This window comes from Arachis ipaensis, chromosome B8, assembly GCF_059453495.1.
Source record: "Arachis ipaensis isolate K30076 ecotype BB chromosome B8, ASM5945349v1, whole genome shotgun sequence".
NCBI lineage: Eukaryota > Viridiplantae > Streptophyta > Magnoliopsida > Fabales > Fabaceae > Arachis > Arachis ipaensis.
The window spans coordinates 133,956,929-134,029,017 of record NC_142443.1 but is presented as its reverse complement, the minus strand read 5'-3'; the positions used below and the strand labels follow the sequence as shown (position 1 = coordinate 134,029,017).

General features: G+C 32.5%; 1 protein-coding gene, 1 long non-coding RNA gene and 1 pseudogene across 4 annotated transcripts in view; 2 read left to right on the top strand and 1 right to left on the bottom strand.

Moving 5' to 3' along the window:
• LOC107613094 (uncharacterized) overlaps window positions 1-565 on the bottom strand; it is a 4,899-nt gene extending 4,334 nt beyond the window's left edge. Inside the window, exon 1 of one of the 3 annotated variants that reach the window (XM_016314946.3) lies at window positions 238-565. The gene's annotated coding sequence lies outside the window, so the exon portion shown is untranslated. Of the gene's footprint in view, window positions 44-237 lie in introns of those variants that run through there. The other 2 variants (XM_088496740.1, XM_021109933.2) reach the window with 2 other exon arrangements.
• Window positions 566-34,170: 33,605 nt separating this feature from the next.
• Window positions 34,171-46,459, top strand: LOC107611618 (uncharacterized; annotated as a pseudogene).
• An 18,533-nt stretch (window positions 46,460-64,992) lies between these two features.
• Window positions 64,993-66,204, top strand: LOC148549926 (uncharacterized). The gene is made up of 2 exons (XR_015895772.1): window positions 64,993-65,378; window positions 65,853-66,204. It is a non-coding gene; the product is annotated as an uncharacterized LOC148549926 (long non-coding RNA).
• Window positions 66,205-72,089: the final 5,885 nt, after the last annotated feature.

Sequence of the window (72,089 nt, the reverse complement as noted above, 5' to 3'; positions counted from 1 at the left end):
AAATAGCAAAAAGAAACAAAAATAATTATAATAATCACATGTAATCCGCAAAACACAAACAAACCAGTACCAAACACACCCTAAATTTAATTAAATTCTTAATTATCATCCAAATTAAAAATTCAACACGGTAATAAGTTTCCGTAAAATTATTTAAATATATTTTATTATTAGTATGAGCCGAAGCTAAGGAAAACCGTATTCACAAGTTTTTGATCGAAAAAAAAAATTCCTTACTCTCAATTCGGCTCCGAATATAAAGCGTAGTTGATGAAAAACATGAAGTGAATTCGATTAACGTGAGAGAAGACGAGAATTTTGAAAGTTTGGTAGCTACCTTTAATGTATGTGTGCGTGTTTTTTTTTTTTTTTTTTAATTTTCTTCTTCTCGTTCTGCGGCGTCGTTTTGGTTTTCGTTTTGAAGCTTTGGTAATATTAAGAGAGAAAGAGAAAAAGGTTGAGAGAAGAGAAAGAGAAAGAGAAAGAGGGGCTGAGAAGGGAACGAAGCTTTTTGGAGAGTTGACAGATAGAGAGAAAGAAAAGAGAAGTAGAGAAGCAGAGAGATATATAACAATATTACAATAATATATTAACCTACTTTCTTCTTTTCTTTTCTTATTTGTTTTATATAATTTATATTAAATGTGTAAAAAAATAAGTAATCACTGGTAAAAATATATATTTCGTATTTTATATATTTATTTATTATACTACTGTAAATAAATTTAATTTTTTGTCTACTATAAATTTAACTATTTTTTATAATGAATGTAATTATATTATTAATTATTTATTTAATTATAACATACGTAAAATAATATATAATAACTGATTTAGTTTTTAATTTATTTTATTTTAAGATGTTATCATAATTCCAATTTTTAAAGTCTGGTCGTATATATTTAGATAAAAGTTAGAAGTAGCAATAAAATAGATAGGGGCGAATTTGTCCTACTTTATAATTATTCGCATAAATTAAATTTTGTTTTTATTTGTGAATAATAAAAAATTATACTCTAATTCGTTTTTGTAATTGTAGTATCCGCTCTTATAACTATTAAAATTTAATAAATAAAATTAAATTTTAAAATTTGTATAATTATTATTATATATATAATATAAATTAAAATAAAAATTTAAATATAATATAATATTATTAATTATTTTATTAATTATATATATTACATATTATATATATTGAGATGAATATAAACGGATATTATTTAAATTCGATTTTACTCTGCTAAAAATTCGCATCACACCATAACAAATAATTATCTAAATAGATAAAAATGAGATAAATATCTACGAATTTGAATAATGTTCTCATCCCTTTGAAAGTTAGAAAAAAATCAGCCATTATGGTCAATAACTCAATATATATATATAATGTAATCATAGACCAAAAATATCTGAATTTATTTTTTTTATTGATATTAATAAAATTTGAACTTATAAATTCGTATTCAATGTCTAACTTTTTATAATTTGGCTATTTCTAGTAACTTTATTATGTGTTATAAAATGTTTTATTTTATTTTTCAAAATTTATACTGTATATTTATGTGCTCCTATGCATAAATTAACTTTTATTTTTATAAGATTATTTTTTTAACATAATAATTAAATAAATATTTTTTGAAAAAAATTGAACTTTTACGATGGTAGAATATTTTTTTGTGTTCGATAAAAGAAAATTCGTGAAAGTATTTGTATTTTGTAGGGTAAATATTAAACGAATTAATAATAAGATCTTCTAAAAAACAACAAATTTCTTCGATATTGTATTAATAAGATTTATATTTGATTCGATAGTTTGTTTTTAAAAAAAAAAGAATTTTATTAATTTTGAATTGAATTTTTGTAAGACAAAAAAAAAACATTTTTAACCAATTTATTAAAGTTAAGAATTAATTTTAGAAAAATATTTCAGGAGTAGATATCTTAAACTTAAATAAAAAAAAAAAAGCAACTATTAAAGTATATAGCGAAAGCTTGATGATATGATATTTTTTTTTTTATATAGAATCGGATTAGGAAGCTTGTGGAAATTATTTTTTAATTTGAGGAAGCTTTTTGATATGATTATCAATAGTGGTGATAATAAAGTATAATTATCACCATATTCAATTACTACGTAATATATATATAATATATATTAAATAATTGATGACCTGTTAATTTTGCTTTTTTAATGATTAGCAAAAGTTTATATTATTAAGTAGGAAAGCCTAACAAAAAAGGCAAGAAGAAATAATAGAAAGGGTGGCGATAGTGGTGCCGTCCAAATAGAAAAGCGAGATGAAAGAGATTTATGGACCGTTGATTTTTGAGTATGTGGGGACGAGAAAAGATTAAGGGCTAGGATTGACTGTTATGTCACACTCTAGGAACCTTATAATAAGGTGAGGCTCATTTTGTGGGTACAAGAAAAGAATGCCATTATGGCAAATGACCCAAAAGCAGTTGCTTTTTGAGGTGGCTTAAGGCTAGACCAATTTTATTTGCAAAGTTAGGAATTTCAACTTTAGAGGAAAATCACGTCCAAAAAAAAAAAAAAAACTTTAGAGGAAAATAAATGCATTTTTTTTTATTTTTCATGGAATCCCATAATTTGACAGATCAATAATTAATTAGTTGATATTCGACTTCTATTTAATTGTTTGTTGTTATTTAATACATTACTGTATACACAACACAAAATTTAAATTATTGATAAGAGAAAAAATGAGTTAATTACTCGACTAAATTAAAATAGTTAAAAATAAGACAAATTTATTATTTTAGGTTTTTTTTTTTACTAAAAAGGAAGAAAGGCATTGCAATTTTATCAAATAATGAGCAATAGGTTATCTCCTCTATATATAAAAAGGATTTATATAGTTGGATTGAATCCTCACTTATGTTTCTATTTTTCTTAGTATTTTGCTTTTGATCTTTAAAAATAGAATATTATTAAGTATGAAATTAAAAAAAAATTATTTTTTGATTAATCTTTGTTATTTCACACATCAACAGTACCATAAATAAAAAATGGATTAAGAAGCTTGTTACTAAATAATAAAATAAATAAATAAAACAAAGAAAAGAATGGCAAACGGCAATCACTCATACCCTGGCCTGCCTCTGCTTGCTTTATTTTTTCAAAGGTAAACCAAAAAAGACAAACTAATCTTCCTTACTACAAAATTATCAACGATCTTAAAAAAAATGTTAATTATAGTGTTATCAAAATTTTAATTATATTTTTATATTAATTTTAATTTTATATTAAATATTTTTTATATTAAAAATATTAAAATTAATAAAATATTTTTTTAAATTATATATAGTTAAAAATTTAATTAAATTTTTAATTATAAATATTTTTAATTTATAAATAAATATTCAATTAACTCTAATATTTTTTACATTAAAAAAATTTAATGATAAAATTAAAAATTATGTAAAGATTTAATTAAAAATAAAAGATATAGAAATATAATTAAAAATTTTATAAAACTATAAAAACTAATAGAATAATTAAACTAAAAAAAAGTAACCACATTTGATTTTAAGTGATTTGAAATTTCTTAGTCAAAATGTTAAAATTCGGATTCTGTAAATAACAACTTAATGGACCACTATATTTTTATTTTTTTTATGTAGTGTATAGTGTTTGTTTTAGTAGAAATAATAATAAGTATATCCTCTTATTAAAAATAAAACTATACACTATTTTATTATTTTAGATCTTTGAAGATATGCTATGCTTTAAAGAGAATTTATTTTGGGATGAGAAATTTTTAACAACATCATTATTACTCAAGAAGTTCTTTACTTTATGAAAAAGACTAAATCAAAGAAAGGCACACTGGCCTTTAAGATTGATATGGAAAAAGCTTATGACAGAGTTGACTAGAGATTTTTAACTCATACCCTTAAGAGCTTTGATTTTTCCAACTCTACAATTAATTTGATTATGAATTGTGTCACTGCTTCTTCTTTATCTATTCTTTGGAATGAGAATCGTCTGAATATCTTTGCTCCTAGCCGGGGTCTTAGACAAGGAAACCATATGTCACCCTATCTTTTTGTGTTATGTATGGAGAGATTAGCATGCTTTATTAGTCATCAGGTTAATTTGGGTTTGTGAGAGCCGGTTGCTGTTTTTTAGAGGAGGACCAATAATATCTCGTTTAATGTTTGTGGATAACTTGCTTCTATTATGTAAAGCTACAAAGAGACAAGTGCAAAATGTGATGTTGGTTTTAGAAACTTTTTGCAAAACATTTGGGATGAAGATTAATGTGGAGAAGTCTAAAGTGCTTTACTCCAAGAATGTCTCTGCAATAAGAAAAGAGGTTTTCACTGGGGTATCCTTTATCAGATTTGTCTAGGACTTGGGCAAATTTCTTGAAGTTACCCTTAGCCATTCTAAGGTGACCCATTCAACTTTCAATGGTGTCCTGGATAAGATTCGGAGTAGACTAGCAAGCTAGAAAGGGAGTTTACTCAATCGGGTTGGTAGACTCTGCTTGGTTAATTCTGTTGCAACCGCTATTCCCACGTCCTAAATGCAGGTCTCTATTTTTCCCAAAGGAATCATTAGTAAATTGGAGTCTATGATGAGAAATTTTCTTTGGAAATGACAAGTTGATGGAAGAGGACTAAATCTTGTTAGTTGGAAGGTACTGGTTACTCCAAAAAATATGGAGGTTTGGGGTTTAGAGATCCTTATTGTGTGAATATTGCTCTTCTTAGGAAGCTAGTTTGGACTTTTTTCCAGCAGCCAAACAAGTTATGGGTCCAATTGTTGGATGCCAAGTACCGATCATCTCTATATGGCTGTTCTAGTTGTCCTAAGAACAAGGACTCTCCCATTTGGAGGAGTCTTTGCAAGACTTGGGAAGTGTTGAAGGATGGGTTTGTTTGGTGTATTGGGGATTTGAACCAGAATTTTTAGTTTTTTAGTTGGAGGAGAGAAGGACGGTTATCTAATGAGATGGATTATGTTCACATGTTTTATTCGAATCTCTGGATACAGGATATTTGGTCGGTTGGTATGTGGTATTTGGATACTCTTTATTCTTCTTTATCTCAAAATCTGAAAGGTAATATTCTCTCTTACAATCCAAAGGTGCAAGCAGGTTCGGAAGTGGGTTGGTATTAGTTTGACTCTGCTGCCAAAGTCTATGACCCACGCAATGGTTACTTGTGATTGTGTAAGCAGCTGTTTGGTTGGGAGGAGCAGGAGAATTGACTTTGGCTTTGGCGTCAGCTTGTTTCAGAAAAGCACAAGTTTTTTGCTTGGCTGTGTCTTAATTAAGGAGGCTCTTCCTACTGCAAGTTTTCGCTTCAGAAGAAGAATGTCGTCATCAGATAGGTGCCCAAGATGTCTTTCTAGCTAAGAATCAGTTTTACATTGTATTCGGGATTGTCCAAAAACTCAGCTTGTATGGCATAGGTTAGATATTTCTTGTCATCCTTTGGATTTGAAGAACTGGTTCATGTATCATAACAGAGACCATCCGTTCAAGTTCTTTTCGGGACTTTGGTGGATATGGTAAGTAAGGAATAATGACATCTTTAACTCTCATGAAACCTGGCCTCCGAAAAAAGTGATTTGTCTGGCATTAACTTCAGAAAAGGAGTTTAGGAATATTTTTTAATTACAACGTATGTCCCTTCCCTCTACTCTAAATGGTTTTTGGAATTCCTCATCCATTAGTAGTTTCAAGATTAATTGTGATGCTAGTTATCTTGATTCGGGTCATAATGTTGGTTTTTCTTGTGTTATTAGAGATTGTAATGGGAGTTGGCAAATTGGGTGTTTAGGAATGATTGAGAGTAATGATATTCTTCAACTTCAACGGGAATTGTTTGCTATTTGGAGAGGATATCTTTTAGACTGTGATGTGGGTCAACGAGATGTTATTTGTGAGACGGATTGTGTGGAAGCGTTTAGTCTTGTTACTAATCACCAATATGATTTTGGGTTTATTGATCCATTGGTGCTCAACATATGAGATATCATACATTGCAATTGACGTGTTGACTTTCGTTTGATTATGAGAGATACAAACACAATGGCAGACACTATGGCAAAGATGACGATGAAGTTCAACTTTCTCATGTGAAGTTTTCTTCACCTTGAGAGAAGTTTAAGAGTAGTCTTAAATAGAATTGTCCTTCTATTTAAATAATTATTTATTTTATTTATTTTATTTTTTTGTTTAATTTATTTAAGAAAAAAAATATCTTAAATTTGGATAAGAATGAAATTTTCACTTGAAAAGGTAAAACAATACTACTTAATTAATAAAAGTAAAAATAGAAATTTCTTTCATTATTGTTAACCAAATTAAAGAAGTGAAATCTGAATTTTAAAATATCTTTACTCAATTAACCTAATATATTAATAATATTTAATTAGCAGTATCATCGGATGCATCTCAGATTATATATAATATTTTTATATCCTAAACATTTTATATTGTAATTCTAACACTTGAAATTGGACATTATCTAATATTCAAGTCCCTTTTTTTTTAAATAAAAAAACACACACCTTTTTTGGTGGAAGTTCCAAACAAAATACTTAAGCTCTGAACTATATAAAATAGTTGTCTTCTCTGACTACGCGGAATTTTAACTGCGTTGACTAAACATTTCTACGATTAATATTTTATCCAAAACAAGAAAAGACAATTTAATATTTTAGTTTATACAATTTATTTCATTGTCGCTTTGGTTAAAAATTAATATTTTCAATCACCCCGTCTTTAAAAATGAAGAGGCCATAAGTTGACTATTCTTGTCACAATTGTTCACTTTTGGCGATCAATATTTTTTAGTTAATATGAAGAAATTGACTTCTTAATTCAGAAGAAATAACGTCTTACGTCTCTGTTAAAATGAATTCGATACAATTTGAATTAATTTTGAGTTAAAAATTTATTTGAATCAAATATTAATTTTACTTATAGTATAATTTAAATTATAATTTTTTTAAAAAATTCGATTCAATTTTAAATAATTTGAATTGGATCAAATTTGAAATTGTTTATAAATTAAATATATATAATAAATTTTAACATTAAACTTTAAGTAACTAACAATAACATAAAAGTTTCAACAGTTAATTCTCTATATTCAAGTAATTTTATATTTAAGTTCATCCAAATAATTTGAGTTACACGTTTCTTTTTTTTTTCTCTCCTTGTGTTTTTTCTTTTTCTTTTTGTTTCAAATTCACGCTTCTTCTTGGTCTCTCCTGATGCTACATCTTCTTCTTCTTCTCCTCTTTTTTTATTATTTTTCAATTTCGTTACTATCGTCACCAACAACACTTCTTCCTTCCTCTTCCTCCTATTGAAATTTCGTCTCCTCCTTCTTTTTTATCTTCTCCTCCATCATCATAATCATCTTCGTTAACGTCATTGTCTTCTTCTAATATGTATTGTCGTTATCGTTATCATCGAATTCGAATTTATATAATGGACAACTTTCGGTTCATTTGGTATTATACCATAGTTTCGTTTTGAGCTAATTTTCGGTTCATTCGAGATGCAAGTGTTTTTGAATTTGAATTTATATAATGGACAATTTTCGGTTCATTTGGTATTATACAATAATTTCGTTTTGATAATATTTTCGGTTCATTTGAGACGCAAGTGTTTTTGAATTCGAATTTATATAATGGACCATTTTCGGTTCATTTGGTATTATACAATAGTTTCGTTTTGATAATATTTTCAGTTCATTCGATCACCACAAAGAATCAAAATCAATAAAGATGCTAGCAAAATATTGGTGTTGTTGATGATGACGAAAATGATGATGGAGGAGGAAGAATAAAAAGAAGGAAGTAATAAAAAATTTCAAATAAAAAAAAAACAGAAAAAGGAGAAGAAGGGGGAAGGGGAGATAGATGTGGTAGTATAGTGGTGCTGACGATGACGATAATGAAAAAAATATGAAGAAAAAAGAAGAGAAGAAGAAGAAGCAACAGGAGGAGGAGAAAGAAGAATACAAAGTCCCGCAGCGAAAATTAAATGACTTTGATGAACTTGGATGTAAAATTGCTTGAATGTATAGCGGTGACTCATTTAAAAATTAACAATAGCATAATAATAGAAATAAAATTATAAATTAGTTAAAATAAATAAATAAATAAATCTTATTTTAAATATAAAATATTCACTAAATAATAATAATTCATGAGTAATATAAAAATATATAACAAAATAAACATATTATAAATAAAATTGTACATATAATAATAAAATAATAATATTATAATACCTTATGCGATTTAGATTAAATTGGATCAATTTTGAGAAGTCAAAATCCTATTCAATTCATGCAATTTGTCAAAAATAGAATCCAATAAAATTCAAATTAATATGCTTTTAGTCAGTTTTTGATTTAGATTGAATTAGCTTAGTGATTTAATTTAAATCCCTAAAATGAACAATAATAATAAATTGTACTAAACTAAAATATTAAATTGATTTGAACTTTGAAGTGAAGGCGCTATAAAAATTTTAAAATTTTTATATTAAATAAAATTTATTAAACTTAATGAATACGAAATGAGAATATTTATTAAAATATCTTTAATTATTAAAACAAAGTTAAAATTTGTCTTTATTTGTAAAAATTTTAGTTCTTTATGTCTTATTTTTTTGAAAATAGTAAAAGAATTAAAATTTTAATTCTAATCTTTTACTATTAAACACAATATTAATTCTAAATCTCTCAATTTCAGTTTAAATTTTTAGAAACAAATACTACCTTATTGTATTTACTTTGAACCTATTTTTATTGATGCAAGCTTTGGAATATTAGATGCTTTTGCTTATACTTTTAACTTTAACAAACACATACAAGCAATAAGCCAATAATAACATTATTGGATTCACATTCGAAACTGGGTAAGTCAATGAGTCTCAGTTTCAGTTTCAATCTTTTTCTGTTTCCCTAAATGTTAAAGTTTGTTACTCACTGCTGGATTATTATTATTATTTTCAAAGATTTTAATTCTAATAACAACAAGGGAAAAAATATTGTGGACCAAAATGACAACAGAAATGTACTGGTTTCACTTTGGCATACGATAGAGACCACACACACTTGGATTTGGCTCCAAGCTCCACCATTTTATTGTTGATGCATGAACCTTTTCTTTTTTCAGATTTAATAAAATCAAATACATGTGTAATCAAATATGTTAATATAATTTCGAATGACACCGACCCTATTGGGTTCTATCGTAACTTTCTTTTATAAAACTATAAAAGCACGTAATTCTTTATAAACAACAGGAAATAAAAAAATAAAGAAAATATGTGTTAAAAAAATAAAAAAAATAAATAAATAAAATCTTGCAGAAGAAGAAAAAAAAAAGATACCAGAGAAAATACATATGTAATCAATATTTTAAAGAGAGCCATTTAGATAAAGATGTCAAAAACGTCTTTTTTTAAAAATATTGTTTAAAAATTAAAATTTAACATATATAATCAATTAAATTAAATTATTTTTATTAAAATTAGACTGGACAAATCACTTTAGCAAAAAAATTAATAAATTAAATTTTAAATTGGTATAAATTAATATTTTTTATAAAAAATTACTACAATATCCTTATTATAAAACACAACTAAAATATCCCTATTATATATATATATATATATATATATATATATATATATATATATATATATATTTATTGAAAACTTTAAATTCTAATCCTATAACGATAGGGAAGAAAATGGCTAGAATTTAGAATTCTCAAAATTAATATATATAATAAGAGTATTTTAGTCATTTTATATAATAGGGGTATTGTAGTCATTTTTTATAAAAATAATATTAATCTAGACGGATTCAAAATTTGATTCACTATTTTTCGGTCAAATTAATTTGTCTGACTTAATTTTAATAAAAATAACATAATTTAAGTGATTATATGTGTTAAATTTTAATTATTAAAAAATATCTTTAAAAAATGACGTTTTCTCCATCTTTATGGGAGCATCCCCTATTTTAAATTGGTTATAATGATTTTGTACAAATATTCTCCACTACAAATCATTATTCCATACAAGTCCATACAAATCTCTTTAACTTAATTCACTTCACGCGTTATTATCTAACCAACTTTTTAATATGCGCATGAATATATATCTACCTTTTTTGAAAGAATTTCGTTTTCATTTTTAAATTTTCTCAACATTTTCGATCTATGTTCTCTTTCATCTCTGCATTCTCTGCGTTTTCTCTTCGTTCGTTTTCTACGTTTTTTAAATCAAGCTCTAAAACCAGTTTTAAACAGTTATCTCGTTAAAGATAATGAATAATTCAAGTTCAAATTGTCAATTGAACCAGAACAAAGTTTATTATTGTTTTGAATCCAATCAAGTGGCTGAGATGTAGTTTGATTCTAGTTAATGTTTTCGTTAGTAGTTTATAATTTTGTAGGTGAATAATATTATTTTTGTTTGTGAAAATTGTTATTCATCGTTGATGGTTTGAATTGAATGTAATGTAAGAGTTCTGCATTAAAGAAAATATTTTTCTATAGAGGTAATGACCAAATCAGTACCCGAAAGATTCAAACGCTGACATTTTGGTACCTCACTATTGTTATTGACAAAATGGTCCTTAAAAGATTTTAAAATTTGACAAGCGTACCCACGAGTTCACCGGAGCACATTTCCGGCAAGCACAGTGCTGACATGGCCACTGCGTTTTGATGACATGGCAAATACCCTTCCCCACCCTAATTCTTCTCCTTCTCCTTCCCCCTCCCCAACGCACTCCCCCCTTCCCCTTCCTGAATGCATTCTCCCCCTCCCCAACCCTAATCCTTTCCTCCCCCTCCCTAATCCTAATCCCCCATCTCCAACGCACTTCCCCCTCCTCAATCTAAAATCCCCCTTTCTGAACCCTAATCAATCCCCTTCCTTAACTAATTCTCCACTAAAACCAAGACAAGCTATTACCTTTACCAGAATTAATTAAAAACCAACATGCTGAAAGCATAGCATAACAGAAGAATACTACAGCATCAGAGTAGTTTTGAAAGAAATGGTGGTTGAAGAGAACAACAGCAACAACAACAATGGTGGGTGGGCACCAATAGGGTCTCCAATGAATGTGAATGTGCAGAGCATAGATGACTCCCATTTGACCAACTTTGAGAGTTCAGTCAACGCTGTCTCCTTTGGCTTTGTGGCCACTGCCATCCTCATCTCCATGTTCCTTCTCATGGCCATCTTTGAGAGGTTCCTTAGACCCAACAACTCCGATGAATTCTCCCCCTCTGCTCGCCGGACTTCCACTGATCTTGAGCCCCAGATGGCCTTTCCCGGCAAGCTTGGTCACCCTTCACCCAAAAGTGCTTTCTTTCATGCCAAAAAGTGCTTTCTTTCATGCCAAAAGTGCTTTCTTTTTTTGGTGTTTTACTGATTTACTCTTTATTACTCTCATATTTTCCTGAGGAATGCTGATTGTTGCAAAGTGCTGTTTTTTACTTCAAAAGTCTTGCCTTTTTTTTATTCGGGGTAGCTAAATTTGGGTTTTGGATAATTCATGATGAGGATTCTCTGACAAAAGATGAAGATTTAGTTTCCTAATTCTGGTTGGCGACAGCAGTGAAGACGAAGGGGAGATAGAGTTGAGAGTGTGAGACACTGGGTTGGGAAGGGGATTAGAATTCAAAGGGGTAAAGGAAGGGGATTAGGGTTCAGAAAGGGGGATTTTGGATTGAGGAGGGGGAAGTGCGTTGGAGATGGGGGATTAGGATTAGGGAGGGGGAGGGAAGGATTAGGGTTGGGGAGGGGGAGAATGCATTCAGGAAGGGGAAGGGGGGAGTGCGTTGGGAGAGGGGGAAGGAGAAGGAGAAGAATTAGGGTGGGGAAGGGTATTTGCCATGTCATCAAAACACAGTGGCCATGTCAGCACTGTGCTTGCCGGAAATGTGCTCCGGTGAACTCGTGGGTACGCTTGTCAAATTTTAAAATTTTTTAAGGACCATTTTGTCAATAACAATAGTGAGGTACCAAAATGTCAGCGTTTGAATCTTTCGGGTACTGATTTGGTCATTACCTCTTTTTCTATATTTGCAGCAAATTTCGGTGTAATACGAAGATATTTAAGTGTTGTTTAAGAATTTTTGGTATATGTGTGCTAATAAGTTCTACATAATTCAAAACTCTTCTTCTCCCTCCTCCTCATCTTCTGCTACTTCTTCTTCTTCTTTATCTTCTTATTTCATTTTCTCATAATTCTTTTCGAATTCAGCTTGCTACTTCATTCACTTTCCGCAATGATTTTGAGAGATTTTGAAAAGATTTTGATCCTTATTTGAATTTTAAACGTTGCGGTTTTGATTGAGGGAGAAGAATCGTTTACGCTATTCAAGAGTTAGGAAAGCGCGTGTTTACACGCAATCTAAATTGAGAATTGTTTTTGTTGGGTTTGAATCAACTTGTATAAACTTATATACCAAAAAGACTTGTATATGTAGCAGCTCTTAATTTTGTATTGAACAAATTAATCTTAATCAAATACAATAATATACATTACATGACTAATAAAATTTATTATTTTTAGTTAATATATATTTAGTCAATTCTAAGTTTTAAATATTAAATTATAAATTATTAATTTTAATAGTATAAAAATAAGATATTAATTCAAAATGTTGGTTATTATTGATAAAAATATTACTTCTTAATATTTTCTTTATATTTTATTCTTGATCAATGCTTTAAAATTAAGAGAAATGTTGAATCAATAAGTTCTTATAACGAATTCTCAATTAATTCTCCAAAAGGTTACTATTTATTTTAAATAACAAAAAATTCTTAAAACTAACACAAACATTTTATAAAACCAACACAAAAGTTTTTTATAACCAATACAGAAACTTTTGAAAAAGAAAAAAATTAAAAAAACCAATTTTTTTTTTATAAAAGTATAGAATTCTGTATAAATAATAGAAAATGAAAAGAGAAAAAAATGTGTTAAAAAAAAGAAAAACATAAATAAAAAAATATAGAAAAAAAAAGAAAACAGAAATAAAAAATATAAAAGAAAAAAATAATGAAGAAGATGGAAGAAGAATAGAAAAAAAATGGAAAGGGAGACTTAGGTAAAGATTTGGTTAAAAAAATCTATTTGTCTAATATTTTATTGTTGTAAAATTTTTTTGCTATAATGCATTCAAAATTGAAGTTTTAGAATTCTTATGTAATTATTTATTAATAAGTTTATCATGTCAGACCTAAATTCTAAAATTAAATGTACTTTTTCTCACAACCACTTTTTAAAGTATATCTAACTTTTTCTCTCACCAACTCAAGCCTTTGACAAACCAACGAATACACCCACAGAACTAATTCATTTGTATATTTTAAATTAAAATTTAAAACCCAATATATGAAATAAAATAATACTTATTAAAAAAAATGCGTAAAATTTACATTTCATCAGTTTGGTATAAGAAACATGTACAATAATATCCGCTATGAAAGTATCGAGAATAATCATAATTAATTAGAGAAAAAGACAACACAAAATTGCAGATTCTTGATTCGATAATGACATGAAAATTACATGTTTCACATGTATGATTTGATTAATCTTTTTCTATTTTCTGAATCTAACGTTACATTACATTGCGATCTGCTTATTATTACCGTCAATATTAAAAACAAACATAAGCATATATAAGCTATCATCACTTAATAAATCATATCATTATTATAATCATATAATTAATATATATGATATATGCTTCAATTCGCCGTCTTCATAATTTTTCTTCTGACTCGCAGTCACATTAATTAGTCATCTTCATAATCATAAATGAGACACTCAATTCAAGATTTTTCTGATTTTTTTCTTCAGAAAATATGAACACTCAAATAAAATTCGTGGCACGCAACTATCATTATGATTATTTACTTAAATTTCCTAAGAAATAAGAACATTTCTTTTAATTTATGGTACCATGAGTGTTGTTTTGAGCTAAAAAAGTATTTAATTTTAAAAGTAATAGTAAAAAAATAAAGTAAAAATTGCAATATTTACATTTAATTTATATTTATATTTATATTTTTTTACTTATGAAATCCTTAACTAGTGATTTTTTTAAATAAATAAAATAAATATTAAATTTATATTTATAGATACACGTGAATTAATTTATAATGATGCACCTTATTATATCTCGTCCTCAACATAGACGAATTTCTTATGAACGTACATCGTTTTTAGTATAGATGAGATAAGTAAAAAAATATTAACAGTGTATTCAGACTGCAAATAAGATAAGACACTGACATCCTTATTAACATATCTCGTCCATACCAGAGACAAAATATGTTCATAAAAATTTCGTCCACACTGAGGACGAGATAAGGTAAAAACAATGTCTGATGAAAAATGCTCAAAGATATGTAGACCGAGAGGGAGTACTTGGCCTTTTTTGGCGAGGATGTCGGTAACACTATTCACCTTACATAGGGTATGTGTCCAGTGGATCTGATTGATACGCTCAACAAGTATTTTGATGTCTTGTAGCAGGGGGAGCAGGGGTGGTGTCCTAGGCAATCATTTTTTATGAAATTGATAGCCATCATAGAATCCGATTCCATAATGATGTTCTTGAACCCATTGACTAAGGCAACGCTTAAGCCTTTAATGATAGTCCATAATTCCGCGTGCATGATAGAGCAACTCCCAAGGTTGCATGAGAAGTCCTTAATAAACCTGCCCAAACTATCTCGAAGCACTCCTCCACACGCAGCATTATTTGAACTAATCATGAAAGATCCATCAACGTTGACCTTGATGAAATCCTCATGTGGAGGATGCCACTTGACAAGGAGTCCCATAGGATTGTTGCCGGTGTTGTGAATAACCTTCTTCAAAGGAGTACTAAGAATTTCAATACCTCTTCTTTTAATAGACATTGACACCGCTGCAGGGTCGGTGTTCTCCCCTTCAAAGATCAACTTGTTTCTAAAGAACTAGAGAGAGGAAAGAGCTACACCAAAGAACACCGACCAGTTGTGGGGGCTCGAGAGGTTGTTTATCATCCAATCTCTCTTGCTTGATCTGAAGAAGTTTCTCACTTCTGGGATAGGTTGCAAATTCCTCCAAATTGCAACGGCAAATGGGCAGTCACGCAAGATGTAAAACGCGGTTTCCTTGTTGTGGCTGCATTGCGGGCAGTAGGGAGACAGAATTAGGTGTCTTCTATTCCTTTCTGCATTTGTGAGTATTGCTTCATGAGCCACCAGCCAAAGAAAAAATTTTGTTCTTTCCGGGCCATTCCACTTCCAAATAAAAAAAATATATCCTTCATGTCATTATAACACCAATAAACATAATAAACATACTTAATATATAATAATGACTATGGTTTAATAAATTTAACAACAAATATAAAATATAAACATAGTCTCAAATTATACATTCGATATCAAATTGAAATACAAATAAACATACTTAATACATAATAATGACTATGGTAGGGAAAGGGGGAGGGAGAGACAGATAATGCAAACGACTAGCTATGTCGCATGTCGGTGGTCGAATTTGGCAGTAGGCCTCTGAGATTGTGGTGGTGGAGATGGACATAAGACTGTAATAGATGATCCTGTAGTCTGTAGATGCGACGAAAGTGGTGAATATAGCTGTTGTTGTGGTGGATACTAATAGTATTGTGAATACCCAAATGACTGCTGTGAGTATTGTGGATTTATCATCGGACGATAGTCCACTGAAAGTGGCGTAGCATATTGTGTCTTAGATTGTGATGATTCTAGTAACTGTAGCCCACCGTAGAGGAAGACACATATGTTGGTACCCATGGCTGAGTGACTCCAGGTAGTGAGGGAGGAAAAAGAGGAGGCAGTGGTGGTGGAGTGACCTCAAGAATTTATTGCATTCTTTGTCTTGGCACATCATCTTTATCGAAAAGTTATCCTTCCTGCCTTCTGGCTGCTATGGTGGCATGGCTCTCAATGGTTTTACTAATAAATTCCATGTCGGTCTATGATGGTGCATCTAGAAATTTTGCAGGCAACCATCAACTGGGTCTTCATCTGTATGCAACTCAAGATGATATATCACATTCTGGAGTGTGATAGTACACTCGCTCTACGGTAGGTGAAATGTGTCTGTCTCTAGATATCATTTCTCCACAAATACGGATATCAGGATGTTGTCGAAATAAAAATTCCTGAATCTCACCGCATACTCAAATCTGGCCTCCCTAATGCACAACAACAGAATATCTGAAAAAGTCATGGTATGAGAAATTTGCCTAAATTAAAGCATTCTCGGCTGCAAACATATAAAATAACTAATAACCAACAATAACTCCACTAATGAACTAATAACGATTTTTTTAAATAAATAACATAAATGTGAAATAAAATATTATAAATATATCTTAACTAATGATTTTTTATTTTTTTTAAATGAAAACAAATAAAAAAACAAACATATTATCCTACCTAACCATTTTGATGTGTTTAAAATAAATTAAATAAATTTTTCTAGCTATATTTTATCATGCCACAAAAAATTTAACTAATTCAAACCAATTAGAATAAAGTTATTAAGATATTATAAGAGTCATGTTTTCTAAAATCATTTTTATCTAACATAAATTAACAAAATCAGTGTAATAACAATAACATAAATATATAAAATAAACAACAATCAGTATTATATAATCTAAATTAACAAAATTAGTCTAATAATAATAATATTAAAATAATTGATTAATTCAATCACTAACTTCACAGTCGAGAACTGTAGCAATATGTATAATCGCATTAAATCGATTGATGTCCAGAACACATGCATGTACTTGCATCATTGTCAATGGACTAAAACTCACCAAGAAGAACATACTGAAAAAAATTCTCAAAAAAAAAAACTTGACAAATTTTGTAAAATATGAAAAAATAAACTCGTCATATGTTAAGGCTTTTAAACATATATATCTCGTCTTCAACATGAATAAGTTTTTTATGCAGATATCTTGTTTCTGGTATAGACGAAATACGTTAACAAAAATGTTAGTTTCTTATTTTATTTGTAGATTATGTTCGATACCTGGTGACCTCGGGTACTCGACGGGTCGGGTGGTTAGGAGTTGAAGAAAGGAAGTGACCCTGAGCTTACGTGGAGCGAGGACTGCTGCGCGCAGATGACGCTGGAGGCGGAGTTGAGCCCGGAAGGTGGCTACCTGCAAGGACACTCCAACTATCAAGTCAGAGTCCGTACGAAGAGATGGCCGAATTAGGTAAAAGTATGACGTACCTTGGGGGGAGAGCTGTCCGCTCCCCTTATATACTATGCTGGACTGGCCTATCGATGACCTAGCTCATTGGTTAAGGAGCTCTATGAGCTGTCGTAATCCACGTGGGAGGGGCAGGTCGTCCCGGACTTCGGGTCGGGACTCCGGACGCTGCCCCGAGGATACCGACCCGGTTGCTGACATGATTCGTACGGATGGTAGGCCGGGCATGCCTTGGGTCAGGTATTAGGGGCCGACCCGTTGAACTCCTTTCTGTTGGAGATTTGGGCCTGGGTTGGGGGTGGTGCCCCGACCCGGCGGCTAGTTGGGCTGGACTTGGCGGTCCGTAATAGTGCCCCAACGCGCCAGCCTTGAGGTTTGGAGCTCGTGGCTGGGCGCGTTTGTCCTACTCGCCGAGGCGGCGCGCTTTCTTCTTTTTTGGGAAATCGTTGATGGCGTTTTGTGTCCCTCATTCTTCCCGCAAGGTCGGGTTTCTGGAGGACTTGTCGGATGGCTTGGTCGGTTCTCAGGATGATTATGTGCCCTTGGAAGTATTTCTTTAGCCTTCTGGATGAGATTAGTAGAGCGTAGGCCAGCTTTTCCAACTTGGTGTACCTCGTCTTCACCCCCTGGAGTACTTTGCTGATGAAGTATATTAGGCGCTGAGTCTTGTCCTCTTCTCAGACCAGGACCGCTGCCATTGCTGGCGTGGTTACAGACAAGTACAAGTATAGGGGCTCCCCTTCTCTAGGCTTGCTGAGTACGGGAGGTTCCGAGAGTATCTTTTTGAAATGGCTGAATGCTTCTTCGCATGCCAGGGTCCACTCGAAGGCGATCCCTTCTTCATTAGGTTGAAGAATGGGATGGCCCTTTCTGCCGAGGCGCCGAGGAACCGGGATAGAGCCGTGAGCTTCCCAGTGAGTCGTTGTACATCTTTGATGCACCCAGGGCTTGTCATTTTGAGGACGGCTTCGCATTTGTCCGGGTTAGCCTCTACCCCTCTTTGTGTTATCATGAACCGTAGGAATTTCCCTGCTTCCATGGCGAATGCGCATTTGAGTGGGTTGAGCCTCATGTTGAACATTCTCAGTGCTTTGAAGATAGCCTGGAGGTCATCTATTAGTTTGTTTGGTTCTGCTGTTTTCACTAGGATGTCGTCAACGTAAACTTCTACCGACTTGCCGATGAGGTCATGGAAGACTCTGCTCATTAGCCTTTGGTAGGTGGCCCCTGCGTTCTTCAGCCCAAAGGGCATTACTTTGTAGCAGTAAGTGCCTCCTGGTGTTATGAATGCCGTTTTGTCCTTGTCGGGTCGGTGCATCGGGATCTGGTTATAGCCAGAATAGGCATCCATGAAACTGAGAAAATGGTATCCTGCCGCCGAGTCAACCAAGGTGTCAATGTTGTGGAGGGGAAAAGAGTCTTTCGGGCATGCCTTGTTCAGATCAGAGTAATCAACACACATTCTTCATTTTCTGCTAGCTTTTTTTACTAGGACGACATTGGATAGCCATGTTGAGTACTCGAGTTCTTTGATGAACCCTGCTTCTAGCAACCCTGCTGTTTGTCTGGCGACTTCTTCAGCCCTTTCTTGCGATATCTTCCTTCGCCGCTGGGCTACCGGTTTGGCATCAGGTTTTATGGCTAGCCGGTGAGACGTGGCCTCGGGGTCCAATCCCGGCATGTCTGATGGTGTCCATGCGAAGAGGTCGTCGTTTGCCCTTACGATCTCCATGAGAGGGCCCTTGAGTTCATGGGGCAGGTTTCTGTTTACGAAGGTAAACTGATCTGCCGACTTTCCTATTTGGAACTTTTCCATGTCCTCCTCTGGTTCTGGTCTCGGCTTGTCCTCTATCCTGATGTCCAGATCTGCCAGGAATATGCCAACTGCCCTCTTAGATTCTTTCCTTAAGAAGAGGCTGGCGCTGTCGCAAGCGACTGCCGTTTCTAGGTCTCCCCTTATGGAACCAACTGTTCCCTTGTCTGTTATGAACTTCATTGTCAGGAACTTGGTGTATATTACAGCTGAGAATTCGTTGATAGTTTTTCTCCCTAGGATGATATTATAGGCAGTGGAGTCTCTGAGGACTACGAAGTCCGCCATAACCGATTTCCTGGTGTCACCGGTTCCTAGGCAGATTGGGAGAGAGATCGTCCCGTCGGGTTTAATGTAGTTATCGCCTAGCCGCATGACTCCATGCTGGTGATTCTTGAGGTCGGACTCCTTGAGCCCCATGGCGTCGAACACGTTTCTGAATAGAATGTTAGAATCAGCTCCCGTGTCGACGAGGATACGTCTGACTAATCCTGTTCCAACCATCGCGGTGACTACCATGGGGGGTTTTCAGGGAGATCATGAAACCATTTATCTTCTGGGCCAAAAGATATTGTGGGATACCCTTTGCTGGCGACGGGGCCTTCTGTCGAGATGGAGAGTACCCATGTATCCTTTTTTGCTGCCGATCTAGATTTAGGAGGGCTATCGCGCCCGACCACGATGTTGAACAGGAAAGTTGGGGAGTTATTGGCACCCCCATGGGTTCTTGCCTTGGCTTGACAGCTCGGCTCCGATCTTCCTCGGAGTGTTCTCTTTCTCGTTTCCTTGGTTCTCTGATGAGTCGGGAGAACTCACTCAGTTTTCCCTCTCTGATGGCCTGTTCTAAGGCATCCTTAAGGTCGAAGCAGTCTTGGGTTTTGTGGCCAAACCCCTTGTGATAATCACAGTAAAGGCTTTTGTTGCCTCCCTTTCTCTCTTTCAATGGTCTAGGTCTGGACAGGATTTCTTTGTCTACAATTTGCTGGTAGACTTCTACTATAGGCGCCGTAAGTGGCGTGTAGTTCGTGAACCTTCCTACTCGTGGTTGCTTGGATAGCTTGCTTAGGGTGCCGTCCCTGGGAGCTTCTTTGTACCTGTCTACCTGGGTGGCCTGCCGAGTTAGGTGGTTTGGGAGCTGCCGCTTATTGGCTGCTACAACCTGACTGACTTCCTCATCATTGATGTATTCCTTGGCCACGCTTTGGATTTCTTGCATGGACCAGACAGGCTTAGTGGTGAGGTGCTTTCTAAAGTCCTCGTTTAGCAGACCGTTCGTTAGGTAGAGACTGGCGACTGAGTCCGTGAGGCCGTCGATCTCCAAGCATTCATCGTCGAATCTATCTAGGAACTTTCTGGACGGCTCCCCGGGTTTTTGGGTAACCCCTAGTAGGTTGATTGGGTGTTTTTCCTTGGCTATGCGTGTCGTGAACCGAGCCAGGAAGCTCTGGGATATGTCTGCGAAGGCTGTGATGGATCCTTGTGGGAGGGCATTGAACCACCGAATCGCTGGGCCGGCCAGCGTCACGGGGAATGCCCGGCATCTGACTGCGTCGCCTACCCCCTCCAAGTTCATTCTTGCTTCAAAGGCTGTGATATGCTCCTAGGGGTCCTTAGTCCCATCGTACCACATGTCCGTCGGCTTGTCGAAGTTTCTCGGGAGCCGGACCTTGAGGATCGAAGGGTGGAAAGGAGTGGCTCCCATGATGATGGGGTCCTGTTGTCTCCTGGCTTTCCCCTTCTGGGATTCCCAGTGGCTTTCTGACTCGCCTTGGGTAGGTCGGGAGGTTGCTTGTGTGTGCGCCTTGTCGCGCCTTGTTAGGCTCCTTTCTTGGCTGTCGTGTGCTCGGGAGGGGGAGCGGGTGCGGGCGTGGGATCGGCTGACGCCGCGGTGAGAGTGGCTGACATCCCTGTGGGGTCGACTCCTCGCCTCCAGCTCTCACTCAAGGTTTTGTACTCTATGTATGAGTTCTTGCATGATCTTGGCGCTGTTTGCCCCCGTCCCCCGAAGGGACGTCTTTCGGGGGTCTTGGTGTACATTTGTTGGTTTGGTTGAACGGAGGGCCTCGGTTGTTCGCCAGCGCGGGCTGTCAAACTTGCCCTGCTCAGGCAGGCCCCGCCTCCTTCGCGGAGCTCCTTCGAAGTGAGGGGTCGCTCCATGTATGCTCCGGGATTCCCACAGACGGCGCCAATGTTCGATACCTGGTGACCTCGGGTACTCGACGGGTCGAGTGGTTAGGAGTTGAGGAAAGGAAGAGACCCTGAGCTGACGTGGAGCGAGGACTGCTGTGCGCAGATGACGTCGGAGGCGGAGTTGAGCATGGGGGGTGGCCACCTGCAAGGACACTCCGACGATCAAGTCAGAGTCCGTACGAAGAGATGGCCGAATTAGGTAAAAGTATGACGTACCTTGGGGGGAGAGTTGTCCTCTCCCCTTATATACTATGCTGGGCGGGCCTAGCAATGACCTAGATCATTGGTTAATGAGCTCTATGAGCTGTCGTAATCCACGTGGGAGGGGCAGGTCGTCCCGGACTTCGGGTCGGGACTCCGGACGTTGCCCCGAGGATACCGACCTGGTTGCTGGCATGATTCGTAGGGATGGTAGGTCGGGCATGTCTTAGGTCGAGTATTAGAGGCCGACCCGTTGAACTCCTTTCTGTTGAAGATTTGGGTCTGGGTTGAGGGTGGTGTCCCGACCCGGCGGTTAGTTGAGTTAGACTTGACGGTCGGTAACAGATTAGATATACTGTTAGCTCTTTCTTATTTATATTATCTATACTAAAAACAAAATATATTTATAAAGAACTCGTCTATATTAAAAATGAGATGTGTAATAACTAATAATAACTAATAAGTATATACTCATAAATTAATCCATAGGTGACTATAAGTGTAAATTTAATATTTATTTTATTTATTAAAAAAACCTAACAGGTGTTCTTATTATTACACTTGTTAGCAACACCCAAATGTTTTACTTTGATTTAATTTGGGCTATGTATTGACTTTATGATAATTTGACTCTTATATACCTCTTATAGATAAAGTCTCTAAAACTTGGTAACAAAGTTTTAAAAAATATTTATATTTTTAAAAATATAAATATTATTTTTTTATATTTGATAAATAAAAAAAAATCAGCTAAGTTTTTTATATCTTTATAAAAACATCTTTTGTTCATATACATACGCGAATATGTGTATTTTAGAAGAAAAACCGTTTTTACACCAAAATTATTATAATTCTCGTTATATATCTAGCTAAGAGCGATGAGAAATATAAACTTAGTTTATATAAAATAATAAAATAACTAGAATTAAAAGTACCATTTATTATATATAAGAATTAAATTATGCTTTTTAGTTTTTATTTTGTATATATTTTGATTAGATCCCAAATTTATTCTTCTTAGTCTTATACAGATATAAATTTAAGCCATGCATTCGTATCTCATTTGAACTTCTCCCATTCATAATAAATATGAACTTTTTCTAGACAGGCCGGGATATATATTATTTAAAAACATTTTTATTTTATTTCTTTATTTATAAATAAAGAAAAAGAGACGACTATGTATGACAAACAAAAATACATAAATAAAATAATTAATTAAGAAGTCTTGCAGCAGAAAAATCCAATAATTCTCCCAAGTCCCAACAACAGAGAAAAATCAATAAACGTAGACTTGCAGAAAAAACACAGCCTTTTACTCTCTTTATAGATTATAAAAAATTCCAAATTTGAAAGCCCATAATAAATAAAAATTTAATTTTGATACGTTTTTAATATAAAATAATTTTATACATATATTTAATTATATAATATTATATTAAAAAATAATTATTTTTTTTTATATTGATCGTATGAATAATTATCTAAAAGAACAAATATAATTATATAATTGTATAAAATATTTTACACTATGAACATATTAAAATTAAATTTTAATAAATAAATATAAAATAAAATAAAAAATTACGAACAACAACAAAAGATAAAAAAAAGGTAAAATAAAGTTTGACTGGTTTGCATGAAAGCCAAGTGGTGGATGAAGAGGATGGCGAGTGCTCATAGCTCCACTTGCTCATCGATGTTAACCTTTTTTTTTTTTTTTTGTTTTCTTTTTTCTTTTACATATATTGTTTAATTACTTTACTTTCTTTTTCTTATTTTAAGGCTTTTTTGTTTTGTAGCCAAATTGTTTAGATAAGCTTAAGCATATCCGGAAATACAGCATTACAGCGTCATAATTTTTTTTAATTAAAAATTATTTTTTTTTATAATATTTTAGTGGGCTTGACATTGATCATTTGATTTGACTAAAGTCATAATACAACCTCTAAGTTCAACGGATAATTATATAAGGAAGTAGTTATAATAATGCTGATGATTATATATATAAAAATTATTTTACATCGAATAAAATGAAGCCCGTATTTTTATATTTTTAGAGTAATAATTTATGAACATAAGAATATAAGATCATTACATGAGAATAAAAAATATTATGTATATATTTAAAAATTAGTTATTAAATTAATTATAATTGTATATTTGTATATAAATATATTATTTAATTTATTTTTATATATATTTTATATTTAATACATATATATATATATATATATATATATTTTAATGATTGACATATAATATAATTGTCTAAAAATATATATTTAATTTAATCTAGAGAGATAAAAGATTGTAAAAAAAATGAAAAAAGAGATTAAAATAATAACCGATAAAAAGAGAAAAAGTGTTGAGGGAGTTTTATTTTTTGTGTTCAAATTAAATATTATAATTCTCATACGATGTGCGTCTATTTCTTACTACATACACAGTACATGCTTTGATGCTTATATATTACATTGTTTTAGGATTCAAAAATATTATTTATATATTAAAATTAATTATCAAAATTAATTAATTATTATTTATTTATATATAAATATATATTATTTAATTTATTTTTAATATATATTTAATATTAGTAATTAATTTTAATAATTGATTTTAATATATATTTTATTAGATTGGGATTCAAAATTTTATATTTGTGGAAAAACTGAGGATCAAATTTATTTTCTTTTGCTTTTTTTTTTGTTATCTCAAAATTATTTTTGGCTCGGTCTATAAATAATTCTACCTAAACTATATATAATAAGCACACAGCGTGATGGGCTATAAATAATAATGACAATATATGTGAGTTGCGGAAGAAAAAGGCCAAAACATAAACAAATTAAAGGAATGGGGTGGGGTTGGAATTGGCCAATTCATATGGACCACCCATTCAATTAAATATTCGAGTTAAAACATTCATCAAATAATAATAAAAATAATGTAATAATATATAAGTATTTTTATAATGATACCAAATGATAATGGACAAATTGGCTTCGTCCACTATGGTTGGCCTTAGCCACAGTTTTTGGTTGGAAAGACAGAGAACCTTCTAAGATAATAGTGTGTGAAAGATAAGCCTTTAAACAACTAATTTAAGTTAGTCGAGTAATCAACTCACTCATTCATTTAAATAAATATTAAAATTTAAATTCTGCTTTATCTATATATATATATATATATATATATATATATATATATATATATATATAATAATTTATTGGTCAATAGTAGACTTTTAAATAAAATTTAGATTTATAACAGATTAATTTTTGACTGATAGAATGATATTACAGAAAAAAAAGATAAGCCTTTAAACTAAGGTGGAAACTCATATGCAGTCGACTTCACGTGAAGTTGATACTTGAGAGTCGTTAGATGATTTGATTGATTTGACTAAATTTTTATCTAATAACTCTCAGATATCAATTTCACGCGAAATTCAGTTCACCTTAAATTTCACCTTAAACTAAACTTATTTTGAGTCTGTACTTAGCAATTGCAAATTAATTAAACTAAAAAGAAAAAGTTTGAATTCAGCATTCACCAACAAAATCATTGCTTCAAAGGGCCAACTGAATCAGTTACCAACACGTTTGGTTGTGGTTGGTATATAATGCATAGTATTTTTATTTCTTCCACATATACAATTGGTGAATGGTGTGCCCCTTAGTTGGAAATATTTCATGTCTTAAACCTAAGTATCTAACGTATATATATATATGATGGTTGCCCATAACAAATAAATAATATAAACAATCAAACAAATTAGCATTTTTTTTTTCTTTTGAAACAAGTTTGGATGAATTTGATACCTATAATTCACTAAGATTAGTGTATGAAAGTTCTGTGTTTAATTAACTAGTCTTGCAAAATATTTTCATATTTTCTATCGAATGAATCTTACGAGCAACAAAATTTAATTATTATGTATTTATGTATAAGCAAGTATATGTATTATTTAATTTATTTTTAATATATATAATATTTTAGCATATATTTTATATAAATAATTAATTTGATGACTGTTTTTTTATATACATATTTAGTATAATTGAATAAGAAAAATATGAATTCGCGTCTTTAAATTATATATATTCAAATTAATATGTTGGATATTTGATAACCACTTAAGATTAGAACTAACAACATTTTTTACTAAATTAACATTTAGTTAAAAATGTCAAATGAAAATAAATATTGGTCGTTACAACTTTTGTTTAAATTAGAATAAATGGCTATTTGTATTCATAAAAGATGAAAACACTGACATATGTATCCACACTAGATCGAAACTAAACTTGTACCCATGCAAGACGTCTTTCGTGTGACAAAAGTACCCTACGTGGCATTCTGACCCTCCAAAGACAGGGTATTTTTGTCACACGGAGGACATCTTGCATGAATACAAGTTTAGTTTCAATCTAGTGTGAATACATATGTCAGCGTTTTCATCTTTTATGGGTACAAATGGTCATTTATTCTTTAAATTAATTATGGTTAATATTATCAGCGTCTCAATTTTTTATGATAAAAAATAATTATTTACTCTTTTTATATCAATGTCCATTTATTGATGTCAAAAATAACAAAATAAAATGAAAAATAAAATAAAATGGAGTAATATTTACTTTATATGGCAGGCTATATACCAAAAGACACCTTTGTATGTTGGCAATATATTTAAGTTAGAAACCAAACTAAAGCTACTATGAAATATATGTTTCACTAACTAAGAGTATGAGACGCATACAATTATACAAAAGAGAAGAAACTCGGTTCGGTTATTTGTCTCATCACAAAAACAAAATTGATCTAATAATCTAATTAAAATATGATAATGTTGATTTTGTTAAATGTTTAATTGACAACAAAAGTTTTTTTTTTTCTAATAAATTTAAAACTTAACATACAGAAAGGATAACATCATGTTACTGTGTGTGTGTTTTTTTTTAGGTAGATTTGCATTTCATGTTATTAGAAATACAACTGTTCAAGATTAGAGACAAAACAAAAATGGGGATCTCTCAAAATCACAAAAATATAATAGAAGAAGAAAAAATGCCTAATTATCCTAATTATCCTCTTAATTTTTAAATTTTTTTCATGTTTTCAAATAATATTTATGCCTATAAATTTTTATTCATTTAAGTATTAGGACAATAATTAAAAGGATAAATTAAAATTCTAATAGTTCATATTGTTACAAACCAACCCCTTCAGGTACGTTCTCACTTGCCTCTTACCACTCTCCATCTATAAACACTATTGATTTTACTACACAGCCTCCCACCATACCAAGTGAATTTTAACAACCATATCAAATAAACTTTTTTACTGTAATTAATTACAAAATAAAAGTAATACACATAGGAATCGGCCTGAAGTTATCAATTTCTTCCTAAATTCCTTGCATCTTGGTAAAATAGGAAGTAATTGAAAGATCATCTTATTTTGCACTATACAGTTTCTCATACAACTCTGAGACATGGTACAAATCTTCCTGGTAATAGCGTTTCTTTAAATCATTCCACAGATTTGAAGCCACACTTCTTCATATGACACTCTGAAAAATATCGTGTGAGAGAGATAAATGTAGTCAAGAGAGGACATAGGTGTTGCAACGGTCCCAAGCCGAATACATTGGATCGGTAACCTCCGGTCGAGGAAGAGAGCCATCAATGAAAGAAATTTTGTTCTTGGACTCGAGTACCAACGAAATCGAGTGGGACCAATTGGTGTAATTTTGAGAATTGAGGCGATGAGAAATTAAGGGATTACTAGGACTTTCAGCTGGGTGCAAAAAGTATGGACTGTTCTGATCGATAGGAGAATGCACGTTCCTGAATTCATGCGGTTCTGGAGTTGAGTGAGTTGAAGAAAAAGCTGCGAGAGGGTGTTGATATCGACATTGGAAGCTGCAGTGGAGCCGACGTCACTGTGAGTGGGATCCATTGAAGAGATTCGGTGCAAAGTAGGCCGTGATAGACGAAGTTACCGAAAAAGCTTAATCCAGAGCTTCTTCTCTAAAACTCGTTGATCGTGGTTGAGATTCAGTCACAAGAAAAAAAGGAGCATCGATGAAAAAATCGCAACTCTCATCAGAAGGAAAGAAAAAAGAAGAAAGCAATTTCAAGACAGGATTCCCTAACTCGCTGATCGAAACACTGTTATCGAAACCCTAGAAATTTGATGAACAGCTCTCATCAGTCTCTACTGTGTGAGTCTGTAAAAAATGTTGGATCTGGAGGTAGACGAAAAAGATTAGAACGTGGAAGATGTCCAGGGTCATCAGTTCCAGCGATGATACCATATGAAGATAGAAGCTGAAAAGGGTTGTCAAACTTGAATGATAGAGAAGAATGAAAAGAAAAGTAGAGTGAGAAGATTTTGAAATCTGTTTGGTAGAAAGAGAAAGTGATTTGAATAAAATGACAAGCTAACATAATTAGTTAATGAACCTTGCTTTATATACTAATTTTTACATGATAAATATCTTAGACTAATTGAATATACTAACTAGTAACTAACTATTAATTACAAATACTAACTAAATTAAGTATGCCAATCTATTAGAGCTAATACATTTAATCAACACTCCCAACCCCAATCCAGTATCACACTGCTTTCCACCACGTCATCGTCACTGTCACTTCCTAAAACAAACCTTTTCTCACATTACTGGAAAATATAATGCTAATTAATAGTTGACTGTAATTAATAAAAAAAATAAAACTAAAATTTATTTTAAATATTAAAGATAAAATTAAAACAAAAAATATACTTTATTTTTTTATTAATAATTCATAATTTTTAAAATATATTTTTTAACCATGGTCAAATAAAATTTACAAAAATTTATTTTTGTCATCTTTATATAAGTGACCTACCCAACATAAAAATGAAGCCCCACTAAACGTGTGAGTTAAAAAAATGAAAAGTATAATAAATAATGTTTGGTTCATACTTAATTACAAAATTAACTTAATCACATAATATTTTTAAATAACTTTAGTTAAAAATACTTTCATATTTTTTTTTTCAATTATGAAGAATATAAGAATATTAATAACTTGTTATTTATATGGTACCGTAATATAATTCTTATCATTCTAATTATAATACTCTCTAAATTATTTATAATATGTATCAAATATATATGTGTGTGGGAGCGACAAATGAGTGTCTCTACTTGACATTAAAGGCATAAATTTAAGATGCACATAGAATAAAAATGCTATATGTATATAAATAATTGTAATTAATTTTTTTGGTGTATTTAACATTTTTATATATAATCACCATTGCCAATGAGTAATAGCTCAAATGGCATAGACTCCCCATACTCAATTAAGAGGTTGCGGGTTTGAGTCTCCTATCTTTCTAAATTTTTGGCCAATGAGTAATAGCTCAAATAGCATAGTCTCCCCATACTCAATTAAAAGGTTGCGGGTTCGAGTCTCCTATCTTTGATAAAAAAAATCTTTGATAAAAAAAAAAAAAACATTCTGCCAGGAATACAAGAGGGAAGGGAATCTCATATGGTATCAGAATAAATTCTGTTGAAGAAGGAATCCACCATTGTAATGCTAGCAATTTTGGTCTTCAGCTATTCATATAGCATCACTTTTAAACAATATGCATAACTGGAAGGATAAGAGAACCTTCATTCAAAATTGTTGTCATCATTGTTATTTTTTCTATGTCACACTTGAGACCTTATGGATTAATAGGGTTACCACTTCTCATCATTCTTGTCCATTTAACACTACAACATGTTGATTATAATTATAGGAAGCAACTAGCTCCAACACAATCAGTTCATATGATGACAAAGGTTAAGACTACAGTAATCAACTTACCAGCCCCATCTTACACCATGGGATGAAGTAAATAATATTAGTAATAATAATACCAAATAAACATATATAATTAGGAGGACGTGCTTCCAATCTCTCATGCATTATGGAGTGCCAATCTTTGAGGGGTTTGCTCCCATATATATATTTGCAATGCTATGTCACTATATATCTATGGCTATTTGTACATTATGTAGGATATGGATATTGAATAATTTTAAGCATCTACTTACATATGGATATTGAATAATTTTAAAGAACTACTTACATAAAGACGTTTAAAACGTCTTTTTTTAAAGATGGTTTCTAATAATTAAAATTTAATACACATAATCGATTAAACTGTGTTATTTTTGTCAAAATTAGATCAGATTAATTAATTTGACCGAAAAAATAGTGAATCAAATCTTGAATTGATTTAAATTAATATTATTTTTTATAGAAAATGATTACAATACCTCTATTATAAAAAATAACTAAAATACTCTTATTATATATATATATATTTTGATAATTCTAAATTCTAGTCCTTTTTTTTCTGCCGTCATAGAGTTAGAATTTAGAGTTTTTAAAATTTTATATATATATATATATATATATATATATATATATATATATAATAGGGATATTTTAGTCATTTTTTATAATAGGGATATTATAGTTATTTTTTATTAAAAAAATATTAATTTATATCGGTTCAAAATTTAATTTATTAATTTTTCGGTTAAACTAATTTGTTCGGTATAATTTTAATAAAAATAACACAATTGAATCAGTTATATGTGCTAAATTTTAATTATTAAAAAACATTTTAAAAAAAAATGTTTTTGATATCTTTATCTAAGTGGCTCCCATAATTTTATGGCTCTATTTCTCCATGAATGATAGTTTTGAGTTTTTTATATTCAAAAATCATATGATAATTCTACACAAATTAGTTATTAATGTGATGCAGAATAAACATTCCAAAATATTTAATTATAAATAAAAAAAGTTTCAAATAGAAATGTGATATAGATTTTTTTTGTCCGAAGCACAGTTAAATACAAAAGAATCATCACTTCTCTCTTACATAAATGTTTATGACTTTTAAGAAGTGACTATGCATGGTAACCCTAATTTGATGCAAAGAGTTTGGTACTTTGGTTAACTAAACCGATTAGATTGGTTTCCCTATTACTCTAACTTGGGGGAGTTTAAGTTGTTTAATTTAATTATTATATTCCAAATTCAATTTTTAGAATAACAATATGTGCATTAAATTTTGTAGTCAATCTCATATACATCAAAAAACAAACTTCAATAAAGTCAGACATTAATCGTTTTCTCCCCTGCAAGGCTACAACTCGTGAGGAAATAATAATAATAATAGAGTAAAGTATTGTTTTTTCCCACAATGTTTGGGGTAAATTTTAAAATTGTTCCTAAAGTTTAAATCGTCCTATTTAAGTAAGTCCCTAACGTTTTAAAATTGACTCAATGTTGTCGGCAGCTAGGAATCTGCTAATAAAATTGACGGCGGGATAAAATTGAGACGATTTTGAAATGTTAGGGACTTAAATAGGACGATAACCAAAAACGATATATAGAAATAAATTTTAATTTTATCCTTTAATAATATCAATTTTTTACGGTACATAGTTATTCAATTATTTTTTAATCACATCTAAATAAACCACACTTAATCACATTACTTTTAATCTAAATAAATTTATTTTTTTATAATTTTACTCTTAAAAATTTTTACTTATCTTGAAATGTTTGTAGAATAAGTGAATAACTAGTACATAAACTTGCGAAAAAAAGTATACATATACAATAAAGTAATGTGATTATAGTCATTCTACAAACATTCGATGATGAGTAAAAATCTTTAAGAAAAGAATTATAAAAAAATTAATTTATTTAGAATGAAAGTAATGTGATTAAGTATAATTTACTTATATGTGATTAAAAAAAATTGAATAACTATGTACCTTAAAAAATTGATATTATTAAGAGATAAAATTAAAATTTATTTCTATGTATCATTTTTTTTCCCAACATTTTCGTCCTATTTAAGTTCCTAACATTTCAAAATCATCTCAATTTTGTCATGCTGTCAATTCTGTTACAGATCCCTAACGGCAGGACAACATTGAGTCAATTTTGAAACATTAAAAACTTAAATATGACAATTTAAATATTAGGAACAGTTTTAAAACTTATCCCAAACGTTAGGACAAAAACAATACTTAACTCATAATAATAATAATAATAATAATAATAATAATAATAATAATAATAATAATATTAGAAAATTATTATTTTTCGACCAATATCATCTAATTTTTTATTAATTTTAAATTATAAATTATAAATTCTTAATTTTAAATTCTAAATTATAAATCTAAATTTTAAAATTAACTAATATTGACTAAATAAAAATTGGTTTTTATATGTCTAATAAAAGTTTTATTGTAATAACTAATTTAGATAAGTTTAGTGATTATCTTACTAATCTGCTTAAATAAATATCAATTGAATGGGTAATAAAATCAATTCAATTACATAAAAACAAACTTTTTCTCACAAAACAGTCGATTGTAAAAAAAAAACTAATCAATCGATATAAAAAAATCGATTAGTTTACGAGTAGTTTTATAAGAAGATTTTTTGCGAACCAATCGATTAGCTGAAAATAAAAATCGATTGTTTTTTAACAACGTAGAAGGAAAGGACTTCTGTTCACTAATCAATCAATTTTTTCATTGATTTTCTACATATTGCAATTTCTGTACTGCACATATATGCCAATTCATAAACAATGATTGTCAGTTCGTCACTACAACAAATTAATAATCATATTGGGAAAGATTCGTAAACGATTACAATTATAGAATTAGATAATTAAAAAATAAATTGACGATAGATTATATTATGAAATTAATAATTTTAAGATTGAGAAAAGATAAAACTAGAATTTTTAAATTAAAATAAAATTGATTTTAAAATTGATCTTCATAGAACTTCTTGATAAAATTCTAAATATAAAATATATCATAAAAAATAAAATAATAATTTATAAAATATAGAGTAAATTTTAAAATTAAATAATATATAAAAAATTAATTAATAAATAAAATTAAATATGAATTATTTAATAATTATTAAAAAACTAAAAAATATGTTTTCTTATAAAGATCATTAATAGTTCAGATGTTTTATGATCATGAAAATCGGAGCCTATTTTATGTCCGTAACAACAAAAAAATTTTAAGTAAAATTTTAACTTGTAACAGATTAATTTCTGGTGTACCGAATTAAAAAGTACGATAAAAAATAAAAAAATATTTACCGGCTTACTGTTGTGGGTTCTTTCTACTTTAACTCTTTAAGTCTTTAACACGTGCCCAAACTCCCGAGCGTTGAGGTTATCCAACTATTGCATTTATTTTATCTTACTTTAGACAAAAATAGTGCGGTCCTTTAATTCTAGTCAGCCGACGGATTGATTAATGAAATAATTAAATTTTAAAATTCAACCTTAAAACCCTAAACCCACTTTAATGGTGCTCAATTGTCAATTCAACTCAACTCTACGAAGCTTTGTTAGCTGCCCCCGCCTCAAAATTTTCATTCTCCCCTCTTCACACTTCAAAGCACCCTCACCCCGTTCTCCTCTCCCTCACGTCACAGGTTTCTCTTCTGTCCCTTACAATTTTTCTCTTCTTTCATTTTCTTTGTTGAATCTGCATTGACTTCTTTAATTTTCCATAACGGTCCATGTTTGATTATTTAGTCCCAGTTAATTGAACGTGTTAGCTATAGTAAGCTAATTTTATTTTTTAAATACTGATTCTTATTGAGTTCTCTGTTTTAGGTATCAGTTTCATTCATGCTCTTGTTAGCATTTTGACTCGCATCTATTTTTGTTGTTCCATGTGTATTGATTTCTGCAATTTTTGTTCACAATGATTAACGTTTAATCGTTTAATTTTCATCTACTGCATGTGTTACTTACTTATCCTGTTTTAGACAATATTCTTATAAAGTAATAAGCTAGTTTATTTATTTTCAAATTTGGTTCTTCTTTTGTTTCGTATATCCCCTTGTTTTTGTGATAATTTAGTATGCAAGTTGGACACCAATTGGGATAGTTATCTCTTGAATCCTTTTTAGTTTCTATTATTAGTGTAGCGATAGATTTTTTAACATGTTATAGGGCCAGGCTTAGTCTAAAGTTGTCGTAGCTTGTTTAATGCAAGGTATAGTTTGGTTCGTTTTCATCTTGTAATGAGAAATAGCATTCCCATTGCGGTTCCGTTGAGATTGAGACCAAACATTAGCAACACTCTACCACATCACAAGTTCCGGCCAACCTGCTTTCACAGCCATGAAGGTACGCACACCACAGCTTTAACGCTTTTAATAGCCTAGGGCACTTCATTCGTCGCATGTTCTTGTTCCTTCCCTCTTTCTCTGTAAGTTCTCTCTATCTGTTTCTATCTAAAACACTTTCTATTCATGTAATAATTCTTTGTTTGTGTTGTTTATAATGCCATTGCTTACGGCCCTTCTTCTTCCATACTAGGACATACCATTAGTTGCGTGCCCTACCCCGCTCCTCAAACAAAGCCCATGGCGCTTCATTTCGAGGTTCAACTCCCCATTCTATTTGAGTTCTCTTACGCCTTCACATTGCTGAAGTTTTGTTGTCTTATTTATGTGAAAATCAACGACATTCATTTGTTGCTATTGTTGTTGTTTTACCTTTGGATGACTGAGGCCGAAAGAATGATATGGGTATGCATAAAAGAGAATAAGTGATAACTCTAGATGATGGCTGAGAAGCACTGTGTGCACTTGTTGAACCATTCTTTGGTTATTTTTTTCCTGAAGTTTTATTATTATGTTTGCTTTCTCATATTCTTGGTCGGTTCAACCGTGCTCGTGCAGCTCAATTGACCCTCCCTCACTTTGTGTGTCAAACACCACTATCTATGCCAGTGGGTACTCAAGGTTAGAGTTTCCAATTTATCCTTTCTGATATGCAGCAAATGAAGTCCATGGAGGTGGTGGACACCATGACAATGAGGAAGATTAATATTATGTGCCTACAAGAAACAAAGTGGGTTGGTGCGAAGGCTAGGGAGTTGGATACTTCTGGTTTCAAACTTTGGTATACAGAAAAGGTGAATAATAGGAATGGGGTTGGAATAATTGTGGATAAGCAGTGGAAGAAGGACGTAGTGGATGTCAAGAGAGTAGAAGATCGGATTGTCTCTATCAAAATTGTGGTGGAGGGAGGTGCTTTCCATGTGATTAGCGCCTATGCACTGCAAGTGGGTTCGGACGAACAACACAAGATAAGGTTTTGGGAGAATCTAGAGAGTGGTTCAAGACATACCTTTGGGAGATAAGATTTTCTTAGGAGGAGATTTAAATGGCCATGTTGGGAGAGAAGTGACTGGATATGGGAGTATTCATGGGGGCCATGGTTTCGGGGTGATCAATGCCGAGGGTAAAACTATTTTGGACTTTTCTTCAACCTTTGATCTTCTCATCGCAAATACATGTTTTAAAAAGAGAGACAAACATCTTATAACCTATAAGAGTGGCATGACAAGCTCTCAAATCGACTTCTTGTTGAGGAGAGTCGACCGAAAATTTTGCATTAATTGTAAAATTATCCCGGGAGAAAGTTTGATAACACAACTTAGGGTGCTCATCATGGATTTTCGCGTTAAGCAAAAGTTGAGGAAAAGATATCATACGAAGAACCCAAGGACAAGGTGGTGACAGATGAAAGGTGAGGAACAAAGAAGCTTCCTAAGACGGGTAGGAGAAGAGACAAAGTGGGATGGGAATGGAAGCGCGGAAGAGATGTGGAGGGAGATGGCAAAAGTTATTAGATGAACAGCAAAAGAAAGCTTTGGTGAATCTAAAGGAATAGGGCCAAGAGACAAGGAGTCCTGGTGGTGGAATGCGAGTGTACAAGAAAAGATAAAGATAAAAAGGGAGTGCTTTAAACAGTGGTCTTTATGCCGCAACGCAGATAACTGAGAAAAATATAAGGCGACTAAGAAAGAGCAAAAGTGGCTGTAAGTGAAGCAAGAACAAGAGCATATGAGGGTCTCTACTAGTCTTTGGACATGAAAGAAGGAGAAAAAGGTATATATAGAATCGCAAAGAGTCGTGAAAGAAGAACGAGAGATTTGGATCAGGTTAAATGCATAAAGGACAATGATGGAGAGGTGTTGGCTCAAGAGGAGAAGATTAATGAAAGGTGGAAGAGCTACTTCTACGAGTTAGTCAATGAGGGACAGAAGACTCTTCCGAGCCTTGGTCGGTTATGCATATGGGAAGAAGATCAAAACTTTGACTACTATCGAAGGATTCGAGACTTCGAGGTAAAAGAGGCTCTAAAGCAGATGAAAAATGGTAGGGCAGTAGGACCTGATAATATCCCGATTGAGGTTTGGAAGGGTCTTGGAGAAAAAGGCATCAACTGGTTAACCAAGCTTTTTAATGAGATTTTAAGGTCAAAGAAGATGCCTGATGAGTAGAGAAAGAGCACCTTGGTACCTATCTACAAGAATAAGGGAGATATACAAAGTTGCAGAAACTATAGAGGGATCAAGCTTATGAGTCATACCATGAAGTTACGGAAAAGGGTGATAGAATGTAGGTTGAGAAAAGAGACACAAGTAACAGAGAACCAATTTGGATTTATGCTAGGCAGGTCTACCACTGAAGCGATATACCTATTAAGAAGGATGATGGAGAGGTATCGTAGTAATAAAAGGGATCTACATATGGTGTTTATTGATTTGAAAAAAGCGTATGATAGAGTACTAATGAAGGTCTTATGGAAGGTTTTAGAAAAGAGGAGAGTAAGGATCGCATATATTCGTGCAATTAAAGACATGTATGATGGGGCCACAACTAGTGTAAAGAATCAAGGTGGTGTGACAGAGGAATTTTCTATTGGTATAGGATTACAACAGGAATCATCCTTAAGTCCATACCTTTTCACGTTAGTCTTGGAAGTACTTACAGAGCACATCCAAGAGCCTGTGCCATGGTGCATGCTTTTTGCCGATGATATCGTCCTTATGGGAGAGTCAAGGAAAGACCTAAATAAGAAGTTGAAATTATGGAGAGAAGCTCTAGAAGTGTATGGTCTGCGCATAAGCCGTAGCAAGACGGAATATATGGAATGTAAGTTCAGTTTAAGAAGGGAAAACCCTAATACAGAGGTGAAGATTGGAGAAAACATCCTACGAAAAGTTAAAAGTTTTAAGTATCTTGGGTGCATCATACAGGATAATAGAGAAATTGAACAGGATGTAAATCATAGGATCCAAACAGGTTGGTCAAAATGGCGGAGTGCATCTGGTTTTATCTGTGACAAAAAAGTGTCTTTAAAACTTAAAGGTAAATTCTATCGCACCGCTATAAGACCGGCTATGCTTTATGGTACGGAGTGTTGGGCGGCTAAAGAAGAGCACGAACATAAGCTGAGTGTGACAGAGATGAAGATGTTGAGATGGATGAGTGGTCATACGCGATTGGATAAAATAAGGTACGAAGATATAAGGGAGAGAGTTGGAGTAGCACCCATTGTGGAAAAGATGGTTGAATCGCGTCTCAGGTGGTTTGGACATGTGAAAAGAAGATTGATAGAACATCCAGTCAGGAGGGTGGATGAGATGAAAGATGAACAAGGGGTGAGAGGCAGAGGAAGACCTAAGAAGATCATCCATGAGGTGGTGAAACGAGATCTACATGTAAATGGTCTCTCTGTAGACATGATACATGACAGAGCACAATGGCGTCGTTTGATTCATGTAGCCGACCCCATTTAGTGGGACAAGGCTTTGTTGTTGTTGTTGTTGTTGTTGTTGTTGTTTTTTCATTCTCATGCTCAAGCCATTTCATGCTATAAGATAACAAAGTTCACCTTCAAAGTTGTTGCCAAATTGTTTCATTTTTTTATAATACAATATTGCATTTGTATTGAGTTTGTTGTTTTTGGGGGAAAGTATGGACATCGGTTACTCATGTCCATAGAACATTCAATGTTGATATTTGCATTGATTGAGTTGATTTTCTCTTTCCTAGGCTTTTGACAGATTTCTAAGTGGTTATCTTGCACTATAGATGCCACAATTTTGCATTCCTAATTGGAGGGGTTAAATGAACAGGGACAATCAAAGGCTTGACAAATAACGAACTTGAGAGAATTGGTTGCCAAATAATTCTGGGAAACACATATCACTTGGCCCTTCGACCTACTTCCGAGCTTCTCGAAGAAGCTGGTGGTCTTCACAATTTTATGAACTGGCCACGGGCTATGCTTACAGACTCTTGTGGCTTTCAAATGGTTGTTGTTTGACTTAATGTATACTTTTTCCTTTTACTGTTGTAATTTCGAGCATTCTAGTAATTATATTATTATCATCGGGTTCCATCAAGTAATACTGTTGCATACTAATTTTGTCTGATAATTTTTCATGCCACAGCATTGTTTGTGGCTTGTGTTTTTTCTTATTATTGTGTCTCTGTCTTCAACCTTTGTACAAGTTTATCTGTATCAGAATAAAAAGTTATAGTATAATGTCACTTCAAAGTGAAGAATGATGTTGAAAGAAGCCTAAGGCTGTGTGGATAGGCACTTAGGCAGGACAAAAAAAATGACATTGGAGCTAAATTTGTTGTGTGAAGTGAATCTGCATTATCTTTTTGCTAATTGATAGCTATATTCAGGGATAATGTTGAAAAAAATCATTTATATTTTTTGTTAAAAATCTTACCAATCTACCTCACTAATGTTTTAGGTCTTATTGTTGCATCTTGCTGATATCACAGAAGAAGGTGTGACATTTCAGGTATATATTATTTTCAAGTTTCGTAGGCAAGTTTGTATCTAACCTTTTTTTCCATTTTAAGACAAGACAAAAAATTATAATAAGAAAAGGTTGCAATTGTAATCTACAATGAAATTCTGTTATTTGTAACTATAGAATTATTTTCTTGCTTCAGTCACCGGTGGATGGCAAGCCAATGCTTCTTACACCCGAAGAATCAATTCAGATACAAGTATGTAGATTAATTGTTTTTCCTCCATATGTTTCTTTCAATCAATACTTGATAGTTTATTTAAAATTTGAAAAACTTTTAGGATTCCAAGTTATAGTTATTCCCAATATAGTATTTCCAAATTGAGAAAGATGATCTTTTATTAGATATTCGATTAATGTTTATAATTTAAGCCTCATAGAAAATTGCAAGTGACAATGCATAACAGATTGTAGTACTGACTACAAAGTATAGCACTGAAAATTGATTCGTTGTTCTTATGTACGTTTTCTTGATGCCTTCAATAATTTCTGGTTTCTTGTACCTGCTTCTGGAGTTTTTGGTTGGAGCTTACGGCTAGCAAACTGTAACAATATATTTTAAGAAAATTGATTTTTCTTTCTTATGTTCGTCATAAATTGTACAGAATAGAATTGGAGCAGATATTATTATGGCTTTGGATGATGTCGTAAAGACCACCATTACTGGTCCAAGAATTGAGGAAGCTATGTATCGAACGCTTAGATGGATAGACAGATGCATAGCAGGTAATTATGTTATTGAAGTGTATCATTTAAGTCTTTGGTTGTTTTCAATGCTAAATATAATGGACATTCCTTCTGTTAACAGCGCACAAGAGACCTCACGATAAGAACTTGTTTGGTATTGTACAAGGTGGTTTAGATCCTGAGTTGAGGTAAATTTTAGCACAAACCATGATGTTCTTCCTATTATCAATGTGGATGTTGTGAAACAAGTAACTAACTATAAATTTATAATTTGCAATATGCTGTACTCAGGGACATCTGTGTCAAAGGTTTGGTAGACCGCAACTTGCCTGGGTAAGCGCAAGTTTATTTAGTCATATAGTCTATTTTGTGGTTTCAAGCTTATTGCCATTTATAATGTTATTTATTTATTTTGTGCTGTCTTTTAGAACTATACTAGACAGTATACAATACTAGCTGGTTTGAATGTCAGCTCCAGTTTCTTTTTGTTTAGGCACCACACAAAATGGGCTTGGTCACATTATTCATGAATCATTACTGTGTAATATCTTAAAGTTAAACTATAAATTGCGAGTTAAACTAACTCGAGACAATTTAATGTGTTATTCCTGATTCAATTTAACAAAAGAAAAGAAAAACTAGGATTGTTGATCTGGTATCTAGTACTTATCAAAAGAGTGAAGAAAAATAGTATAGCATTCCAAAAATATGCATGAATAGATAAAGGTCTTCTTTCATTGACATACTACAGTTATAAGTAACCTTGTGAAATAAAGGAGGACATGTGGAATCAATAGTTTCGTAATGCTGCTAAGGAGCTTAATATAATTTTCTTTTGTCACAGCTATGCTATTGGTGGTCTTGCAGGAGGCAAAGATAAAGATTCGTTTTGGCGAGTTGTTGCTCAGTGCACTACTGCTTTGCCAGAGGATAAACCATGATACGTTATCGTCAGAATAACTTTCATTATAGTAGCCATTACTTTGATATACATTTCAAATTAAATCAATTTCATACCATTTGCTTGTACTTATTCCAGGGAGTTGGTTATCCACTTGATATTGTTGTTTATAGTGCTTTGGGTGCAGAGATATATGATTGTGTCTACCCTACCCGTACAGCACGTTTTGGGACTGCCCTTATTCCTGAGGTGATCTTTTTCCATTTTATGCACAATTTTATGCTATGTTACAATTAAAATTTTTGGGAACAAAACTTCATGGAATAAAAATTAAAGGAGGAAAATATTATCTCCTTAAAATTACAAGTTGTTTGGTATACAGAGAAAATAAAAATTCTCAAGAGCTCAAATAGGCAATTCACTAAACGGGGACAAACATTTACCCTAGTCAAATATAAAGTAAAATTTATCCGTAGAATTAGTGAATTTTACTCTGAAATTTTTCCTTTCTTCCTTTAAAATTTAGCACCACAAAATGTAGCCCCTCTTTTCCGTCTAGCTGAACATAACCTTATAATTTTTTCCTGCCATCATAGTCCACTTGTTGATGCATCCGCATGATTTTAAACTTAATTCTTTGCGGTATGTTTGTAGGGAGTACTAAAACTAAAACACAGAGCCATGGCTGATGATACTCAACCAATTGATCCTACCTGCCCTTGTATGGTATGCTTCTGAGAGGGTACTTCTTTATTTGATGAATTATTTGACGAAATTGGCATATTTTTATATATTTTTTTTATTTTTTCCTCATAGGTTTGCAAGAACTACACCAGGGCCTACATCCATTGCCTTGTCACTAAAGACGCCATGGGGTCTCAGCTTCTATCATATCATAATTTATATTACATGATGCGGGTAGAAAACTCTACATTATATAAAATTTTGCTTATAAATTAATAATCAGTATATGTATATACATGTTCAACTAAAGTCCTTGTATTTTTAAATTTGCAGCTTAGCAGGAATTTACACACATCAATAGTTGAGGGAAGGTTCCCAAAGTATGCTTATATTTAATTACGTGTTCCTATCATTGGATTTCTCTTCTATTATTAATTATAGCTTTTTCCCCTTGAGAAGTTCAAAGCCTCCCTATATGCCACTAACCCTTTTATTTTTATTTTTTTATAGGTTTGTATGTGACTTTTTACAAACAATGGTATTTAATACTTCATTTCATTATTGTTCTCAATTTCATCTGCATTCATGTTAATGTTTGTATGTTTGAAATTTAAATATTTATCTTTGAATTGAAAGATATTTTTACCAACATCATCTTTTTCAAACTATCAAAAATATTTGTTGACTGTTATTAAATCTTCTCACACCTTTCTACTGCAGTTCCCTAAAGGTGATGTTCTTGAATGGGTCTGCAATGCTATAGAGGTGGCCGGAATCGACATTTCTTCCTGCTGTGCTCCATTTCCATCATGCCAAGAAAAGTATTCCAGCAATGAAATCGAAACTATTGACATACACATGGAGTTAAGGCTTACACACACAAGTTGTAGACCAACACGAAATTTAGAAATTTAGCCGAGCATGGAAGGCATGCACAAATTAGTTTACACAATGATTTTTTTGCAGGTTAATGCTTACTTTGGTTCTTCTATGTACACGCGTGAATCATTTTACTTGACTTGTTAAAATCAATGAGAACTAAAATGACTGACGCGTGTACTTATGGAGATCAAAGTGAGCATTAACCTGCTTACTTTTGGTAGCATAAATTTTGTCTCCTGCATATGCTGCTTTGAGTAAAATTTATTTAAAGGTTTACAGCAAATCTTTTGTTCTTTCCAATTCTTATTGTCAACACAAGTGGAGATTAGGGTTGTGTTCATGAAAGGAAAAAGAAATGGCGTAACATTATTTAAGTCTTGCTGTTTATGTCATGTGATTTTATATCTTTTAATTCGAACTTAAATGAGCCTTCTTTAAGCAATTTTTTTTCCTTTCAAGTGTCAAAGCTAATGGCTGTCCTATCATGGAAATACTTGTAATTTTTTACGTATATTTAATGTCTTATAGAAGCTTTTCTTGAAGTCTTGTAAATAAAAAAAAATAGTCGGGAATATTTCTAAAGCTCGCCGAAAATGTTTTAGAAGTATAAGAATCTAAAATTCATAACTTTAATTTTTTTTGGTCTTGAAATTCATACTTGCAATTGCAACAATATCTATATTCAAAATAGACATTTATGTACGACTATATGAACTGAATGTTTTGTTTAACATTTTATGGACACCGAAAGGCGAGAGTCTAAAAATTGAACACATCCTTCAGATTAAACATAAATAAAGAGTAATTGTTCCGTTAATTTTTTGAAAATTTTATGGTATTTTCTCTTTATCATCCATATCAAATAAGGTCAGTAGTTGTATACTGAGTAAAAACTAGTATTTATTTAAATAATTGCATTATTTTAAACATTGAAATTTTACCTGTCGTTAATTGTCTATTACTAATTTTACAACTAAAATTAGTATTTTTATCCATAATACTATTATGGGAATATAAATCTTTTAAAATTACGTTGATCCTGATATTATAGATTATGACATAAAAAATTTATAGCATTAAATTATATTTACAAAATGGTCGTAAAGGACAAAAGTTTCCGTCGGTTAAGATCAGAGTCTCTGTAAATAAATTCTTTCACATGAAAATAATAACTAAAAAGTTTATTATTTAATTTTTTTTATTTATGAAAACTCTAATCTTCTTAGTCGATGATGACTTTTATTCCTTGCGTTTTTTTTATAAAAATAGTTTGATTTTATTAAATTTTTTGTAATATAATCTATAATATTAGGATAAAGTCGACGTAATTTTAAAAAGATAATATTTTTGTAATGTTATTATGGGTAAAATACTAGTTATATTTTATAAGTTATTCTGTTTATTGATCAACCAATAACACTAGTCAGTAGTGATACATTGATGTGGCTTGTGTTATGACATGTAGACGTAGTATTGACTGATGGTATGTCATGTACTAATGTACTTAATCAATGATATGTGGCATGTTTAGATTTTATATTTATAGAAAATTGACTGTTTTATTAAAAGAAATAATTTTTTAAAAAATTTAATTAATTCTGGTTATTTTATATTTATGAAATATTTTTGTATGCTTTGGACCAAATTACTTGGGGCCTAATAATTTGGCTCGAGGCATAGTTAATATCTTTGCCGGCGGCAAGTGCGTAATGTTTAGTGGGATCATATTGGAATTTTATTCCCTTCTATGACTTGAATTGTCAATTCAGCCACATCATGTTTATTCGTACTAGATTCCGAGGAATTAGGATGCATTTTTTCCCTCTAATAAAAGTAATTTTGAAATTTTGAACTAAGGAATGATCGAGTAAGTGACACATATGTTTCGGCCTTTTAGGTGAATTTTAGTTCGAAAAGGACTAGGGCCTCTCAAAATGGGTTAAATTTATTGCATTAGTCTGTTTATTTGTTTAAACAGATAGATTTTTGTTATTAAAATTAAATTTATTTAATTATAGGTTAAATAAAATGGGTTCAATTAATTCAAAAAAATAATAGATTAAACAGACTAGTCCAATAATTCATTTAGACACCTATTATTCCATCATCAAAAATGTTGGAAACAACTCTCCACTAGCATTTATTTAATAGTATATTTTTTGTCTCTAAAACTTATTAAAAATTTTAAAAATACATCTAAATTTTAATTTGTTTTAATTTTATCTTTAATGTTTTCGATTTGCATTAATTTTATCTCTATCTTCAAATTCTTTTGATCAAAATATAGTCAACATGTTTTTCTAATTTTATCCTTTTAGAACTATTCACCATCATCATCATTTCCAAAATATGTTCTTTTCTCTTTTCAAACTATTCAAATCCTTGGCATAGTGACGGCGTGTTCAGAGTCATTGGACAGTTGGGCGGATGGTTCTCAATGCAGTAGTAAACGCCTATGCACGCCAAGCAAGAGGTGTGTGTAGGGACCAGCGGTGCTGTTGAAGAGCAATGTGCAGGGATCGATGGCAACATGGAACTCCTGGCAGTGCAGTGACATGGTGAAACCTTGAGGTAGAAGAAGAAGAACGCTACTAAATATCGAAGAAGAGAGTCTTCAACCTAGGTTTTGGTTGGAGAAGGAGGTGTAGAGAGGTAGAGGAAGAAAACGGCGCTGCAGCACAAGGGCAAAATCATAGCAACGACGGTGATGGTTACCAAGCTTTCAGTCATCAAAGGCGATCAAAGTCTTGCATCCAAGGACGGCAGATGTATTTGAGGTAGCATCTGGGAGAGAATCTCAGCGACGGCGTTGTGTCGTCATTGACAAACCTTGTCCCACCACCGATTGATGACAGCAAAGACCAACGACTGAGGCGATAAGGAATATGCCGGAAGCGAGGGAGCGCGAGGAGTGACCTTCGTATCACAGCAACGATGGCCATGGAGAAAGGAAGGAGATAAGTCATCTTGCAGCATCTTGCGGGTCGGGTTGGAGTTGGAAATTTTGTCGGTTCAGGATCCACAACACCGGGGTATGGTCGGAGACAAAGAGCTTCGACGATTTCGGCATGCCACCGGTTCCCACAAGGTGGTGTGGACAATGCGAGTCCACTCTAGATTTCGATCCTTTCCTCTGTAATAAAAAGCTCATCGGAGCCAGAATTTTCTCCAAGGGATACTTATTGTCCTCCGACAGTAGTTACATGGTTAGGGAGAAGGACCAAGTGTCAACACACGACCGTGACGGACATGGAGGGTTTGAGGAGGGATGTTTTGAAAAGAGAGAATAATATATTTTAGAAACAGTCCCACTATGTAACCAAGAGGGATTTTGCCAACTCCTGCCAACTTTTATTGGGCTGGACTCCAGAGCCCATTTTCAAAAAGAAAAAACACATCTCCAATCATCCATGGTAAACTTAATTCACCCCTAATTACCACTAATAAACATAACTAACCCTATCTTTTACTGTTCGCTAGTGTTTTTGTCGGCGAGCAATCACTGGTCTTCGGAAGTGTATTTGTGTGCCGTCATTGCTGTACAAGACACCTCCTGTACAAGACACATGCATAAGAAGACACCTCCTGTACAAGATACATTCGCAAAAACACCTCTATTTAAAAGACACATCCACAAAAGACACCTCCATTAAAAGACACATCTATTAGAAGACACATGTATAAAGAGACATTTCTTAAAGACACATGCATAAAAAGGTACCTCCATGTATGTATAAAAAGACACCTCCATGTTATTTTCATGTATGCTATCTTTTTCACCGGTTAACACCCTCAACTTGATGAATCTCTTTAATCATTATACTTCCTTATGTTTGAAATCTACCACTTTTAGTTAAAAATTCAAAGGGATTGTATTAGACCATTTCGCCAGTACTCCTAAGAGTTCTCCACAGATAAACAAGCCCAAATAAGATGATCAACAACTCTATATTTTTCTTTTATTATATCACATGTTTATTTTGCCTTCTTTTATTATTCTGGAATGTGTGAGTCAACTTTTATTCTTTATTCTGTTAGCATCTTATTAGAATATTCTACAAATTAGAAAGATTTGCTAGATATGATTGTATTTATGATGAGCTTGTAAAAGCTGTATATATTACAGCAGCATACAATAGAATAAATTAAGAGAAAAACATTATACAAATTTTACCCTTCTCTTCTTCTTACTGTCCATAATTCAGTATGGTATCAGAGCTTTAAAGCTCTGCTATATCCATCAATGGTAAAGACCACAAATTTAAACGGAACACATTCTTCTCCTTTTCCTTCTTCTTCCTCTGTCATACAAACAATGAGTGATAATGATTCATACCCCTCTCAAAATCCTGCTAGCCCCTTCTATACACACCCAAGTGAGAACCCAACATTTCAATTCTTGTTTCCCCTGTACTTACAGGAAACAACTACCATTCTTGGTGTCGTTCCTTTTCTATAGCCATAATTTCCAAAAACAAATATGGCTTCTTGACAGGCTCAATCCCTTCTACTTCACTTGATGACCCAGTTTATCCCGCCTGGGAAAGGTGCAATAATTTAGTCCTTTTCTGGCTATTTCATTCCCTTTCACCTTCCATTACCCAAAGTATTATTTATCTGTCTACTGCTTCTTCTGTTTGGGAAGATCTTCGAGATCGCTTCTCACAGTCAGATCTATTGCACATTGCTGAATTGCAGGAGGAAATTTATGCACTCAAACAAGGTTCACTCTCTGTCACTGACTTTTTCACTGCCCTAAAGACTCTATGGGAAGAGATAGAAAATTCACACCCTCTCCCTCTCTGTACATGCCCTGCAAAGACTTACCGTAATCAAGACTTCATCATCCGATTCTTGAAGGGACTTGATGAATGTTTTTCAGTGGTAAGATCCCAATTGTTTCTCCTTGATCCTCTACCTCCAGTCAATCAAGTTTTTGCCATGATAATTCAGCAGGAAAGACAATTACAAGCAGCTACTGGCATTCTAGATGAACAACGAACTATTGCTGCCGTCATTGAAGGTCAATGAACAGGACACGGTCGCGGACGCGGCTCTGGTTTCTCCAGCAAAGGACGCGGCGAGAATTCCTCCAGGCAGTGTACTCATTCTGACAGAACAGGGCACACGGTGGACGTGTGCTATGGAAAGCACGGGTATCCAATTGGACACCCGCGATACCCTGGACGACCGCGTGCTGGTGATCATGCTGCTCCCTCCATCAACAGCGCCGCTTCCTCCATTGCTAACCCTACTCTGTTCTCCAGCGGCACCGCACCGTCATCCTCTTCATACAGCCTGGTTCAAGAAAAACAAGCTATTAGGGCACCAACTGAACCAGTTCTTGGACTGACCCAAGCCTAGCATGCAGCCTTAATGAGCTTTCTGAAAAGGGCCAAGGTCCACAGTTCAGTTTCTAAGGATGATATTAAGCCCTTCAGTTCCTCTTCCTCTCAATATCAAATTGGGCTTCTCTCCAGTCTAAATTTGGGTAGCCATATTTTATGTTCTTCCCATACTTTTTCAATTTTAAATTCTGCATCACACTCTATTTTTAATGGTGCATGGATATTAGATTCAGGTGCCACTGATCATATTGCTTCCAATTTTTCTTATTTTATTTCATACATAAAAATTAAGCTAATAGTTGTCCATATGCCCAATGGTTCCAAAGCTATGGCATCTTTTAAGGGTATAGTTCAATTTTCATCCTCTTTAATTCTTTCTGACGTACTTTATTTGCCTCAATTTCATTTTAATCTAATTTCCATCTCTAAACTTACTTCTAAACTTCCTTATGATGTCACTTTTTCACAATTTTCATGTATTGTGCAGGAACCGAACAGCTTGAGGATGATTGGTTTGGGTAGTTTAAAAGAATGATTATATATTCTTGAGCAAGCTTTCCACAACATAAGTTCATCACCTTCCTCCATCAATTCTACATATATTACACCCATCACATCTTTAAACTTATGGCATTTTAGATTAGGTCATCTTTCTGGACAACGGCTTAATGCCTTGCATAAACAATATCCCTTTATTTCTTTGCATCATGATGAACCTTGTGATGTATGCCATTTTTCTAAGCAACGAAAACTTCCTTTTTCTCTTAGTAATAATAAAGCGAGCATGAAATTTGAATTATTACATATGGATATATGGGACCTTTTCGTCAAAATTCAATTCATAATCACAAATATTTTTTAACCATAGTTGACGATTTTAGCCGCTTTACTTGGATCATCTTGTTAAAATAAAAAAGTGAGGTATCTCAACATATCAAAAATTTTATTGCTTTGGTTGAAAAACAGTTTAACTCTAAGATTAAATTTATTCGATCAGATAATGGTCCAGAATTTCTTTTGACATCCTTTTATTCATCAAAAGGCATTATTCATCAACGAAGTTGCGTTGAAACTCCCCAACAAAATGGGAGAGTCCAACGTAAGCATCAACAAATTTTGAATGTTGCTCGTGCTCTCATGTTTCAATCAAATTTGTCTATCATTTTTGGTCTTATGCTATTAACCATGCAGTTTATTTGATAAATAGAGTTCCATCTGCCATTCTTAATTTTAAAATCCCTTTTAAAACTCTATTTAATAAACAATCCGATTACAATGAACTCAAAGTTTTCAGTTGTTTATGCTTTGTTTCAACTATTTTGAGTCATCGTTCTAAATTTGATTCAAGAGTACAAAAGGGTATTTTTCTTGGTTATCAAAATGGTTTTAAAGGATATATTGTTTATCTTTTTGAACATAAGAAAATTCTAATTTCCAGAAATGTGATCTTTTATGAGCTTGTTTTTTCCTTAGCCAAAATCAATCAACAGCCCACACAAAATGATCCCATTCTTATCCCACATCAAAATAATCCAAGCCCAAATAACATCAATAAATCAAAAACACCCTCCATTCCTATTGGACCCATTCTTTTACCCAATGATCCATCCCATACTTCAAGCCCACCTCACAACAATAATTCCCAACCCCCCTCTTCTGCTAGCACCGAATCCCTCTCTCTCCTAATTCCCCTTCGTCTTCTTCCTCCCAATTCCCTTTACCTTGTTCCCCCAACTCTTCTTCCAATGTTACTTCTCCCCCATCCTCTCCTCAATCACATACAGCCCCTCACTCCATTGAGCCAATTGAACCTGGACCAATCACTGTCCCTCCCTCTACCCGATATAGCCACCGTCATATCCGGCCTCCTGCTCGTCTCTCTGATTATGTCTGTAATACTTCTTTTAATCCCCAAATTTATTCATCCTCACGCTCAAAGTATCCTCTATCTTCAGTTTTCTGTTTTGCCTCTTTTTCTATCTCACATACCAAGTTTCTCTCATCCTTATACTCTGACTGTGAACCAAAGATTTTTTAAGATGCTATCAAGGTTCCTCACTGGCAGCATGCCATGATAGAGGAAATTGCTGCACTTGAGCTGAACAAGACCTGGGTTCTGGTTGAGTGTCCTCCCACCGTAAAACCCATTGGATGTAAGTGGGTTTTCAAGATCAAACGCCAGCCTGATGGTAGTATTGACAACAACAAGGCTCACTTGGTAGCCAAGGGTTTTACACAGACAGAAGGAGTAGATTTTCTTGAAACATTCTCAACGGTAGTAAAACCTGCAACTATCAGAATCGTTCTTGCTTTGGCTTCGATTAAGGGTTGGCCAATCCAGCAGCTTGATGTTAACAACGCTTTCTTTCATGGCTGTTTGACGGAAACTATCTTATAGCTTTACCTCTTGGCCTCAAATCTTCTCAGCCAAATCAATGTTGCAGATTGCTCAAATCATTATATAGATTGAGACAATCCAGTAGAATGTGGTATGAGAAATTCTCCCTTCTTCTTGTTTCTTATGGATATCAGCAGACGATTTATAATTATAGTTTATTTTTTAAAATTCTGGGCACTGACATTTGCATAATACTTGTCTACGTTGATGATATTGTGATTACGGGAAGTTCTTCTTCTGAGATAACAGCAATAAAGGAACTTTTGAACTCTAAATTTAAAATTAAAGACCTTGGTACATTGAAATATTTTTTAGGTATTGAGGTAGCTCATTCTTCTCGGGGAATCTCTCTCTCACAAAACAAATACTGCTTGGACCTTTTGAACGATTCTGGGCTTTTGGGTACAAAACCCACACCTATTCCTATGGATAGTACCACTAGACTTCATCAAGATGATAGTCCTTCTTTGTCTGATCCATTTATTTATCGGCGTCTTGTGGGTCGATTCCTTTACCTAACCACAACTCGTCCGAATATCACCTACGCCACCCAACAGCTTAGCCAATTCATGGCCACCCCTACTCAGGTTCACTATGCAGCAGCTCTTTGAGTACTTCGATATCTGAAAAATAATCCGGGCAGAGGTCTTTTCTTTCCCAGATCTTTTAGTCTTCAGATATATGGCTTCAGCAATTCTAATTGGGCAGGTTGCCCGGATACCCGTCATTCATTAACTGGTTATTGCTTCTTTTTGGGAGATTCTTTAATCTCTTAGAGGACTAAGAAGCAAACTACTGTTGCTAGATCTTTAACGGAAGCTGAGTACCTAGCCTTGGCTAACACTACATGCGAGCTTTTATGGATCTTGAATTTGTTACAGTTTCTTCGTGTGTCTTGTGATCGTCCACCTGTTCTGTTTTGTGATAATCAAAGCGCCTTACACATTGCTGCCAATCCTGTGTTCCATGAGAGAACTAAGAACTTGGAGGTGGATTGTCATCTGGTTCACCAAAAGGCTCAAGCTGGTGTAATGAAGTTACTTCCCGTCCCATTTTCGCGCCAATTGGCAGATATATTTACCAAGCTTCTCCTAACACATTCCTTTCGTACCAATTTATCCATGTTGGGGATTCTTGACATATATCATCCTCCAACTTGTGAGGGCATATTAGACCATTTGGCTAGTACTCCCAAGAGTACTCCACATACAAACAAGCCCAAATAAGATGATCAACAACTCTATATTTTTCTTTTATTATATCACATGTTTATTTTGCCTTCTTTTATTATTCTGGAATGCGTAAGTCAACTTTTATTCTTTATTTTGTTAGCATCTTATTAGAATATTCTACAAATTAGAAAGATTTGCTAGATATGATTGTATTTATGATGAGCTTGTAAAAGTTGTATATATTACAGTAGCATACAGCAGAATAAATCAAGAGAAAAGCATTATACAAATTTTACCATTCTCTTCTCCTTACTGTCCAGAATTCAGTAGATTGATTTATGCCTATTCTTCTATAAAAAAATTGAACTTTGTTGTCCGCTCTATTCACTTTCTAATGGTGCATTTATTGACCAAGAAAAAAAAGGAAAAAACAAGGGAGCAGAAGCATTGTATAGTACCTTAGCAGTGAGAAAACAGAAGCGATGAACCGGAGAGGCAGACGCGGCGGGGGCTAGGGTAGAAGCAAAACAGAACGAATGGTGGCAATGGGATAAGCAGAACTCACCTTGCAGCGAGATAGCGGAGCCAGCAATCAGAGAGGCGGATGCAGCGGTGGGTTGTGGGCTATGGGCGATGGCAAGTGCGGAAGCAGAAGAGTGGGATTGACGCTAATCACAGTTATATTGGAGGCAGTTACTCAACACAATTTTTATTATTCAAATTTTTCATTAATGTTATTTTTTGAAATTCAAATTTATTAAAATAATTTAAAATTATTAATTATTAATTATTAATTGAGTTGTAAAAAGTTGGCTGATTCATTATTGATACCCAATACTTTTCTTTTTAGAAATGATGATGTTGGTGAATAGTTTTTTAAAGGATAAAATTGGAACAAAAATATTATTGACTATATTTTGACCAAAAAAGTTTGGAGATAGGAATAAAATTGATGCAAATTGAAAACGTTAGGATAAAATTAAAACAAATTAAAATTTAGGGATATTTTTAAAATTTTTGATAAATTTTAAGGACAAAAAATATATTTTATCCTATTTTTTATGTATAACTATATTTTAATAAAAAATAAAATGTATTATTTTTGATAGGTTTGGACACATATAACCATAATCAAGTGTTGGCATATTTGATTTTATTTTTATCTTTTTTTTAAAATAAATTTAGAAATAATAGCTAATAGCTTAAATGGTATAGTCGTTTCATATTCATTTAGAGGTCGTAGGTTCGAGTCTCCCTATCTTTAGTAAAAAAAAAAGTTTAAAAATAATATATATTGTTAATGCAAAATATTATCTAAAATATTTTATATAATTAATTTTTTTTATACTTTGATATCAATATATGACACTTTTTTTGTTTTGACCATAATCAAATGTCTTCTAATTCTTGTTTGTATTAGGGATAAGTATTGTTTTGGTCCCTCACGTTGAGGGTCAGAATCGAACCTGTCCCCGATCTAATTTTTGATTTAGAATCGTCCGTAACGTTTTTTTTCGTATTAAAATCGTCCTTTCTATTTTTTTTGGACAAAAATACCCCCCACCCGGTCTCCCCTTCCCGCCTCCCCCTCTCCTCCCCCACCCCCACCCCCGGTCTCCCCTCGCCCTCCTCCTCCCCTTCCCCTTCCCCTCTCCCCCTCCCCGTCTCCCCTTCTCGCCACCCCCACCTCTGGTCTCTCCCACCCTCCGGTCTCCCCCTTCCCGTCTCCCCTTCCCGCCACCCCCACCACTGGTCTCCCCTTCCCCCCTCCCCCACCCTCCGGTCTCCCCTTCCCCCACTATCCACCCCTACCCCACCCCGGTCTCCCCCTCCCCGTCTCCCCTTCCTGCCACCCCCACCCCCGGTCTCCCCTTCCCCCCTCCCCCACCCTCCGGTCTCCCCTTCCCCCCTCCCCCACCCTCCGGTCTCCCCTTCCCACCACCATCCACCCCCACCCCCCGGTCTCCCCCTCCATGTCTCCCCTTCCCGCCACCCCCACCCCCACCCCCACCCCACCCCACCCCCGGTCTCCCCCTCCCTGTCTCTCCTTCCCGCCTCCCCTCCCCTCCCCTCACCCCAACCGTGTTTTTTTTTTTAATTTTTTAAATTTCATTAAAGTAAGGGTAGTTTAGGAATAAAATTAAAAATTTTATTAAAAGGGACGATTTTAATACGAAAAAAATGTTAAGGACGATTCTAAATCGAAAATTAGATCGGGGACGGGTTCGATTCTGACCCTCAACGTGAGGGACCAAAACAATACTTATCCCTTTGTATTATTATAAAATGGGCCAAGTCTATCGAACCAACTCGTTTGTCTATTTAAACGAGCGGACTTTGTCTCTAAAATAAAACTCGTTTAAATAACAAGCTAAATAGATCATCTCACAGGCTAAACGAGTAATCTTTTTTTTACATTAAAAAAATTCAGCAAATATCTTCTCTGATCCAACCTATCAATTAATGAAACACTATTTATTTAAAATTTTTGACTTAAAAATAATATTTTTTGCTAAAATATTTTTAAAAAATAAAATAAAAGTAATTTATCAAACTCAATATAAATGGTCCGTGCTACAAATTTATAATCCAGATTTAAACTGCCATACGTAGAAGGAAGTGTTTCAAAATGGTTGTCATTGAGACCTAAAAAAAACATTGCATACCGTAAATAATAAAGGGTATAGTATATATGGTGACTATTATTATAATAATTTCGATAATTATATAATTCTAGTAATATTTAAAAGATATTGTTAAAATTAAATGATATTTTTTATATTAAAAAATAAAATTAACGAATGTTACAAATAGTATAAAAAAATATAATGTTAATAGTAACAATACTATTTAAGTAATAATTAAGCGTCAAAAATATATAACCACCTTAGCTACTAGAATAATAGATTCCACTAAATAATAATAATAGGCAATCACTTTCTAACGCTTAAGAGAAGACAAAAGTTATCTTTTATCAAAAAACAAAAAAATAATAAAGAAAAGGTAAATGATCTAAAAACTTGCTCGTGGAAAGTTTTTTCTTTGAATAACTAAATTACAAATTTGAAAAAGTTATAAAATTAAAGAAACCTATAGTGAAATTAAACTAAATTTTAATCTTGTTCACCATCACCCGTGCATAGAGTATGGCTTAAATTTGCTTCTCTACACTCTTTAGATGCACTCACTTTTCCGATTAGATAATAAAATTATAAGACAATACAAACATATCAGTATAAGTTAAAATGATATTGTACAGCTAAATACATTTCTTTTATTGGTTTTTCTAAAATTAATCATCACATTATTAATAAGAAAAATCCACAACGAAGATGAAGATTTCATATTTTATATATAGTAACAATATAAGGGAAATGCACACAAACAGACACACACGAAAGTGTTGATTACAAAAAAACTTAATTGGCTATATTTAATTTGGTGAAGTCTACCGTACTCTCTTTAAAATAAAAGGTAAATTACCCCTCCTGACATATACAGTGATTATCATAAATTATTTTTTTACCAGAATTTCAAGATTCACGTTATATTCTCTTTTCTTTTTAATTGACGCTATGTTTTTCTTAAAATTTAATAACAATATCATTACATTTTTAAAAATCTTTAGTTCTTTACACATAGTACCAAAAACATTGCCTGACAAGACAGATTTCTCTACTGCAGTAGAATTGGGGGATGAAGTAGCGTTTACAAGATTATTACTATTTGGACCATTGTCGCTACTGTCCTGAGTGAGTCCACTTGGAGGACTCAGAACCGTTTGATAAATTGCGGTCACGATAAAAGTAGCAACTTCCATGACAGCGTTGCGTTGATGTTCTCTTATTTGCATTCTACCGCGATCCATTAGTATGAAAACAAGTGACCAAAGTGACTTAAATTTTAGTTTGTCTTCACGGTTGGAATCATCATCAATCGATGCACCACGTTTTGCTTTAACTTTCAATAATGTTTCTGTAATCGTTGGTAAAGCATAAGCTTCAGTTAAGTCTAATCACTATATATGTTGCGAGGAGTAATTTACCCTTTATTTTAAAGAGGATAGAGTAGAATTCACCATCTAATTTTATATGAAAGTTTACGTGAATGGAATTTATTAAAATTTATACAAAAAATAATTACTTAAGAGTTAAGAATGTAGCTGCCATGCTATTTAATAAAAATACTTGTATTTATTCAACTTTTGTGATGAATGCTGAATGGTTTGACTAGTTTTTAAGGTGTGGCAATACAAAAAATTGAACGTCGATGTAATCTTTTTTTTGCACTGTATGTATATATATTAAATTAATTATATTCTTAAAAATGGATTTGCTAAATATAAATTAAATAATAATAATAAAGATAATTTATTTAAATAAAATAATTGACTTTCATATTTAAGCAAATGCAATAATCTGAAACTCATTATATACCTATCTTATTTAAAATTTATATAAATTGCGAGATCTCTACTGCAATTTATAAAGAGAAACGTTTGTGCATAAATTGCAAAATTTTTGTAGCGGTTTATGAAAACTAAAGATCGTACATAAACTGCAAGATTCCTACCGTAATTTATAAAAGGAGATAAAATTTGCATAAAACTGCAATAGCCAATGACGAATTGCATTCTTGAATGTTTGAATTTTTGGGTTTGAGAGAATTTAGAAGAGAATCACTTGACAGCAATATTCTAGTAAGGTAGGGTCATGGGAGAACAAAATTGTTTGTACCGATTGAACGGTATTATTCACGTAGCTGGAAGTATCAATAAAGATGTTAGTTGTTTATAGGTTGTTTTCTTTATATGTTAGTTATTTGTTGTTTCGTTCTTATTTTATGTCACTTTGATGTGTAGTTAGGATATTTTTATAAATAATTTGAAGATGTTAATAATTTATGTGTTAAAATTTTATCAGTACTAGTTTTTTTTTTGTTAATTTATGTGTTAATTTTTTATCTTTGAAATATTTAATTTATAAATAATTTAGGTGTTAATGATTTATCTGTTAAAATTTAATTAGTATCAAATTAATTTTTTAGTTAATTGATATGTTAGATTTTTATCTGTGAAGTATTTAATTTAAAATTAATTTAAATGTTAGGGATTTATCTATTAAATTTTGATTAATACGAATTTTTTGATAATTTATGTATTACTCCTTTATCTATGAATTATTTAATTTATAAATAATTCAAGTGTTAGTCTTTTTTCTATTAAAATTTGATTGGTATCAATTTATTTTTTTATTAATTTATGTATTCATCTTTTATATGTGAAATATTTAATTTATAAATAATTCAGATTTTCTGTTAAAATTTGATTAGTACTAAATTAATTTTTTTTACATGATGTAGTCGATTATGTGTATTTATAGTGTTAGGAGGCAACAGAATATGCATCTACATGACTAGAACAAACCTTATTTGAAAACTGCGAGTTTGTATTACTTGACTAGGCTGAATGATTGCTAGTTCTGGGTATATGAGCCTTTGGTAAGCGCATTCATTGAGAGTTGGCATCTTGAGAGGCACACCTTCCACATGCCATTCGAAGACTGCACCATGCTGCAAGACGTGGCTTATCAGTTGAGGTTGTCTGTTGATAGGGAGGTTGTTAGTGAGTGCCTCACTGACTTTGAGCAGTTCATTCCCCCTGGAAGACCAGTATGGAAGTGGTTTTAGGAGTTATTCGGCAAGCTATCGCCATCGAATAGGGTCAAACAAATGACGATCAACGTCACATGGTTTCATGAGAGATTTCGGGTGCTCTCTGCCAATGCGAGTGAGGAGACAGTGCGTATATACGCTTGTGCTTACATTATGATGTTACCATCCACGCAGCTTTTCGATGACAAGAATGGCAACCGGGTTCACCTTCGATGGTTGCTGTTTGTGGCGAGACTTGACGAGTTGGGCAATTATAGCCGGGGCTCAGCTGCACTGGCCTGGTTGTATAGATGCATGTGTCGGGTGGCCAAAGAAATGTCGTTAATTTGTCTGGACCACTTTAGCTACTACAGTCCTGGATTTTCTGGCAGTTCCCCATGCTGATGCCGAGTGGTTTTGACACATTTAATTTTCCGCTAGCATCCAGGTATCATTTAATGTTTTGTGTGTTATACATGTTTATTTTAATGTATTATCCCTTTTTTATGCTCTGCTAACAATGAAAATTATAGGTGGGCGACATATCTACCGACCTCCGATGCTAAGGAGAAAAGAGTAGTTTAGATGCGCCTTATTTTGGACAGATTGTGTGATCGACACATAAATTGTTTAGATGTGATGTTTGTAGCATACACAGTTGACATTATGCCTCTTTTTATGGTGTTTTCTAAGTCCTAGCTTATTCTTTATTGTTTTTGTGGGAGCTTTATTGTGATGCTGAGGTGGTAGCTATTGTTTATCCAGAAATCCAGGCCGAGCAGCACTATAGCTTATGGCGAGCGATCACGAACTTGATATATTTTGCCTTGATAGAGTGGTACTGCAGCTTGGCGACATACAACATCTTTCGAAGCCGGCTCTTAACACAGACTAGCTGCTTGCGAAGGATGGTAGGGATGGAGATCAATGATTCCCCACTTATTATCAGACGTGGCATCTGCATTGGAATAATAAGGTTGATTCCATGCTTAGGTTCGAAAGAGTTGCTAATCTAGGTCCATCTGCTGAGTACTTTTACTGGTGGCATCGGGTGGCCCACAGGGTTCTATCCTCAGATGCCGTATTTGATGATCTTAAGCTGATGGAAAGATTATCGTCGGTTAGGAATTTCACACAAATAATCTTGTGGAAGTATAGTTCCTAACCAACAAACAATCCTCAATCAAAGTTTAATTTGTTTGTCACAAATGCAAACCAATAATAATAACCGATAGTATTAGATCTCGGGTCGTCTCTCAAAAGAATTACAGTGAGGTGTGCACATTATTGGTTATGAGGTTCAAGGGGTGGTTTGCATATAATAAGACTAGAAATTAAATAACAAGAAAATAAATCAAACAACTAAAGATAACAAATACTAAAAAGAGGCATTCATGGTAAGGATTAAGAATCTAGGTTTTATATCCTAGTCATTAATCATAACACAATAATAAGCAAGAGCTAATCCTATTTCGTCATTTCTAACATCGGAAGAAGGTATAATGTTATCTTCACATTGAGAGAAATTCAAATAGGACTAGTTAATCCCAATCCATAAGTAATGTTAATGGAAACAAGATTAACTAATCACTCTAGATCGCCAATCTAAATTGGGTATTAATGACTCAAGAACACATAATTTCTTTTTCCAAGCCAAGAATGCTCAAAATCTACCCTAAAGCCCAACTAAGCATTTTATCAAATACTTGGAAGGCATAAAAGAAAAGCATGGTAAAATTGCAAGAAATATAAAATCTAAAACTACCCAATGGAAGAAAATAACAATAACAACTCAATTAAGCAAGAAAAGAACATAAAATCTCAAATTGCATTAAAGAAAATCCAAATCAATAAGAGTGCATCAACATAAAAGTGACATAAAAGAAAAATTAACAATGTAAACTAAGAGAACAAAGATGTAAGAACAAGAAATTGCAAAGAAAACTAGATCAAAACAAGAATCAAAACCTAAATCTAAGAGGAAATTAAACTAAGAACCCTAATTTATAGAGAGAAAATGGAGCTTCTCTCTCTAGAACTAACCTAAAGCATGTTTCCTACACTACCTAATTGCTCCCCCCTTGTTTTCTCTTGAGTTCTGCACCAAATAGTCTCATAAATGAGTTGGATTTGGGCCTGGATGGCTCAGAAATCGCCCCAACGTTTTTACTTTAATTAGGTCACGTGATCAACGTCATGCGTGCGCGTGGGTGACGCGTGCGCATGGCCTTGAATTCTCCAAATGCTAATTTTTTCATGAATTTCTCCATTTTGCATGCTTTTCTCTTCACTTCTTCCATCCAATCCTTGCCTTATAAGCCTAAAATCACTCAACAAATATACCAATGCATCGAATGGAATTAAAGTGAATTAAATTTAGCAATTCAAAGGCCTAAAAAGCATGTTTTTAACCATTAAGTACAATTAGGAGAAATTCATGAAACCATGCTATTTCATTGAATAAATGTGGGATAAGTTGATAAAATCCCGTAAATTCAATGTAAGATAAACCACAAAATTAAAGTTTATCATAAGCCAACAGATATCTCAGCCGAAGCTCATCATAGAGGGGCATCTCAAGCACCTACCAGGGTGCAAGTGTCGAATGTGCCTGATAACATGCGTGTTGAGTGGCAACAACGTGTTAGTACATGGTTTCACTTGTTTGGTGGTTTTGATTAGGGGTGTACATGGCCCGGCTCAGCTCGAAGACCCGGCCCGGCCCCGAATACTTTAGGGACTAATTTAGTGTGATTTCATTGGGTCTAGGGCCGGGTAAATGTCTCAAAAATAGACCCGGTCATTATTTCGGGTTGGTCCGGGCCATAGCTCGGGTCACCCGAACTCGGCCCGGTGGTCCGGTCATCATATACAATTAATATTTTGTGTTATTAGTGATGGATGATGGTTATTCTTATGTGGAATTTAAATATTGTAAACCTTAATATTTTGTGTTATTAGTCATTATAAGATTATAAGTTAATGTTTTATGTTTAAAATGCATAAGACTTTAGACTAATGCATAATATTATGTTATTTGTATTGATTTAAATATTTGGTGTTACTAGACAATATTAGTATTGATTATAGTTATGTTTTAATTTTAGAGAAGGGTTGGTTCTTGTTATATTTTCTTAAGTGAATTTTACTATGTGAATTGTGAAATAATGGTTGGAGATTAAGTGGTTTTTATATGCTAAAGACCCGGTTTTTACCCGATTTTCACCTGGCCCGAAGGTGCGTAGGTTTCATCAGGTTTAGGATCGAGTTAGGGTCTAAAAATTAGGCCCAGTCTATATTTTGGCTCACATCTGAGTTAAGCCAAATCCGATATAACTCGGCCATGTACACCTCTAATTTTGATGTTCATGGCCATGATAGTGGCGATAGAGAGTAGCGTGATTAAATAGGTTAGGGTAGTACTTATGTTTATGTTGTCTTATTTATTTACATCTATGCCTTCTTTATTCATATGTATGACTTTTAAAATTTGTATGTATGCATTTTAATATCCATACGCAAGACTTTTTTTATTTAGTTGTAAACAAATCAACAAAAAAATAAAAGAACAATTCACTTGGTGAATTTATGAACGCAATAAAACATAAAGTCTATTAAGAGAAAGATGACATTAATACAATACAATAAGTCCTAGTACTTGAGATAAAGATAACATTCTCATGAAATCATCTCTCAAAAAAAAGTCCTAAAACAAACTTTGAAAGTAGTCAAATTTCATATATATTTCTATTTTCATGAAATTATAACATTTAAGAAATATTTTTATAATTTTAGAACATATTTAACATCAGTTCTAAAAGCTTAGTTTATCCAAATGTTAATTATGTGTTATACTGTTATATATATATATATATATATTAGCCAATAATTAATCACTGCTGCAACGATACATTTAAAAATATAAAATGATCACATATATATTTATAATTTTACAGTCAAAACATGAATGAAGATGTAAAAGTACCTTGGCGCCTATTTTTTGGAGTATATTTAGGAAAAATTTGATTATGCCGTTGTGAAATGTTTGATTATTTTTATGTGAAATATTTTATTATTTCGGTGGTTAACTGCTTTGTTAAAGAATGTGAAATATGATATATCTAAATATAAGTAATGACTAATTTAGTTTAATGCTGAATCAAAATAATTTAGTTGGGCATTTAATATTTTAAACTAACATAATTCACTCTATTAAAATATAATAAAGCTTGTCGTGGTTGTCACACCGTTGTTGTTGCTGTTTTTTCTTCTTTCTTTTTTTAGTGTCGTTGTTGCTATTGCCACTACTATCATCTCCACTATCATTATTGTTGCTGTCGCTATAGTCAATGTTATTATCGATTTGTTAATTTCTTTTTTTTTTTCTTCCTCCTTTATTATTATTATCGTCTTTTTTTTCTTTCACTTCTTGTTTTTTTATATATTCAATAAAAATACTAAATATTACATTTTGATGTATGACACAAATAAACTGTTATATTATATTGATAAATTTTTGTGTTATGTGAAAAAATTTTATGTTATATTCATAAGTTTATGTGTTGTGTGTAAAAATTTATGTGTTTTATAATAAAATTTTTTGTATTTGGTAACAAAATTTCAATGCTAAAGAAATACGAAAACAAAATACCACAGGACATACACATTTTTTTTTTGTTGAATTTGTATCAATTTAGTTAAATTTAATTATAAAAAATGCTTGTAAATACTACTCAAATACAATAAACATATAGAAACAATAAGAGTACTGTTACATATATAAGTCTTTTTGGCATATAAGTCATATAAGTCACTTACATAATGTGTGCGTGAAATCACGTTGTTCCTCTTTGTATCCCGCGTTCCTCCTCCTCCCTCTCTTCTTATTTCTTCTTTGCGTTTCTTCTTTTTTTTTTTTCGCGTGTTTCATCTTCATCGTCGTTTTTTTATTACTGTTGTTGTTGCTACATTTTTCCCCTTCTCCTCTTTCTATTAGTTTTGCAACATTATGTATTTTTTTTCTTCTTTGTTTGATTTTTTTCTCCCAAGAAGAATTATGAAAATATGAAATAAAAGATGAAGAAGAAAAAGCAGTAGAAGATGAGGAGGAGGAAGAGGAAGAATTTTGAATTATGCAGAACTTATCAGCACACATACACCGAAAATTCTTATACAATACACGCGAATATCTTCGTGTTACACCCAAATTTGTTGCAAATACAGAAAAATATTTTCTCTAATGCTGCATTTTTTTCTTCTTTCTTTCTTTCTTTTAGTTGAATGAATGTAAGTTAATCTTCTTCCAAATATTTTTGCAACATCATGTGTTTTTTTTCTTCTTTGTTTGATTTTATTGTTATTCTTGTTAAAATAGTAAAACAAGAAGAAACTTGAGAAGGTAAAATAAAAAGAAAAAGATAAATAAGAAGAAAAGAAAAAGAAGGTGGTGATGACGATGAAAATAAAGAAGGAGAAGCAGTAGAAGATGAGGAGGAGGAAGAGGAAGAGTTTTAAATTATGCAGAACTTATCAGCACACATACACCGAAAATTTTTAAATAATACACTCAAATATCTTCGTGTTACACCCAAATTTGCTAATGTTTCCTCTAATGCTGCATTTTTTCTTCTTCTTTTTTTTTTCTTATTTTTTTTCTTTTTTTTAGTTGAATGAATATAAGTTCATCATCTTTCAAGTAATTTTGCAGTATTATGTGTTTCTTCTTCTTCTTTGTTTGATTTTTTTTATATTTTTATTCTTGTTAAAAGATTAAAATAAGAAGAAACTTGAGAAGATAAAACAAGAAAAAAAAAAAGATGAATAAGAAAAAAAAGATGATGACGAAGATGATGAAAAAGAAGAAGAAGAAGCAGCAGAAGACGAGAATGAGGGAGAAGAAGAGTTTTGAATTATGCAGAACTTATCAGCACACATACACAACAAATTCTTAAACAATACATTCAAATATCTTCGTGTTACACCCAAATTTGCTGTAAATACAGAAAAATATTTTTTTTATTGCAAAACTTTTACATTACATTCAATTCAAACTATCAGCGATAAAATATTATTCACCTATAGAATCATAAACTACTAACGAAAAAATTAAGTAGAATCGAACCACACCTCAGCCACTTGATTGGATTCAAAACAATAATCAATTTCGTTCTAGTTCTATTGACAATCTGAATTTGAATTATTCATTATCTTCAATAACGAGATAATTGGTGATGGAGGATAAGGAGGACAAAGAAGGAAGAGAAGAAATTCTAATAAAAAAAGAAGGAGAAGTAGGTGTTATTGGTGACGACAATAACGAATGAAAAAAATAACGAAGAACGTGCAGTAACGACACGAAGATAAACGTGCGCACGTAAATATAAACAACTTGTATAAACTTGTATAAAAAAATAACTTATATGTGGAGAATAATTAAAATAATAATTTGAAGAAATACTATATGTGAAGAAAAATTTAATGTTGTTATTCAGTCAAATGAATATAAACTTTAATTCATGCAACTAATTAAATACTTTTATTGAGGAGAGAAGGTAAAATTAACGAGATAACTGATGATGGAGGACAAGGAGGAAAAAGAAGGAAGGGAAGAAATTCCAATGAAAAAAGAAGGAGGAATATAAGGAGGAGGATGTGTTATTGGTGACGACGATAATGAAAGAGAAAAATAACGAAGAAGAAGAAGAAAAAGATAAACGTGCGCACGTGACTTGTATAAACTTGTATCAAAAAATGACTTATATGTGGATAATAATTGAAATAATAATTTGAAGAAATACTATACGTGAAGAAAAATTTAATGTTGTTATTCAGTCAAATGAATATAAACTTTAATTCAGGCAACTAATTAAATACTTTTATTAAGGAGAGAAGGTAAAATTAACGAGATAACTGATGATGGAGGATAAGGAGGAAAAAGAATGAAGAGAAGAAATTTCAATGAAAAAAGAATGAGGAATAGAAGGAGGAGGAGGTGTTATTAGTGACGACGATAATGAAAGAGAAAAATAACGAAGAAGAAGAAGAACGTGCAGTAAGAAGAAGAAGATAAACGTGTGCATGTGACTTATATAAACTTGTATCAAAAAAATGACTTAGATATGGAGAATAATTGAAACAATAATTTGAAGAAATACTATACATGAAGAAAAATTTAATGTTGTTATTCAGTCAAATGAATATAAAATTTAATTCAGGCAACTAATTAAATACTTTTATTGAGGAGAGAAGGTAAAATTAACGAAATAACTGATGATGGAGGATAAGGAGGAAAAAGAAGGAAGAGAATAAATTCCAATGAAAAAAGAAAGAGGAACAGAAGGAGGAGGAGGTGTTATTGGTGACGACGATAACGAAAGAGAAAAATAACGAAGAAGAAGAAGAACGTGCAGCAAAAAAAAGAAGATAAACGTGCGCACGTAAATATAAACGATTTGTATAAAAAAATGACTTATATACGAAGAATAATTGAAACAATAATTTGAAGAAATACTATACATGAAGAAAAATTTAATATTGTTATTCAGTCAAATGAATATAAACTTTAATTCAGGCAACTAATTAAATATTTTTATTGAGGAGAGAAGGTAAAATTAAATATTTCTGTTGAATTCTTTTGGTAATAGTATATAAATTCAATTAATTCAATCTATATTGTAAATAATTTGAATTGGTCTAATAGTTAGTTTACTAGTTCACTTAAATAAATATTGAGAGTTTGAATCCTGTCTCGTATATATAACAATTAATTAGTCAACGACAAACTTTTAAATAACAATTCATATTTGCGATAAATTAATCCTTAACTTTTATATATATATATATATATATATATATATATATATATATATATATATATATATATATATTGTACTCAAAGAATATCAAAATATTAATACATTTTTATATATATATTGAGATTAATTTTGATGTACAATGATTTTAACTAAAATTTATGTGTTTATATAATTATTTAGTTAATTTAAGCAATTACATTACAAATATGATAATACATAATTAATTATTTATATAAAATTAATTTTTACTAAGTATGGAAATTGAACTTACATATATTTAATTCAATTTAATTTAATGTTGCTAATATTTGTTTTAGACTTATAAATTAATAAAATAATTAGTTAATATTTTTAATATAAAAATAATTAAATTTGTTAACATCAATACAAATGTAATTCAAAATAAAAAATATTGGTTACCTAATTTTTTTAAAATAATATTTTAAATATAAAATTAAATTAAATTAATCTAATAAATTAGTAATAGTGTTAAAAATTTGAATTTTATATTGTATATATAATAATTTATTGACTAATATTAAATAGAATTCTAAAAATATTCTAAAGTATAAGGGATATATATAGTAAAATATAGAGAAAAATTCAAATCAGCCCCTGACAATTACTTCGAAAGACAATGAGGCACCTGACAAAAAAAATCCCAACCCGATTTCTGACAAAAAAAAAATCCAATCCGGCCCTTGATAATTACTTTGAAAGGACAACGAGGCTCCTGTACAAAAAAAAATCAATGTTATTTTTTTAGCACAGGAACTAATCAATCCCAAAAAAAATTATCAGAGACAGGATTTGATGTTTTTTTTGTTAGAGCCTCGTTGTCCTTTCGAGATAATTGATAGAGTATTTACTCTAAAATATATATGTCAAATCTTGCATTAAATACCAAACCAAATTATGGTAAAAAAGTAAAAAAATCCTGGGTGCCGCAATAGCTACGTGGACCTCAAAACCACAAATGAAAATCCAAAACGCGGATTTCAAAACCCAACTTTAACTTAAATTCACAGACCCCGCGAGATCCGAGCCTCAATTCTCCTTTGAACCGCCCAAATTAAAATCCACAAAAACTTTCAATAAAACAAAAAATTAATTTCCTTTTTTCCAATTCTCATTTTCTTTTAACTCGAATATAAATTATTTCCCTGTCTTTAATTTTCTTACACAACCAGAAAAAAAATAAAAAGAAACACACTTTACTCTCTCTCTCTCTCCCCCCTCTCTCCGTTTCGCTGTATCGGAACGGAAGAAAGAAAAGTAAAAGAGAGGGAAAAAAAAACATTGAGCGAAAAACCCTAACCTTTCTCTGTGTGTGTTCATTTCCGCATTTAGGGTTCCGATTTGGAATTGAGAGAGAAAGAGTGGTTTCTAGGTTTCGATGGAGTGAGTGAGACAGCGTTTGTGAGATCTGCGAAGAAGAGAACCCCCCTCGAAGGACCGTTAACAATGGCTTCTGCTGAGAGGCAGCTCGAAGAGCAGCTTCGTGAAGCTGGGAACAAGCTTCTAGATCCTCCTTCATCCGTCGACGAACTTCTACCTCTTCTCGATGTAAGCGCTTTCTTTTTCTTTTCTTTTTTTCCCTTCAGTTATTTTCATCAATTGTTGTTAACCCTAAACCGTTAAGAATGGTTTCCTTTTGCTTGTGATTCCATACCTGTACGGTATCGTGCTGTGTTGTTTGCTGAACCTCATTTTCAAAGGATTCGTGAATCAGTTTTTGAGTTGCAGATGTGTTACGTTTGCTGATTCTGTGTTTCTTCTGTTCTTCTTTTGAATTTGTAGAAATCTGATGTTGCTCCGTATTCTTAAATTTTGTAAAAAAAATTTCAATTGTTTGCAAGTCCTCAAATTTTGATGCAGGGGGATGATTTGGAAGTGAATTAGATTGCTAATTTATTGTCACTTGAATGAATTATTTGTGTGAATGAAATGAAGCCTTTTGTATTTGAGATTCCGAACACATTGTCTCGTAATATTATTTTAGTATTTACACGTGTGATGCTCTTTTGCCACTTCTCTCAGCCGTACTGACTACTGAGTATACAATGTGCTGGGATAGAGTGTGAGATACATTAATATCTACTGTTGTCTGCTTAAGGAAAAACAAAGCGTTTTAGTTGCCCGCATCTACTGGCTGAGCTGATATAAAAGATTGATGCAAGTGGCAAACATGGAATTGTATGCTGTCTTGTGTAGTTTTTATTGATTACAGAGTTATTGTTCGGGATAGTGGAAGATACTGCTGGGTGTGTTTGGATTTCTCTTTGATAAGTAGCATTTGCTGTAGATAAAATTATTCTGTATTAGATTTCATTTTGGGAGAAAATATCATCGTATAAAATCATATGATAGCATAATAATTTTTACTACAAAACATTAAATGTTTGCTGGTAATTGTTGGTAACAAGGAAAATTTACTCATCCAGTCACTTAGGTTAAACATATGATCATGATATCAAATTTTAATTTTGAATCCATATATCTTATATTTACAAGTTAAAGTCTTGGCCACAGTTTTAAATTTTGGTTCTGCTGTGACTACTGCAATGCTGATACGGTGGGTGCTGCAACAGTGTTGTGGCTGCCAGAACACAGTACTTGGCTATGAAAAAGCAGGTTTTATGGGTTTAATATAAAAGAGAAAGAAATTATGTGCAAAATTTTTATCATTAGTGGCTCTTATGTTACAGTAGGGTGTTCTTATTTATGAAAAAGCCTCATTATACTAGTGTTTGTTGATATGCTTAATATTGTGTTGGAGAAATTACATAAATTGGTAATGGTCCGATGGCAAAACTTGGCTGTCAATTTTGATTCTTCTTAATGTCCACAGAATGATGGTTTCCTGTTTGGGAAAGCCCAGACTTTGACCTGAGCAAAAGCTGCCTTCATATATTGAGTAGTATGTGTGTGGTCATTCTTTACCTACACTTACGTTGGTCATTTGATGTTGCTGTTCTTGGAGAAAATTAGGGGTTGAGGGAGTTTAAGTTGTTTAATTTAATTATTATATTCCAAATTCAATTTTCAGAATAACAATATGTGCCATAAATTTTGTAGTCAATCTCATATCCATCAAAAAACGAACTTCAATAAAGTCAGACATTAATCATTATTTATTTAAAATTATAATTTATTTCATAAAATTTATTTAATATATTATCTTTTTTGTTCATTGAAAATAACGAGTTCGTCCACAAATAAACTTATTCCTATTTCTGTATAATTTAATATAATTTAAAACGTATATCGACCAAAAAAAAGACATTAATCGTTTTCTCCCCTACAAGGCTACAACTCGTGAGGAAATAATAATAATAATAATAATAATAGAGTAAAATATTGTTTTTTTTAATCGTCTTACTTAAGTAATTCCTTAACGTTTCAAAATTGACTCAATGTCCGACAACTAGGGATTTGCTGATAGAAATGACGACGGGATAAAATTGAGACAATTTTGAAACGTTAAGGACTTAAATAGGGTCAAAAACGATATATAGAAATAAATTTAATTTTATCCTTTAATAATATCAATTTTTTATTGTACATAGCTATTCAACTATTTTTTAATCATATCAAAGTAAATTATACTTAATTGTATTATTTTTATTCTAAATAAATTTATTTTTTTATAATCATGTTCTTAAAGATTTTTACTTATCATAAAATGTTTGTAGAATGATTAGTACATAAATTTGCAAAAAAAATTTATACATATACAATAAAGTAATGTGATTCTAGTCATTCTACAAACATTTGATGATGAGTAAAAATTTTTAAGAAAAAATTATAAAAAAATAAATTTATTTAGAATAAAAGTGATGTAATTAAGTGTAATTTACTTATATGTGATTAAAAAAATTTGAATAACTATGTATCATAAAAAATTGATATTATTAAAAGATAAAATTAAAATTTATTTCTATGAATCTTTTTTTTTTCCAACATTTTCGTCTTATTTAAGTTCATAATGTTTCAAAATCGTCTTAATTTTGTCTTGTCGTTAATTCTGTTAATAGATTCCTAACGGCAGGACAATATTAAGTCAATTTTGAAATTTTAGAGACTTAAATAGGACGATTTAAACATTAGGGACAATTTTAGAACTTATTCCAAACGTTAGAACAAAAACGATACTTTATGTATAATAATAATAATAATATTAGAAAATTATTATTTTTTGACCAATATCCTCTAATCTTTTATTAATTTTAAGTTATAAATTATAAATTCTTAATTTTAAATTCTAAATTATAAATCTAAATTTTAAAATTAACTAATATTGACTAAATAAAAATTAGTTTTTATATGTCTAATAAAAGTTTTATTGTAGTAACTAATTTGGATAAGTTTAGTGGTTATTTTACTAATTTGTTTAGATAAATATCAATTGAATGGGTAATAAAATCGATTCAATTACACAAAAGCTGACTTTTCTTCACAAAACAATCGATTGTAAAAAAAAAAATTTAACTAATCAATCGATATAAAAAAAATCGATTATTTTTTAACAACGTAGAAGGAAAGGATTTTTGTTCACTAACCAATCAATTTTTTCATTGATTTTTTACTGCACATATTTGCCAATTCATAAACAATGATTGTCAGTTTGTCACTACAACAAATTGATATTGTCACTACAACAAATTGATAATCACAGTGAAAAAGATTCGTAAACGATTACAATTACAGAATTAGATAATGAAAAAATAAATTCAAGATAAATTATATTATGAAATTAGTAATTTTAAGATTGAAAAAAAATAAAACTAGAATTTTTAAATTAAAATAAAATTGATTTTAAAATTAATCTTTATAGAAAATTGATTCTAAAAAATATGTTTTCTTATTAAGATCATTAATGGTTTAGATGTTTTATGATCATGAAAATTGGAGCTTATTTTATGTCTGCACCAACAAACCTTTAAATAAAATTTTAATTTGTTACAGATTAATTTTTGGTGTACCGAATTAAAAAGTACGGTGAAAAATAAAAAAACATTTACCGGCTTACTGCAGTGGGTTTTTACTTCTTTCTACTTTAAGTCTTTTAACACGTGCCAAAACTCCCAAGCGTTGAGCAGTGCATTTATTTTATCTTACTTTAGACAGAAATAGTGCAGTCCTTTAATTCTATTCAGCCGACGGATTGATTAATGAAATAATTAAATTTTAAAATACAACCTTAAAACCCGACGCCCACTTTAATGGTGCTCAATTGTCAATTCAACTAAACTCTACGAAGCTTTGTTAGCCGCCCCCGCCTCAAAATTTTCATTCTCCCCTTTTCACACTTCAAAGCACCTTCACCCCGTTTTCCTCTCCCTCACGTCATAGGTTTCTTTTCTGCCCCTTACAAATTTTCTCTTCTTTCATTTTCTTTCTTGAATCTGCATTGTCTTCTTTAATTTTTCATAACGTTTAATCATTTAATTTTCATCTACTGCATGTGTTACTTATCCTGTTTTAGACAATATTCTTATAAAGTAGTAAGCTAGTTTATTTATTTTCAAATTTGGTTCTTCTTTTGTTTCATATATCCCCTTGTTTTTGTGATAATTTAGTATGCAAGTTGGACACCAATTGGAATAGTTATCTCTTGAATCCTTTTTAGTTTTTATTATTAGTGTAGTGATAGATTTTTTAACATGTTACAGGCCAGGCTTAGTCTAAAGTTGTCGTAGCTTGTTAAATGCAAGGTATAGTTTGGTCCGTTTTCATCCTGGAATGAGAAATAGCATTGCCATTGCGGTTCCTTTGAGATTGAGGCCAAACATTAGCAACACTCTACCACATCACATGTTCCGGCCAACCTGCTTTCACAGCCATGAAGGTAAGCACACCACAACTTTAACGCTTTCAATAGCTTAGGGCACTTCATTCGTCGCATGTTCTTGTTCCTCCCCTATCTCTCTGTAAGTTCTCTCTATCTGTTTCTATCTAAAACACTTTCTATTCATGTAATAATTCTTTGTTTGTGTTGTTCATAATGCCATTGCTTACGGCCTTTCTTCTTCCATGCTAGGACATACCATTAGTTGCGTGCCCTACCCCGCTCCTCAAACAAAGCCCATGGCGCTTCATTTCGAGGTTCAACTCCCCATTCTATTTGAGTTCTCTTACGCCTTCACATTGCTGAAGTTTTGTTGTCTTATTTATTTGAAAATCAACGACATTCATTTGGTTATTTTTTTCCTGAAGTTTTATTATGTTTGCTTTCTCAGATTCTTGGTCGGTTCAACCGTGCTCGTGCAGCTCAATTGACCCTCCCTCACTTTGTGTGTCAAACACCACTATTTATGCCAGTAGGTACTCAAGGTTAGAGTTTCCAATTTATCCTTTCTGATATGTATCAAATGAAGTCCATGGAGATGGTGGACACCATGACAAGGAGGAAGATTAACATTATGTGCCTATAAGAAACAAGGTGGGTTGTGCGAAGGCTAGGGAGTTGGATACTTCTGGTTTCAAACTTTGGTATACAGAAAAGGTGAATAATAGGAATGGGGTTGGAATAATTGTGGATAAGCAGTGGAAGAAGGACGTAGTGGATGTCAAGAGGGTGGGAGATCGGATCATCTCTATCAAACTTGTGGTGGATGAAGGTGCTTTCCATGTGATTAGCGCCTATGCACCGCAAGTGGGTTCGGACGAACAACACAAGATAAGGTTTTGGGAGAATCTAGAGAGTTTGGTTTAAGACATACGTTTGGGAGATAAGATTTTCTTAGGAGGAGATTTAAATGGCCATGTTGGGAGAGAAGTGACTGGATATGGGAGTATTCACAGAGGCCATGGTTTCGGGGTGATCAATGCCGATGGTAAAGCTATTCTGGACTTTTTCTCAACCGTTGATCTTCTCATCGCAAAGACATGTTTTAAAAAGAGAGAGGAACATCTTATAACCTTTAAGAGTGGCATGACAAGCTCTCAAATCGACTTCTTCTTGTTGAGGAGAGTTGACCGAAAATTTTGCATTAATTGTAAAATTATCCCAGGAGAAAGTTTGACAACACAACATAGGGTGCTCGTCATGGATTTTCGCGTTGAGCAAAAGTTGAGAAAAAGATATCATACGAAGAACCCAAGGACGAGGTGATGGCGGATGAAAGGTGAGGAACAAAGAAGCTTCCTAAGACGGGTAGGAGAAGAGGCAAAGTGGGATGGGAATGGAAGCGCGGAAGAGATGTGGAGGGAGATGGCAGAAGTTATTAGAAGAACAGCAAAAGAAAGCTTTGGTGAATCTAAAGGAATATGGTCAAGAGACAAGGAGTCCTGGTGGTGGAATGCGAGTATACAAGAAAAGATAAAGATAAAAAGGGAGTGCTTTAAACAGTGGTCTTTATGCCGCAACGTAGATAATTGGGAAAAATATAAGGCGGCTAAGAAAGAGACAAAAGTGGCTGTAAGTGAAGCAAGAACAAGAGCATATGAGGGTCTCTACTAGTCTTTGGACACGAAAGAAGGAGAAAAATGTATATATAGAATCGCAAAGAGTCGTGAAAGAAGAACAAGAGATTTGGATCAGGTTAAGTGCATAAAGGACAAGGATGGAGATGTGTTGGCTCAAGAGGAGAAGATTAATGAAAGGTGTGGAAGAGCTACTTCTACGAGTTATTCAATGAGGGACATAAGACTCTTCCGAGCTTTGGTCGGTTATGCACAAGGGAAGAAGATCAAAATTTTGACTACTGTCAAAGGATTCGAGACTTCGAGGTGAAAGAGGCTCTAAAGCAGATGAAAATGACAGGGCTGTAGGACCTGATAATATCCCGATTGAAGTTTGGAAGGGTCTTGGAGAAAAAGACATCAACTGGTTAACCAAGCTTTTTAATGAGATTTTAAGGTCAAAGAAGATGTCTGATAAGTAGAGAAAGAGCACCTTGGTACCTATCTACAAGAATAAGGGGGATATACAAAGTTTCGGAAACTATAGAGAGATCAAGCTTATGAGTCATACCATAAAGTTACGGAAAAGGGTGATAGAACGGAAGTTGAGAAAAGAGACACAAGTAACAGAGAATCAATTTGGATTTATGCCAGGCAAGTCTATCACTGAAGCGATATACCTATTAAGAAGGATGATGGAGAGGTATCGTAGTAATAAAAGGGATCTACATATGGTGTTTATTGATTTGGAAAAAGCGTATGATAGAGTACCAAGGAAGCTCTTATGGAAGGTTTTAGAAAAGAGGAGAGTAATGATCGCATATGTTCGTGCAATTAAAGACATATATGATGGGGCCACAACTAGTGTGA